The 72,089-nt window shown below is 41.6% G+C and overlaps 1 long non-coding RNA gene across 1 annotated transcript; it reads left to right on the top strand.

The window, feature by feature from the left end:
* Positions 1-14,750: 14,750 nt before the first annotated feature.
* On the top strand, positions 14,751-56,635 carry LOC126648406 (uncharacterized). Its single transcript, XR_007630801.1, has 3 exons — positions 14,751-15,099; positions 16,626-16,731; positions 50,214-56,635. It is a non-coding gene; the product is annotated as an uncharacterized LOC126648406 (long non-coding RNA).
* The last annotated feature ends 15,454 nt before the right edge of the window (positions 56,636-72,089 follow it).

The following is a 72,089-nucleotide window of genomic DNA, read 5'->3' as shown; positions in this document are numbered from 1 at the left end:
GCCATGGCTGATATTAAGAGAAACTGGATAATTATAAGACAGGCGCTCACATACGGCTTTTTTTCATTGTTCTCTATGTAATCCAGTGCCTTCAGAGAATAGCTGTGCTGTTTGTTTATTATTGTTATTAGCTTTTATTAGATTCAATGAAACCTACCTCAGTCCCTCTGTTTTTCAGTTTCTCATTTGACAGCATTATTTGTACTGAGGAAAATTTCAATATATTGTAGAAATTATTATAAAGTAAATTAATATGGGTTAAATTATTAAAATTCCTTATATAATATTTTAATAAATAATGACCAATTGTTGAAAACATGTTAAATGTGGATACTTTTGCAGCTGGCTGAGGGGATAAGAGGTACATTTAGCAGCTATGAAATGTTTACATTTGTGGTATCTACAGGAAAATTGAGGACTTCTTTTTATACAAACTAAGCAATACCTTTACTAAGACACAGTTTTGAGGTGAAAATCTGCAGTAGTTCTAGTAAATGGTTGACACTGCATCTACCTACCATGGTAGCTAAAATGATCACTTTTCATAAATGTAAAATATTTGTAGAGCTGAATGATATTTTTTTGCTGTGCAATTAAATCACTGATGTTGACATTTCAATTATCATCGTGAGCCTTCAGCCTGAACACCCCACTGAGATGGACGGAATCAGCTTACAACCACACAGAGCCCTTCCCTTCCTTCAGGCTGTCTGCAGAGCTGGGCATAATTCCCTGTGCTAGACTCCTGTTCAGCTAATGTCTGGAAGGTTGCCTCATCACCAGATAGGTTGTAAAGGATGGATTAGTTCCCACCACAGTCCCACTTTTCCCCACGGCAAACCAATTTCAGGCGCTGAGGGCCATGATGACCGCTTGCATTCACTGCATTTCTTCAAATGAGATCCATGTCCCCCTGTTGTCAACTTCTTCCCCACTCTCACAAGAAACCTTCTCCTCTGTGCCTCACCTGTACCCTCCCTCTATTCCCAGATCTTTGTTTCCACGTTTTGTTGCACATCTGCCACACCAGAGCCCTGTGAGAAGGCCGATTGCTGGCTCCATTACAGGACCTGCTGCATCTGCTGAGCGCAGCGAGGCTGCAGCAGACACGCAGCCAGGATTTTTCATCCCCTGAAAGGGGCTTACCTGGGTCCTGCAGGACAGCCTGTGGCTCACAGTGTGGCCCTAAGCCACCACCTCTCCCCTGTTCCATGCTGTGGTGTGATATATTTCCATCATCATGTCCCATTGTGGAGTAAAGGCAATGGTGATATGAGTGCTACTGAAGGTGGGGGAAGACCAGCCAAGTGAGAAAGGGGAAGGTGGCACATTCAGAGCAGAGTTGGCAGTTCTGTAAAGCTGACACCAGCAATGTAAATGTCCGGACATATTACCCAATACATCTCAAAGGTTTCATCAGGAGAAGGCAAGAAATGCTGGTTTCAAGAATGGAAAATTTAGATCAGTGCTGTTTTGTGTGGTGAGATAGTTCAGTCTGGAAAGCAGATTTTTTTAGGGTACCTCACATTTGTGCATCATATCTGAAGGCACCCCTCGGCTCAGGTGCAGTCCAAGTGTTCTTCCCAGTTACGAAGGGGTTGTTCCCACGGGAGTCAGAGGGTGGATGGACACACTAAAATCTGCCCAAGCTTGCAGCCAGACCTGTGCAGGGGGCTCAGTGGGGCTGCAAACCCTGTTCATTCAGGGTGTCTGACACTTTTCCTCTTCTTTCTCTGTAGCTTTTTATTTTTTTTGTAGTTCCCTCTCTGCAGGAATGGGGTAACAATAGGCTGCCTGGACTTTGTGTGCATTTTAACGATTTGGGAGATTTTACCACATTATCATTGCAGCCAGCTCTCTGTTACGTAAAATGAGTAATCCAGACCATCTATAGCAGGGTGAAGAGATGCTCAGCATGCACCCCCTGGGTTCTAGGTAGTCTCCTTGTTCCTACTCAAAGTTGACTACGGATGAACAGTGTGAGTGTCTCTATACTGTGCTTCCAACACGTGCATGACCCCAGCCCCTGATTCCAGAGAAGGAAGAATTGATTGTAGCTCAGAATTTCACTACAAGCATTGCATTGGGAGGCCTGCCAGTGTGGAGTATCAAATTAAAATTGACAATAATGTTTTGGTTTTTTTTTTTTTTTTTCTTTTTCTCTTTACCTTACGAGCATTTTTCTCATTTTTCAGTCTGGCAAAACTGATGCAGAGATAGTTCAGGTGACTTACACAATGTCACTCATCCAGTGAGTATCAGTCAAAATATAGACTAAGTTGTCTGAATCCCTTTATAAGCAGCTTTTGTCTCATATTTTAGCCTTACTTACCATCATCTCACATCCCACGGACTTCTAAGTGTATAGATTTCAGCAATGCATGACAGTGACTGCATGACATTTGCCAGAGTCCTGAAAACTTAATGCAGAAATCTAATGGTGATTCTGATGTGCTTTTATGCGCACATCAAATCAAACCTCACCTTAGTGTACAGTCACATTCCAGTGTCAGCTCTATCTCCATTGTAACTGTTGGTTTTAATGGAGCAGCACCAGAAACTAGGTATGGCATGGAACGTTAAAGGAAGTTTCAGAAAAGGGCTTTTCAGGCCCATGTGCAACTATTTTCCCCAGGGGCAAGAGTACATTATTCAGCCAGTGAATGAAAGGGGAACACCAACAGTTTGAGTGCAATATTGAAGAAAGAAGGTTTTTTTCATCTGTTCTTTTCATGTGTTGAAGCAAAGCGAACCGGCTGTGTTTAAAAATACGGCCAAGCACATTTGATGAGTAATTAAGTAATGTATAAAATGACTCAAGAAAAAAAAAAAAACAAAAAAAAACCATTTTCAGCATTGCTGGAAACTATGCTTTTAGACCAGAATTCCCACTAAATCCAGGTGCCTGGACTTTTTTGGTGTGACTTTTTAAAAAAAAATTTGAATCCAACTCAGATTTATCAGAACATGGCAGAAAAAATCCTGTCCACAGCAGTTTTCCCGGTGGTGGACGTCACAATGGCAAAAATTTCACAAGGACAACTGGCATCATCCTGTCCACAGCATTTTTCCCAGGGGCGAAGGTCACAATGGCAGAAATTTCACAAGGACAACTGGCACCAGCAGATTTCCACCTTTCAATTGGTTTAGGGCCAAAATAGTAATTGATTTTTCACTTTCTGCTGGAGATTGTAAACAGTTATAGTGTCTTTTTTTTTTTCTGCAAGTTTTTTTCACTAGTATGACCATAATTAGCTATAACAGAACTGCTTCTGATCAATTTTTAATTTCATCTTTTCATTAAATGTAGTCATGTCTATACTTTGCACATTCAATCATATTTGAACTCAGATAAGCTGTCCTTAGTAAAATATTAAATAAATGTCAAAGATGAAATAGAGAATTTTTTTGTGAGTAGCAAATCCAAAGCAAATTGGTAAATGAGTATTCAATTCCTTTTATTTAAATACCTATGGAAAATAAAGTAAACAAAAATATATTTGACAGTGTGTATGTCCAGTGGGAACATTTCCTCGAGTTTTACTTTATAGTGGCTAAACATTAAGTCGAGCCTTTAACTTGAATTTAATGTATTAAAGCAATAACAATCAAAGCACAAGGCATTTCCTGGGAATTAATGACTGACTGGGAGAGTTGATGGGCCAACGTGAAGCTGAGGGCCATTAACTCCGGCTAGTCATTAATTTCCCTGAAAATTCCCTGTGCTGAAGTTGTTAGTGCTTTTTATAATCTTCTTATCTATTCAGTGTAAATATAAACATTTCCCCTCCTGTCCAAGCGATTGCTAAAAAGAATCCATAGGATGGAGCTACCAGCAGCCATGTGCCTCCAGATGTCCCTTCCAACCTTAACCACTCTGTGACTCTGGGAAAACTGAGAGTTTTGACCACAGAAAAGTTTATTTCTCTGGGATCCTCAGGAAATCCTTACAAGTAAATGCCCAATTTCCAACATTTTCTAAAGGACCTGCATGGCAACAGACTCATGCTATCAGATCCTAATCTACCACTGAGTATAAAACCAAAAAGTGCAGTTGTGAGCCTTTATTTTGATGATATTATGTTCCTGTATCTATCTATCTATCTGTCTTATCAGGTCATTTTTGTGCATTATTAGTTATTAATAAAGTTCATTGCAGTAATATCTCAGGGCCCATGGGGAATGGCATCCTTTTGTGTCAAGGGAACAGAATGGACCTCTAGACATTCCTACGGCATTCACAGTCTTACATTTCCTACGCTGCTTGAAACAATAAATAGATGATCCATAGCAATTCTAAGGAACAGAAATTGTGATGGCATTCTTTATCTGGCTTTCATTTTTTGTCCTTGATGGTATTGATTTAACCTCTACGAAAATTAATCTCAGGAGAGGAACAGAGCCTGAAGATTTTACTTTTAAGACTTACAATTTCCAAGAGCAATTGCAAGTTCTTGATCTTCCTGTTTTGGTTTTTTTCAGGTTTGTTTTTTTTGTGTGTGTGTGTGTTCTGTTTGGGGGATTTTTGTAGGGGCTTTTTTGAGGGTTTTTTTTGTTGTTGTTCTTGTTTTGGTGGCTTTTTTTTTTTTTGATGGGCTGCTTTTTTTTTAATTTTCTTATTTGATGAAGTGGTTACTAGCTAGTGCCTTCTAACTTGGCCAACCTGTTTTCAGAAGTCGTTCATTCATCTTATAATTGGCAATAAAAGTTTCCACTTCATACTGTAGCTTGCTTAGAAATCAGTCATTCCTAACAACAAATGAAAACTCAGCATGTGGAAGTGTTGAAAAAGGATGTGGAACCACATGCAGGGAATTTTATTCATCATGATATTTCTGTGCACCTGTGAAGTAATTGGGACATGTGAGTCCATGATTAAATGTAGGTGGTAAAGTAATTTCAACCCTGTATTACACCTAGTGCTGAAACTTCTCATTTTACATGAGGAATAACCTCTATATTAACATATTTAAGATACAACCCTTCAGCACGGAGAAGAAGAAAAACCCCATGATTAGAAAAGGGCCACTCTTAAATCTGAAGCCCAACTTCTGGTTAGATGGCATTACTACATAATTTTCCATTGCTCTGCTGATTTTCATCATGGATGCAGCTCTCACAAGCAAGCAAGGAAATGGAACACAACCCTGGCTCAACCTGACCAGAAGCAAAATGGGTGATACCACCTCTCTCTTCACCCTCTCCTGACTGTGAACAGGATAAAGGAAGTCTAAAGAGGATCCTAAACCAAAAGCAGTTCATTCAGCAGACTCTGGGGAAACTGCGCCCTGAGTCACAAACTGAACTTTGTGGCCGGTGCTTCCCTCCTGAATGGGCTACATTAAAATCTAGAACCCAGCATATGAGGGTTGAATTGATAGAGGGGCGAAAGTCAATTCAGATATATACTGTGTTGCCTCAAACAATGACAAATTATCCAGTACGACACTATAGAAAGCTGTATCGGTTCCTTTTCTTTTTGGCAAAACACCATATATTTGACAAAACTGTTTCCACTAACAGAAACAATTGCTAGTGAGGAGGCTGTATTTTATCATTTGAAGTGCCACCCCTAATGTAAGAGTTCTTTTAGAGTGTCTTGGCTCAGTGTTTGATATTTATTTTCATCATTTAGGAGCATCAGGTACTCATGTCTTGGAAGGTGTCTATTGAATAAGTGTTTGGTCCTTATACAACAGGCGATATCACTGCATGGAGTTAACTCAGCTTCACAACCTGCAAGTTCAGAACGTTACGACAGAAAGATCTGGGAGTTTATTTAGATCAAACCGACCCATAACTAAGTTTGGCACTTATATAAAATTTGTGATTTCCCTAGAGCTCTCTCTCCGAGATGTTCTACAATTCTTCCTTAGGCAGTTAATCATGCGATTATCCTACTCACTGCTGTTATAAAACACTCACTTTGTAAGTGTATATATTGCATGGATATGTGGGGTCTGGTTACACCAGGTGCTGCAAAGCATCCTGGGAGTTGTAGTTCTAAGTACTCTGTCACACATGCTCTGTTGAATGCTTGTATGGGATTGGCTTAAGTTACCTGTGTGACGTGGCAGCATTTGAAACTGCTATATAAGCTGGGACTCCTGGAATAAACTCTCTCTTGTTACACACCACGTTGGTGTCGCTATGGTCCCCATGGGACTTGTTATTTATTATATTAATAACTGCTACATATGGCGCCCGAACAGGGACCTAAGCCTTATCCTGAATCAGGAAGAAATACGGACCAGACGTCAGGTACCAGCCTATATTTAACGCTGAGGGACGTCCGCCGTGAAAAAGAAAGAAACGCCAGGTACCAGAGGAAAGGAAACTCTGATGGGCGGAGGCGGGAGAAACCGCGACTGAGCTCGAAAAAAGGCCTGAATTCGGTAGGAAATTGCCTACGTTTTGAGAAGACGCTCTCGAGAAGAAAAATCTACGTCCCAGGTGAGAGGGCGGGAGAAAAAAGAAAAAGAGAAAAAATGAAAACTTTTAATTCACGTGAACCGCAGAATATTGGAAAAGCCTTAAGCTTAATATTGAAAAGACTTTGGAGACAAGTTAACAAACATAAAATAACTGGACTTTTAAAATTAATGAAAATAACTGTTTTAGGACTACTGTTATTTACAATTCTTAGTGAAATTACTTGGAAAGAGGGGTGGAGAAGCAGAGAGAAAATAGAAATAAAAAAGGTGGACGCTTTAAAACCCTCGCAAGAGAACTCGTCCACAGAGAGAAACTTTGAATCTTCTACTCCCCCAAACGTTATAAAGCATGGAACTCCACGTGCTACTGCAGTCTGGAAAGGGGGAAGGGGTCCGAGAGTACGGAAGAAAAGCCTTAGAATATACCTTTTTGTGCTGAATTTTCGCGGATACGAGAATTCCGGGAAAAAGGCGCGTGTCGCGGGTTATGTGACTGGTAAAAGGGAACAAACTTTGAATCCCCAAGCCATGGCAAACTTGCAGACACGTGGAGACCACGCCAAAGCATGGGCGGCGCCATCTTGCCCATGCCGGGAGCAGGAGGTGATGCCTTCTCTTCCTGTCTCCTGGCCATGTTGTGGACTGCCTCTACTGGAGGCATGCATGGAACATGGTCCGTGCTGGGAGCCGGTAGCTAAGCAACAGCTGCTGTGCCTACCAGCAACAGCGGCGCGATGTTTAAAAAAGATACGTGATAGCCGCTCGACGTTGCGAGCGGCGAGGCCGGCGGCGGGCACAGAGCGCGGGGCTGTAGAGGCGCTCGGCAGCCGCAGCGAGTCAGGCCGGGGACGGAGCTGTGCACGGCTCCGCAGGACTGCTGGCGGCGGGCGGCGATTCCGGCCCCCCCCGGGGCGGGCGGCTCCGGGACGGGGCTCGGCAGCGACGGCGACTTCCTTTCGCAATACTGGCTGGTGTCGACCAGGCTGCGGCGGCGGTTCCTGCGCAAACCCAGATGGCAGCGGCGGCGGCACCACCGGGAGCGGCGGGCCCGGCGCACAGCGTGGAGGGAGCCGGGCGGCTGGAGCGGCGCCGCCGCGGGACGCCTCTGCCCGGAGGCCGCAAGCGGGCCGAGGCCCGGCCGAGGCGCGGCCGAACGGGAGGCGGTGACCCGAGCGCGGAAACCCCGCCGCAGCTGGCGGCGACTGCCGCCGCGCCCCCGACCCGCGTGGAGCTCCCGGCGGACCTCCGCGTGGAACCCCGGGCCGGGGGGGCGGCCGCCATGCCTGAGAAACCGCGGGGCGGCCCCGCGGCCATCCCGGGCGGCCGAGCAGGCTTGCACCGGGACTGTAGTGCAAGTTTGTTAATGCAGCTGGGGCGGCGCGGGGCGCCGAAGGCGGCGCGGCGGCTTCGGCGAGCACGTGTCGGCGGCGCAGAGCTGCGAGGCCTTCGCCGCCCGCCTGCACCTGGAGCGCGGGCAGCCCGTGGTGACGGCCGGGCCGTGCCTAGAGCTGACGTCCCGTGCCGCCGCTCCCCTGAAGCGGACCACGCGGCCGCAGCAGCGCGGCCCGGGACAGCCGCACATGCGGCACAACGCGGCACCAGGCCGAGCCGAGCCGAGCCGAGGCCCGGCGGCGATAACCAGCGACATGGGCCCCACCGTAAAAGAGACGGGCCATGGCCGCAGCCACTCGGGCTCCTCCGGGAGCCTCAACAGTGACAACACCGCCTCCCCACTCCTGTGAGAGGGGCGGCGGCCCAGACAAATACCTGGGCCGAGGCCAAAACTGTACAGACACTGAATTTACTGACTGTTTTTACATGTTTTACATATAAGCCTTTAGAAATTATTAGAAGTGTTTTTTTCTACAATAGTTTAGTCTTTAGTTTTCTATTTAATAAGAGAAAAATTCAACATTACCTTATTGATATATTTTTAAGTTTCTAATTTCCCTGTAACTTTGTTTAAATTACTGATAGTCACATTTACTGAATATTGTTTAAAATTGTTAAGTTCTTAAATATATCTAATTAAGTTTAAGTTTATAACTATATCGTTTAAGTAGTAATTAGCATCTTTAAGAATTTCTATTGTTATTAACACATTATAATAGTAACCTACCTATGCATTTCTGTAAGTACACACTCAGGAATGTGCACGCTACTTACCAGTATTATACCTTTAAATTCATTAACTTTGCATATTCACAACAAAAGAAGTGGAGTAGAGGGTGAGAATATGCATGTAATTAAGTAAGTAAATCCTGAATCAAACAATTTTCATTCTGACCAAACACTACATAAAAGTTTAAGTTGTATAGCTAGAATATGAAAACAAAGATTACATGTATGCATGAATGAAAAATGATTGGGGTGGCCACCCAAATGAGTGAAAGAGAGATTGTGTGAATGTATGAATCTATGTGAACCATTTACACCTTATACAAAATATCTGAAACGAACACACACAGCAAACACTACCTCTAATACATCACCTTAATAAAAGACAATTCAAAACATGATGTTCCTCCTTTAAACTTTTCCTTGTGTTTTAATAAAGTAAGTTTTCCCCAGTTATATGTAAACCCTCAGATTGATAAAAGTTTTTGTTCTACCCAATTGCAAAAGACCTCTTAGGTAAATAAGGTTTTTAATTAATAAAGTTTTGTTATTATATAGAACTCTTAAGTATATAAGGTTTAATCAAGAAATAAGTTTACTATGTCAAGTGAAAAACGTTTTATTAAGAATTACACTGTTTTTTAAATTTACACTGTTTTGTATCTTGTTATTAATAAAAATGGGGGAATTGTGGGGTCTGGTTACACCAGGTGCTGCAAAGCATCCTGGGAGTTGTAGTTCTAAGTACTCTGTCACACATGCTCTGTTGAATGCTTGTATGGGATTGGCTTAAGTTACCTGTGTGACGTGGCAGCATTTGAAACTGCTATATAAGCTGGGACTCCTGGAATAAACTCTCTCTTGTTACACACCACGTTGGTGTCGCTATGGTCCCCATGGGACTTGTTATTTATTATATTAATAACTGCTACATGGATAGTTGGAGGAAGAGTCCTCAGAAATAAATTTTAAGAAAATACTCTGAAGAGATCCAAACTACTGGAAGATGAGTAGTCCACATGTTGCAGTGTTCTGAGCTGTAATGACTGCAGAGAGCAGAAAGAGGGGCCTTGTAACTTTTCCTCCTGAGGAGCTGTGGAGTGGCTAAAGAAGTGTAAGCAGGCAGAAAGAGATGTTCACAAAGAACTGCAGTGACTCATAGCATGGCAGCTATTTGTTTAACCAATTAAGACATTATATTGATTTACACAGCAGATTTCAGAAATGCATGTCAGTTTTATTATCACTGCTTTTAATAACCGGTGGTGTCTCTAACTAGGTCTGGTCCAGGGAAACGGCTGCATTCGAAAACAGATTAATAAATTACTTCGACTGTTGATGTGGACAAAAATAAATAAATTTCCAAGGGAGTCATGTGGTCATGGATGTCTAATTTATAGAACCATATTAGCTACAATCAGTTTAAGAGTAGATAAAAAATGCAATGATTTCCTGTTGAAACTGAGCTCTTCTAGTTTAGATGAAAAATATAGGGTTTTTTATTAAAAAAAAAAATGCATTGAAATCTACATGTAAACTGTATTTCTTTTTGGCTTCCTCTTGAAGGGGTTTCAGCAAACACATTTATTTCTGTGGGAAAAAAAAAAATTGAAAAGTGACTTGAAGTCTACTGAAATCGGCTCAGAGAAGAGCATGGTAAGGGCTTGACCAGATCTGTGGTGGAGACCATTCTAAGACTGATTCTACTACATGTGCTTAGTTTACAAGCAGAATTGATCATGAACCTGTTACAGAGACTGCAAAGGAAATATTTTAAAGCACAGTAGATGAAGTAGAAGTGTTTTACCGAGTGATTGCGTTTCCATGGAACTGACACCCTAGCCTTACTTCGCTCAAGCTGGATGGTTGCTACATGATCATATTCATTGAGAAGAGACCAGAAATAGTCGGTAATGAAGAAACTGATATGAAGAAAAATCTCTTTTTTTCTTCACCTGATAATTGGAGAGTTTGTATCTCTGAAACAATGAGTTTGGAAAGATTGCAACACCATCAAATCGAAACAGCCTAGTGCCTTAAAATGTTGTCCAGGTTATTTTAGCATTTTATGACTGAACATAACTCTCTGATACTCTTTTCCAAAGAAGGAGAAAAAGGCTTTTGGCGGTCCTATTAATAGAAGGATGATAATTTAACCTGGGAGGAAAGATGTAATGTGAGGATATTGGTTGTTGTTATAGGCAACTGTTACTCATTCCCCATAATTTCAGATAAAGCAGATTCTTTGAGGGAAAACTTCTTGTAGGGGAGCTGATCGGCTGCTGCCTCCTCCGTTTCCTAGCCTGGCTGCAGACACAGCTTTTGTAGTGCCATTTGCTTAGATGTAACGTGCAGGATTATAACATTTTCTTACTCTTGCAGAGGTCTGGCCACACTTTTCTGACTACCATCACGAACAGTTCCTTCCTACTGCTAGCTCATTTCCTTTGCTCTTCTGAATTCCATGTCAGGGAACTTAATCTCTTCTCCAATTCTGCAGCTCTCCGGAGTAAATTTCAGTGCTAACTGACCAATGAATGTCTCTAAGCAGATGTTAATACTAAATTAATAGTTTTAACTAGAACAGCATTGTTACTCTTGACTGCCATAGCTCTGCCCATTTTCCTTTTGTCTCTGATGTCCATTTGGGAATGTTGTGGAGCTTTGACAGAGGTTGAAGATATTCAAGTACCCTCACTGCACTGTGCTAATGTTCACTGTACATAGCAAACTGAGGCAAGAGGACCCCTGAAATTAGGATAGCTTTTCAGCTGCTTGCAGTAAATTTTGCAATGCATAGTTCCTAAGGGCTGTTTAACAAAGATTTCTCATGAGCACAATATTTTTGCATATTAGATGTTTTATTGGACAGTCTTTGCATCTACTATAGGCAATAAATAAAATGGTTTTCCCACAAGAAGATAGTTTCCTGATAAATATGTTTATGAAACTGTTTTAACTCCTTACTACTACTCAGAAACATCATGTGCTCTCCTAACTCTGTCTTTGATTGTGCGTGTTCATCTGTGAACATCAAAAAGCCCACACTGTTATTCTTCCTCAACCAGCTGTTGGCTTTATTATGCCAAATTCTGGTTTCCATAGAATAGACTGAAGTAATTCTTTTGATTATAAATGGATCAAAATTTGCTTCATCACCTCACCGACTCTTTGAAGGGATTTAGCACGTAGAGAAGGAAACAGACTTTTCCTAGAAGTAGTTTTTACAAACTACCTCAACATAAAGTGAAAGATCTCTGTTCAGATTTCCCTAGACAATAAACAGGGATATGGTCCAGGCTGGGCAGTGGAGAAAGCCACATTTAAGGTGATGACCTGCATGTTCTCAGAGCTCTAAGCACATTTGGGTAGCAACTGAAACAAAGAGCTGGAGTAGAAAAATGCTGGAACAGAAGAACCTTTACCTGATCTGGTCTCAGATGGGCATGGTGTGGTAGACTAGACCTGCAGACACAGGATGGTGTTTAATAAGTTCTGGTGGAAGGAAAGTGAGGGATGATTTACCATCACATAAAGTAAATGGATGGTGCATTGAGGTATATCAGTAGGAGTACTGAGTCACAGCTCATCATCTGGAAAACTGGAAATTTTCAGTACAACTCAGTACTGTTTCTGTATATATTTTGGGAGCAAGGGGACGGTGACAAGTAGTGCTTTTTGGAGCACATTATAAGACAACTGGGTTTTATCTTCTGGATGTTTCTATCCTGTGAGTTTTCCTGTCAGATTTGGGAGAACAATATTTTACTTGGCTTTCAGTTTGTCTCTGAATCATTGGTACAATGGAATTTATTCTTCCAAACCTGAGTTGCTGAAGAAAAAAAAAAAAAGGCAGAGCCGTTTGGGAGGTGGGTGGGAAAGAGGAGAGGAGGGGAAAGAAAGTCTGTGCATGACTGATGTAATCTCCTGCATCTTACACACTCAAGGCAAATACAATAATGTCTGATTAATAGTAATTGCAAAGTGACCAAATGCTGGTTTTCTTGGTTAGGAAATCAGAATTTAGAGAGCATTTCTCCTGTGATGGGTTAGATTTAATAGTGTTGTGCAAGACCTGAAAGGAGCAATGACTTTTTTGGTAAAGGGAAGGGGCTGTGCACTGGACATGCTTCAGTGAAAACGACAAGAAGTTTCTGCTAGAATTTAACACATCTTTAACAGTTATAGGAAAGACACCTGTAGACAAAACAATACATTTATGGAGGGTTTAGTAGAAAATTAATTCTTCTAGTCTAGACTGGAGGCATGAGAGTGGTTTCTATTGCTGATATACTCTTTGAAGAGACAGAGTCAGACAAGCCAGTCCTTAAAGTCATTGGCAGACCTTACTGTAGGTAACTATGGAATTTCAGTGTGATATTTACTGGTTGGTAACTCTTGATATCTGCTAGTTACACTAGCAGAATTTAGCTGAGAGGGTAACACTGGAAAACCTAACATTTTAAAATATATCTCATGTACTATAAACTCAAAGAGAAAGAGGATAAACATTCAGTCTAGAGATAAAATATTCTTTATTACTTATCAGCTGTAAAAGCTTGTTCTGTATGTTTAAAAAGTGCCTTTATAAGCAGAGTTACAGCGCACAAATTTTCAGTGTTCACATTGTCTCCTGAATTATTGCACTAGAGTGCCACTAGGTTGTTAGGTTTTGAAGGGAAAGACCAGAACCATTTTCTTAGTTGGAGTAGAGTCAAAAAGCTTTTTCTAAATGCCTGTATAAATTTTTGCCCTCATCTCTATGTGTTCCTTTTTATTTTTTGTGTGTGTGTAAGCTTTATTTGGTTTTGATGTTTTTACACTATGAATAGCTTCAGATGTGCTTAAACAAAGTTGTTCATTAATTTTGAGAAACTGAATTGTTCGAACTTCTTTCAGATAAGTACCTGTCAATGTTGCTATTAAAAAACGTGTGTGATACTTGCTACTTCTACAGATTTCTGGTTTACTACTCATTAAATATTCAGGTAGTCTGGTGTCTTGCTCATGAGACGTAAGAAGAACTGAAAATAGCCTTAATTCTGCGGAAGACTAAACAAAGACAAGCCATTTTATTTTTGTAGCTTACATCTTAATATGACTAGACTACACCATGATATAATAGTTTGTAACACGACAGTTTGAATTTCTGGCTTGCCTCAAAAAGGTTGGGTCCCAAAATACAGAATTAGAACAAAACGTTTGGGAAAGGTAAAGATTGTCTTTAACAAAGTGGGATCTGCTGCTGTGAAAAGAGTGAATGCAATATATTTTTATTATACAAATTTGAAAATGGTATCAGTTGATGTGATGCTGCATCAATTCACCCAACGCCTCCCAACCCTCTTTTTAACTTGGCTGAACTACTGGGTTGTGCTGGTGCATACTTTTAATGTCAATATTACCTATTAGAACAAAAGGATACAAACTCAGTAACTTAAATATAGGTTTTGGAGATGCAAATACATCAAGTGAAAGACCAAGAATGAGAGAAGTGTTCATAAAGAATGGGCTGTTCTTCCATCAGTGCGAGAACTAGGACAGCATGTACACAACCTCAAGTTTAGCTGCAGCTTTAGTTACAACACAGACATTTCCCTAACACTTTTAAGTATTTACCTGCCGCTTTCCTCAAGATTTTTTTATGCATCACAAACCAAATTTTTAAGAGCCGACCGCCTCCAGCTTAGGACACCTCTCACCGCCCTCTGCCAGAGACCCATCAACAACCGGGCTTTCCAGCACGTTCCCGAGCATGTAAATTATTTTGTAGCGGCCAAGACTCCTCGCTCGCTTGGGCGTCAGCGCACTCGGAGCTCCTCAAGCGCCTGGCAGCCGCCTCCCCGCCGGAGGGGCGGCGAACATCCCTGCCGGAGCTCAGGTGGGACGCGGCCGCGGTGCGGGGGCACCGCCGCCACCTCCTTCCCCCGCACAGCCCCAACGCGAACCCGCGCCCGCACCCGCGGGCGGCTCTGCGGGAGCCGCAGAGCCCCGCGCCGGCGGAGGCCGCTGCGGAGAGCGGGGCCGGGGCGTGGGCGGTGCGGGGGCGGGCGGCTGCGGGGGCCGGGGCGCGGACAGGTGGGCTCTGCGGGGGCGGGCCGGCCGTGGGCAGGCGGCTCTGGCGCGGATGCCGAGCGGCGCTGCCTCCCCCTCCCGCCTCGCACAGCGCTGTCCCCCGCACGGCGCCGGCGGGAGCCCCGGCCCCGCCATAAAAAGGGAAGGAGGGGGACACCGCGAGGTGCGCGCTGCGGGTCCCGCCCGGGCGCCGTGCCGGCAGAACGTGCCTGGAAGGGATGGATGGAGGCAGGAAAAGCCGGAGAAGGAGCGAGGAGGCTGTGCCGAGCGATGAGCCGCCTCCCCTCCCTCCCTCCCTCCCGCGCTCGCTCCCGCCCGCCCTCCCGCAGGAATCCCGGGCGGGCGGGCGGCGCGGCGGCACCCGGACGCGCGGCGGCGGGAGGAAGGAAGGGAGGGAGGGAGGGAGCGGGAGAGCGGCGCTGGCGAGGAGGAGCCGCCGCCTCATCCTGCGGCACCGGCCCGGCGAGCGCAGGTGGGTGAGGTGGGTGGGCAGCGCCCGGCGCGGGTTCGGCCGCGACCCCCCCGCCCCCGGCGCCGTCCCGGCGGGAGGCATCGTCCCCTGGCGTGCCTGTGGTTGGGGTGGGGGGCGTCGCGGCGGGTGGCTCCGTGGGGCGGGGGGCGTGTGAGGGGCTAAGGGATGTCTCGGGGCGCGGGGTTCCGTGGGGCGGATGGAGGTAGCGTGCCCGTGGATGGAGGGAGCGGGGCGGCTCCCGGCGCCACCTGAGCCGGGCTGGGATGGTGGCGGGGTCTCGGGGGGGCTCCCGCGGCCACGGGAGCTTTCCCGTCCGGGAGTGGCCGGCAGAGGCGGCGGCGTGGGAAGGCGAGAGGGTTACCTGCATGTGTGTGTGCTGCGGGACGTGGGCAGCCTCGCCGGCGCTGGGGAATTTCATTTATTTATCTGCCGTTTATTCATCTGCCAAGACCAACTTGTTCTTGGGAGACCGGGTTTGATTTCGGTTTCTGTTCCAGTCTGAGCTCCCTGGTCGAGGCTGCGATTGCCGTGGGGGAGCGCAGGGGTGCGGGTGCCCGGAGCCACCCGTGCTCCCGCCGCGGCGCGGGGAGATGAGTTTGTCTCTGCCCGCTGGTGACTTGGGAGCGTTTTTCCAGGGACACACACAGTGGGAGCATTCGGGCGCCTTTTCCAGGGGGGTGGCATGAGCAGTTCTTAACTGGAAGAAAGGAGAAGGCATGTGCGTGCAAAAGCCGGGTTTTCCCCCAGAGCTTGTACTCCGAAACTTCGCTCTTCGGTGAAACCCCTTTTCTGAACACCAGGAAGCTTTGGTTTTTCCAGGAAGGCTTGAATTTTCTAGTTTCTCATGTTTTCAGAAAAGGATTAACGTGAGGGCTCTGGGTACTGCGTGCTTTAGGTATTATTTTGATGTAAGTGGTTAATATATCAGAATTTGTGGCATAGTCCTCAAAGTGCAATAAACCTGGAATAAATCGAGTGGTTTTCATCTTATAAAAAAGTTCATCACTTCTAGTTTGAGATATCCTCTAAATACAAGTGATTTTTTTGGTTGTATGCATTTCTTTATAACCTATATCAAGTAACAAAGCTAAGCATGGGAATTGTTTCTGTAAAACTATGTTCATATTTCAGATGGAAGAGCAAATCAGGGTTTTTTTATTTACCAAGTAATTAAGTGCAGATGTTTTTGCATTGCCACTCGGAAGTCACGGTGCTCTGTCAAGGTTATGATCTGTCCACTATCAACAAGGATAACAAAAATCTTTTAAGCCCATAGCTGTCTTTGCGAGTTTTAAATGCCTTCTTGGTTTAAACTGAGTTGGGATTGTTTGTTTGTTTGTTTGTCTGTTTTTCTTTCTTAAATGTATTAGAGAGGAAAATATAAATAACTCAGTTTGAGTATCTTAACGCACCTTTTACAAAGGGGATGCTTTAGAATGTTTGTATAGAAAAACAAGTGAGCTGAAACATTTTGCTAAGGGGATTTGCGGCATAAAATATGGCTAATTTCTCTTGTATGACTACAGGTGGCAGTGTAGAAGCCAAGAACAAAAATTGGCAGAAATTGCATTCTGTGTGCGAGAATATGAAGAGTGTACTCATGACTAAGCACAGGAACCTGGAAAACCACAGGTATGTGAAGTGATTCATACAACTGCCTATGGTGCTCCCAGTATTTACTGTATCCTGATATTCCTGGCTCAATAGGTATTTTTGGACCAATTATCACTTAATGTACTCACAGTAAGAGCCTAATCAGAATGTCATGGAAAAATCTATATTTGATTACTAAAAGGAGCAGAAATACTTTGAAGGCAGTATGTGAGGAGAGGTGGGATTTTCCTACTTCGTTGCATTGGAGCACTAATTTGCACGGGGGGTGCCCCCCCCTTTAAATAAACAGTCTTCATATTGATAAACCTAAAAGCACTTAGAGGCCTAAATATCCTTGAAAAGGGGAAACTTTAGATGCAATAGAAAGGTTTGCATGTCTGGATGTTTTGGATGTCTTACCAGTACTGTATTTTGGGGTTTGTTTTTTTTGTTTGTTTGTGTATTTTTGGTTTTGTTTGGTTGGTTTTTTTACAAGCACTGAAGAATTGAAAGCATGAGGAAAATTACAAAATTAAGATATTTTTTCAAATAAGTGTGCAGTGGTGATTTGTATCTCTTTTCAAGGATTAAATCTGGTAAAATTAAAAAAAAAAAATGACAACACTGTTTTCAATTAAGAAATAAAAATAAGCAGTATGTAATAAGAGCTCTTGATTAGTTCTCATATTTCAAAGCAAAGGGAAATACTGGATTATCTTAATAATTATTTGGTCATTAATTAGCAACATGAGAGTAAGGCGCAGCTGTTCTTGCACGTTTACATTGGTGTGCACAGCCTGTAGAAATCAGTCCTGGGTTTGGATTCCAGGATTCCTGGGAACCCATGGAGGGTGAGGCAAACTCAGATCTGGAGACTGAGGATTTTTTAGAACTGATGAGTGGGAAGTTATCCTGGTAAGAGGTGTCAAAGTGGAATTAATGCTGTGATCATGAATATATTTATACTCTTGCATTTGACGGTTCCTATTCTGGTCTAAGAGGGCTTTTTGTCTAAACCCGTAAATTGCTCCTGAGAGAATGTGATTATATTGCAAATGCCTGCAGATGACCAAGTCACCTTGTGTCAGCTACCCTGCAGTAACTGGCCTTGGGCACAGTTTTAGTTACACTCAGTGGCAAACTTAAGTTGGAGAGACACTGATTTATTCTGCTGTTAGAATGGGCAAAGGCTCTACATGCCATAGGTATAACCAACCAGCTGTCATCAATAAACTCCTAAATTGTAGTAGCTTGGCATCTTGAGATTATGGAATCCAAATAAAAATGATTAATTGTTTCTACCCAGTGCTTCAAAACCAAGTAGGAATCCATAGTCTGGGTGCAGTTTTGAGGGCACTCAAGCCCTGAAACTATAAGCTCTTTGCAGAGAAGCTGTATCTCTGTTGGGGAATAGTAAGACCCTGATCTCTGATTGGGGTTTTTGGTTGTCATCCTAATGCTTTCAAAAGAATGTGTGCCTTGAATAGAATACCCTGAAAAGCTTTCACAATTCTTCAGTTAAAAAAAGGTGGCTGGATGGTCTTTGGGCTGTTGTACAGCAACAAGCCCTTCTAAGCATGTTTTCTTGGCTGTCATGTTTTCTTGTCACCTGTTACTTCTGAGTGAGCATCAGCCACTAATTTCCACACAGAACAGTAGTTCTTTTATTACTATATGTTATTGATCAACAGGGTGAGGCATCCCTTAAAACTTAATATCCCTGATAAAGTCAGCTGAATTGTTTATGTAGTACAGATCAGCATATGCTTGTGGCTTTGTTGAACATCGTTGAGTTCATTATCTTGTGCTAACACATTTAGAAAAGGAAATGAAAATGTCATTTGTCATTGGTACAAAATTTTAATGGGGTCTTCCATTTCATCAAGTGTTCAAAATATTAAATAAAAAAAAATGGTAACTAAGCAGTGTGATGCTCGAGAGTTCAATTTACAGACACTTCTCTGTGCTAATTATGAAGTATTGACAAAAATGAATGAAGCTACTTGTTAAAGTGCCTTTTTCACTGTATAGCAGTTGTGTTCACAAGATGATTCATAACATTCAGCAATTTGTGATGAATTTCCCTGCCATTACAAGAGATTACTAAGTATCTAATGTATTTGCACTACACTGGGTTACTTTAAATTAGATTTGATGGTGGAAAGGGAAGTAGAACCACTTTCTATCAACTGAAAAATCAGGCATTTTTTATTAATCAGTTAATATTGAATTTATTTTTACTGTATAGTACAATTTATCCCTTACAATCAAATGCAAATGTTTAATCATCTTGCCTGTAAATACAGCACTGACTGTGTGTGTGGGGGGAACCTCTCAAGACTTCTCTTGTGTCGAAAGTTGTGTACATCATAACTAATAAAATATAGCAGACTTGATGAAAGTGGAATTCACAGTAAGAAATCTAAATTGGGAATCGTCTAAAAGTGTGAGGTCCCATTTTGAATCAGCAAGTCTTGATTATATAGAATCCTCTTTGATTTGGTGAAGGATGTATTTGTAAGTACAGCTTCATCAACAGTGCAGCAGAGGGTGCATCTTAGAAAGCTGTTTTGTGCTTCTGTTTTGAACTAAGAGTTGTGTCTCGTCGTGTTCTGTTCTCTTAAGAAAACAGTGTTTAAGGGCTTGCACAATCACTCATTTCATGCTATCATAAAGTGGCTGTAATCTGTTAGATTATAAAGCATGATTGCCTGGCGGTTATGGGGAATGTCGGTTAATGACACCAGGGTGTTAACACAAGAAAAACTAAACTTCCTCACTCCTTTGTACTTGTATAGGATTGGCTTGAAAGTGGTTTGTGGGAACCTGGAGAATGTACTAGACCCATGGATTAAAGATGCTGAATGGAAGGCAGAGAAGTTATTAAAATTTCACGAAACAAATAAATACTCTAAGATGTCACAGGCACCAACCAGTTCAGTATTAAAGACAGATTTTTAGAAAACCACTAGAATTGGTTTAGATTTTTAGAAAATCACTAGAAAACCACTGTCTATCAGGAGGATGAGGATAGTCTGAATCAAAGTCTTTGGAGGAGGAGACAAAGTGAAAATTTCAGATGGAATACGCTGACAGTAAGCCTTAAAACACAAGGAGTGCGTCTGAGGCCATTTAGCTTAGAGGCTTTGGCTTCTCAGGCCTAGAGGTTGATATCAGGTCTTTAGTTAGAAAAGAGTAGCATTTACTTACAGTAATTAATGTAGCTGTTAAACCAAAGGGATAGTTATGACGTTGCAAGATGCTTATTGTAGGTTAATACAACGGAGCTCTTGTGAAAGTCACCACATGTGAAGTGTAAGTGTGAGGAAATTAACCTTAATTAGCAAATGTGTAAACTAAACCTCCAGGCGGGTATTCCCACTGCTGTCTCCAGGGAGGCTCCCACTGGGCTTCCATGAGAAGTAGGTTCTAATGTCGGAGCATATCAAACCTGAAAAGGAGAAATGACCCTGAAATTACATCCTGTAGGTGAAACCTTGCTCTCAGGTGATGGCCAAGTATCCTTTTGCTCTAGGAATGGTGTTGATTGTAGATGATAGAGGGACATCTGCCATGGTGGAGATGCTAAGTGGAGTCCAACTAACTGGATTTATGGTGCTGGAACCTTCCAACTACATGCCAAGGTGGCTTACAACAAAAGGAATCTGGACTGTCTTTTCTTGCTGGTGACAGTATAGGTCTACCCTAGAGAAGGTAGCTAGCTGATTAGGGATTCTATGGAGAGCCTGCTAAGAGAAACAGAGTAAAAAGCTTGCAGCTGTTGTGGAGAGACTCAGAACAAATGCATATCCCCTAAAAACTGGTTCTCTGACCCTTCAAAAAGTTTTAAAGGATAATTAGCATGGTTGAGCAGGCTGCAAGGAATAGAAAAATATTCCCCAAAACATGTCCAAAATTAAAAAAAAAAAAAGGAAAAATAATGCAAACTAAACATAAATTATGCAGTAAAAGAAGTTAAAACCTGATCTGTGATTTGTAAAAGGCAGAGAAGCTTGTCATAAATATTCTTTCAAAACCATCAGAAATGGGAAGGCCACTGGTCCCACAGATAACTAAGATCCAAAAGAGCTCAAAGAAGATTGCACCTATAGCTAAAAGCATATCAAATACTCATGTTCATGGTAGCACCGAAGTTGAAGATGCCAAAGGTGATGCCATTTTTTTAAAAAGGCTTCCAAGAAAGCCTCTGGGAAAGAACAGGATGAGTATGACTGGCATTCATAGCAGCCAATTTTCTGGTAAATACAGAAAGAAAACTAAAGCATTCATGGACAATTTGATATACCAGGAAAAAGTCAGAACAGTCTCACAGGTCTGGTAGAGTTCTTTGAAGGCACTGCTGAGGTGGTGAGTAACTGTGATCTCGCTGATGCAGTACACTTGGGTTTGAGTCTTGTGAGAACTGCTCACCAAAGGTGCTGAGCAAAATGAAACTGCTCTGACATAAGAGGAAATTTTTCTCCTAGACTGATAGTTGTCCAAAAGATGAATAAATGACCTGTTTTCACAGAGGAGACGGACGTCACCAGTAGAGTTGCTCATGGATCTGTGCTAAGTTTAACACCAGTCAGTGTATGCATTAGTGATCTGGAAGAGAGAGTGCAGAATGATTTTAAGTTAATGAGGGTAGCATAAGTGAAAGCTAATTATGAAGAACCAAAGAGGGATCTTGTGATGCTTAGTAACTGGGGATGAAACTTGCTGCTGATAGTATGAAGTAATGCATGTGGGGGAGAACAATCCTGCTATTATTGAGCCTGTGAACTATTAGCACTGAAGTAAGCAATGCTGTAGAGTTTATCATGGTGAATCCAAGTATTGATCAAGTGTTTAGGACTGGTCAAACAATTAAAAAAAAATAGGGAAGAATGGCTCACAGAACAGAAATCTGCTGTGCCAATCTATAAACTGCTTTTGTCTTGACCTCTGGGTACAGTTCTGATCCCCCTATTTAAAGAAGGGTGAGGGAAAAAAAAAAAAAGGAGAGATAACAGAACTAGAAATGGGTGGCAGTGATAATAAAGAGCAATTAAATAGATTGAGAATCTTCAGCCTGGCTAAAGATGAAAATGATAAAAGTCTACATAGTAGTGTAATGGGAAAAATGAACAGGGAATGCTCATTAAGTGTCTCTTGTAGTACAAGACCCAGAGGGGATCAAATAAAATTATCAAGTGACAGATTCAGAACAAGTAAAAGGTTGTATTTTTTTTCCTAGTGCACAGTTTAGCTGTGAGCCACTGTAAATACTGAAGGGTTATCTGGGTGTGAGTATGCAGTGCAAGAACATCAACTCTCACTTAAAAGAACACAAAGCCCAGTCCCTGGAGACTGCACAGGGATCCTGAAGTGCATCCCTGCAAGCTTTTCTTGTCCTAGTGCTCTTCCGCAGACCTCTGCTCTCAGTCTTTGCTAAAGACACAGTATGGGGATAGATGTATCTCTGGTCTGACTGAATATGGCTATTAGGATGCAAAATGAAGAGAACGTCTAGTCCCCTAAAGAAAATGCTGACCATATGCCACTCCAGATGCAGAACAAATACTGGTGATGAAAACATGTTGAGAAGGACAGGTTTTTGGTTTTTTTTTTTTTTTGGCCTAATAACTTCCCAAAGAAAAAATAATCAGTTTTCTTTGAAGACTGTACCCATTCTTATTATGCCATGTTTTGGTGCTGTGGTTTAGTTGATATGGTGATGATTGGTCAAAGGTTGGGCTCTGTGATCTCGGAGGTCTTTTCCAACCTTAATGATTGTATGATACGTGAAGTTTAGTGCCGGTGCACGGGAGTTAAGATTCTTTGTTCTGAGGTGTCAGTATTCAGCTTTAATTCTGTTCTTGCTAAAAGGAAGTTGGGCATTTGTTATCCCTTGCAGTTCATCTTCAGGTGGACTAAATTAAAAGCCTACAAGCCAAAATAAACTGGAAAAGTTGGGGACAGACTCATATAATGAAGTGCTTACCTGTATAATAAAATGAAAAATACAGTGTTGAGTCATGAACATGGAAGATGAAATCTCTTTTCCTATAAGTATGGTGAGATTACAGCTAGGTTCATTCCTTATCCACATATACAGTGACTAAAGTTATGTTAGACTTGAACTGAATAAGGGCTTGGAGAAAATAGGTTGTTAAGAACAAAGGATGGCTCAACTCTTACACATGAAAATGTCATTTAAATATTAAAAGTATGTAGAAGTTATGAAACAAGGATTAGGCAGTCCTCCAACCCAGTAACAAATGAAATGAAAGAAGAGTCTCCCAGTGGTAAATCCTAGGAGCTTGTGTGAAGACAACCAACTCTGAAGGAACAGAATCAGGGCAAACACAGTGCTGTACCCTGTAAGGAGTCACAGGAATGGATGTGGCAGTGTACACAAAGGTTAACTCTAATCTTTAACTAAGGAATATTAGTTTCCTTGGGTGCCTGGAGTCAGTACAATAAATCAGCTTCCCCAGGGGGTGATAAGGGGCACCCCAAGATGGTTTCTGCTCTGATTTACCCTCTAGATGAGGTTTTCTCTGTCCACACTGGCTACAGAATGATGAGGGAGACAAAGCAGACTGGCCCCCCTTAGTCAAAGCTGGCTTTTGAATGTACCCATTCTATATGCTACTGTCAGATCTGATTTTTCTAGAGGTTTTAGTAGGTCAGTTTTTTTCCCAGTGGTACTAAGATAAAAATACATAGGAAGACAATACTAGCTAAACCCATTTGCAGAAGTTTCATGAAGAGATACCTGTTTCATACTACTTAAAGTTCAGGTTGTCCCACAGTTTTCTATAGTTGCCTGACAAAGGTAAAAGCTGTATTTTAAAAATGAGACTAAAATACTTTTCTGTGTAAGAAAAAAAATATTTTTCTGAAATAAAAAGATGATCACACAAAAAGAGATCATATGGAGTTTTTTAAATTACAAAAGTTAGGCAATAGAGCCTGTTTGAAAGAACGGGTTAATTATGTACCCCACCAAACATCCCCCAAGACCCTTTTCTTTCTCAAGAATGGGAGAAGAATCAGTTTTGTCGTTAGCTCAGTTATTTTGATAATTTCCTTGAATGCTCTTCAGTTTTCCTATTTGTTCAACAATAGCAAAACAGACTTCTAAGAGTAATTTCTTCATTTTTATTTTTCTATAATGGAATATTATACCAAAGGGAAAAAAAAAAAGTCTCGTGGGAAAAGTCTTGGTTTTCTCTTCATTTTCTAATTAATGTAGTGAGGTAGTGAAGGTGAACCACTGTCAGTCTGACATTAAAGATATTTAGGTCAGCACAGATGACAGTAAGTTTTGATTTTTCTATAAAAGTAGTTTGTTACCAAACACTATGGAACTGAGCTTCACTGGTAACACACTCGGAGGGTTAGACTTTCACATCTATTTAAAACCATATTTTAAAATGTAGTACATGGTCTTAAATAGATAAGAGGATGCACCAGCCATAGCATAATTCTCAAGCAATATTTATTCCAGTGTTACCTCAGAAACTGGACGCTGCTGTATATTTTTTTTAATTGAATGAAATCAGTTCTTTGGAAGCTATTTCAGTTATACTTTTCTAATGCAAAATCATGCAAGAAGGCAGGTTTTATATTTCAGTATTATGAAGCTCCTACATGTGTACCTTTTCTTTCCCTTTTTAATATCAACTGGACTTGGTGTATTTTTGCTCTTGCTTTGGGGAAGGTGGCAGGCTCTGTAGTTATTCTCTAATGCTTTACAAATAGTTGATTGTACTTGTTAGTTTTTATCTGTAAGGTTCTTAGTGTTCCTGATGATTGAGGTGGTTGTGCACCCTATAATGAAAATAATAATAATTCTGTAGTCAAAATGAAAGTCACATGCTGTACTTGACTCAGATTATATGAAGCCTGTGTTGCTCACAAAGAAAGTTGAAAATTCATATGAAACCTTTGATAAAATGGGATCCAGAGCCCCAAGCAAACCAGAAAACTGCTTATCAGGTCTCTGTTGAGCCCAGTGGCGAGGGACAGACGCACTTCTGACATCACCTCCTACAGCCCTGCATCCCGCTGGCTCCTGAGAATGCAAAGAAATTTTAAGTCCTGTAATTTTGGGGAGTGAAACTGTTGCCAGTTTGCTTTTTCTCCTTTTAGATATGCCTTCTTTTATGGTTTTGTTTTTGTCATCTTTTTCTTTGCTTCTCAGCAGTTTTGCCTTTAATCATCAAATCATCACCCAATTACACAAATTTTATAGTATTTTAGGTTTTTTTTTAATTACATTTTCATTTATCTTGGTGTTTCCTGAAACCTGTAAACATTGTCTCCCTGCTTCCCTTACTCCACACACAAGTAAGTTCTAATTGGAATGAATATTAAATACATATGTATAATCAATTATTAAATATATAAAGAGACGTAACAGTTTTATCCCCATTTCCCAAACTGGGTAATATTATGAAGTTTAAAGAAGTGTTTGCTTTAGACTGGGCTAATCTAAGTGGCAGTGTGCTGTGTCAGTTTTCTGAGGGCAGATGCCTTTGTGAGGGTTATTCAGTTTAACAATTTTTTACCTCTTCAGATAAACATTTCTACGATCCATTACAGAGACCAAGCCAGTACTGGCAACTTCTTAAACCATGTTATCAGACAGGAGCAGTGGGGCACATACTGGATCCTTTTATTTCATCTGGAGTTTGGACCGGTGTCAGCAAGGTGGAATCTCAAGGAGCTGCAGCATCCAGACACAGTAGCTGTTCCTCACGTTTCTTAACTCCCAAAGAAAAGAATGCTTGGGGGGGACCTCATTGCTCTCCTACAACTATCTGAAAGGAGGTTGTAGGCTGGTGGGAGTACCTCTCTATTTTCCCAAGTAACAACCACTAGGACAAGAGGAAATGGCCTCGAGTTGAACGAGGGGATGTTTAGATTGGACATCAGGAAAAAAAAAAAAAATCATGGAAAGGGTGGTCAGATGTTGGAACAGGCTGCCCAGGGAAGTGGTGGAGTCACCATTCCTGGAGGTGTTTAAAAGGTGTGTAGATGTGGCACTTGGGGGACATGGTTTGGTGGTGAACTTGGCAGTGTTAGGTTAACGCTGGACTGGATGAATTTAAACGTCTTTTCCAGCCTAAATGATTCTGTGAATTTCTTGTGAAATGCCTTGTGAATGTTTTATTTCACGAAGTCTGTGAAAAGAAACGCTTCCTCCCATCCTCTGTAGACAGATCTAGAAAATTTCAACCTAAAAAAGAATTGCATTTGTGGGTCTGTGGTCTGGGTGAGAGTGGTGGTAGTTGTTTGTAATGAGTTTTGAAGCCTTCAGAAGGTAGCAGTCATTCCAAGAAGTCTGGTATAGGTCCTTTGATTCAGCAAAACTTAGAAAGCTCATAAGAATTTGAAGCCAGATGGATTACTTACTTACTTAAATTTATGATTTAGGACTGGTTCAAGAATTACTTTGAGTTTAATTTCATTTTAATGATTCAAGTTAGAAGAGTAAAAGAAAGCTTTGTCCTACAGAAATTTCCTTTTGTCTTGCCTTTCATTAATTAAAGTCTTGGAACGTAGAGAAAAGCTGATCAAACATATGGATGATGCAAAGCTGGGAAAATGGAAAATTCTTACGTTACAAGAATTAAATCCAACTTAGCTTCAAGGCTTTTGGGGAGTGGTATGGTGTAAAGAATGAAGTTTTAGAAAGAAAAATACATAACTGTTATAAAAAGCACAGACATTAAGTACCTTGGAGAGCAGTGGCACTCAGGTAAGAATTTTTGTATCTAGCAGTAGAGGTTAAGTTGTTCAGTGGGAAAGAATGTGTGCCTAGATTTTATGGCCATCAAGTTCTTTGCAGTCAGAGATTGTGACAAAAAATTATCGAAAGCTTTAGGGAATAAAAAGAAAACAAAAAGTTAGACCAGGTGAAAGACATAATGGCTGAAAAAGTAAACATATGTTATTTAAAAAGTCTTGTTCCACTTTTGCATCTGAATTTTGACTGGTGCCTACTAGCTAAGGGTGTTTTTCCTATTATTTTTCAGTGGTTAAACTCTGTCAAAATTTGTCCATCTAATTGTCCTCATTTGCACTGGGGAATATTTTGTTAAGAAAACTTTATTGATCTTCAACCCTCACATTTGGTATTTTATGCAGAAGTGTATCAGAACGGATAAAAAGTTTTTTATCTCTTAGAACAAATGTTTCTGAAATAGCACAGGACTTCCCTTGGGTGCCAGTTGAGTGTTTTCTTGTTTATGTGAGGAAAGAAATATTGCTGTCTTGTTATTAAAGTTCATAGATGTTTTGGTTGCCTGCTCCAGTTGTCTCAAAGGTTCTTCCCCGTTTTCCATCTCCAGCCTGTTCTAGTCTAAGACCCTTATGAAGAAGCTTCTCTTTTCTAATTTTACAAGCTGATTAGGGTTACCATTTAGTCACTTTGGCTTTCCACCAGCTCTGCTGATAAAGATGTGGCCTGCATGGCACCTTGAAAATCTAGCACGTTTTTCTTCTTCCAAGGCCGTAACTTTAATGGGACTTGTTTGTTGTGTTTCTTGGTTTTTTGTTTTTTTTTTTAAACACTGAATGTTAATCTCTCTCAGGCTGTTTTTTACTGAAATGTTAGTTATTATCACCCTTTCCCTCCCACTCTGATGAATCCATTTTATGCTCCCACTTTGTCAGGCAAGACTTTCCCACCCCTCCTCTGGGCAGCATTATTTACACCATGGAGTAGTCATTGAAGGGCATTGGCTTTGATGACTTTGGTGGGGCATTCACAAAGACTGCCTTTAGTCTAGTGGGATCACTGACTGTGTTTCCTCCCTGGCTGATGGAAAATGATTGGGGTTTCCAGGGCAATTCTGGGTTTCTAAGTTAGGCTTTTTCTCCGAATTGCCCTCCAGAGAGAGCCACTGACTCCTGTATCTGCAGCAGGTCTTGGTTTTGATGGTCACTGGTGAAGAGCTGGATCTCCCTGCCCATGGGAGCTGGGGGTATCTGGAGAGGAGAAATAAGATGAATGATTCAGCACAACACCTTTTTGTTAGATTACAGGGCCTGGGTATTTATGTTGACTTAAAATGTGTATACTTGATACAAAATGTACTCTACAAGTGTTTCGGTGCTTCAGCTGTTTTTCCATTTTCAGTGGCTTTTTGGAAAGCAGAGAATCCAAACAGTTTAGCTGGGATTTTCTCAGGACGTCTTTCATATAATTTACTGCAGATACTTGATGGCTGGTATCACTGGCTTTATAATACAGTCATTAATTTTCATCATAGTTCTAAAAAACTTGTCCTGTTTTGCCATGTAGGAAACTGTAATTTTATCCTGCCTGAATTGAAGAGACTTTTGAAGCTGGTACATGGTTAAGATATTATGTGGTGCTGCTACAAAGCTGACACTAATAAATTAATTTCAACTCAAGAGCTTCAGTTCTTGTAGTGCATTCCCATCTTTGTTCTTGTTCTGGAAAAACATGGAGACAAAGCTACCTTAGAAACCTTTGCGTGGTTGCATGAGATCTGCTTCCAGATTGGATTAAACCAACAGTTTTTGTTTGCTGCTAAGGATATACATGATGCTTCCCAGTGTATAGATTTGGGGACTTCTAGAAGTAAATGGCGTCTCTGCTCTCAAGTAGCTTTTTGTAGAATAAGAAAGACACCAGACAACAGATGAAGCTTTTGCTGTGCACTCTTTTTGCTTTTTCTTAGCTCATTATTTTCTGTTCCCCATCATATTCGTTATCCAGTCTAATTCAGAAAGTTTACCTTAAGTCTGTATGCTTGTGTATTTTAAAGCTAAATTTCAAACTCAGAAATATTTGTAATATTTCTGTTGCTTATATCTCATGTAATGCAAGTGGAATCCCATTGCTGAATCCCGAGTGATTGATTAACTTAATTGCATTTCTCAGTCTTTAATGTGAGTGGGTTTAATACTTGCACTTCTTGACCTTGGTATTCTTTTACCTGTTCTTTCCCCACCACATTTCTACATGTGTTTTCATTTTCTTTTTGTATGCTTTCATTTTCTATGTTAATTTTTCTACACATACTGGGAGGGGATTGAGGGTGGCAGAAGTTTGCGGATTAAATTATTCATTTGATGTTAATAATCTGCTTAATCCTGTACCTAAAATCTGGGTTTGGAAAAAGAATGTGGGGAATTCCTTTTAAAAAGTGACACAAAAGCAGGGAAGAAAGTTAGCAGACAGTGATTAATTACTTTATTGCAAAAGGGGAGCTTTTTGTATCTTCTCTTGGTTTGAAATGAGTTGCCATACGTCAGGAAGGTAGAGACTGGCAGAAGTCTTTCCTGTCTTACTAAGTTGTGACATCAGGAAATAACTAAATTTACCACAGGGAGTTTACCTAACTAACCACAACCTTTTACTAATATGTTAACTTTGTCCTCACATACAAATTCTGAAAAAAAAAGAAAAAAAGCGAGTACTCAGTGTGTCACTGATGGGAAGTAAAAGGCAATATTTTGGTCATAATTGGTAGGAGGCGAGACTGACATTCACATGAATTTTCCCCAATTAGAGGACGAGCAGCAAATATTTCATAGAAATTATTTCTTAAAATTTCTGTTATGCTAACCTGGCATTTGAAAATGCTAGTGCTTAATGCTGAGTCTTTAAAAGTGGTTTCCTTTAAATAGGATACTCATTATCTGTGTAAAATGTTTAATGTTTTCTTTAGATTTCAGTCTTCAGCTTCAGCACAGCCCTCAGAATCTTGTTTTCCAGGCCAGAAAGATCCTCATGCTGTTTTTTTAAAACCTCCTGCATGCCAAAGGACACAGCAACGTGCTCAGCAATGATTCCCCTGTGTTCAGTATCTTGCAAAAACTCAAGGGGATGACACAGAATCCATCACTTAGCCTGGTACTCTGTTCAAGCAAATTATGCTCACCGATAATTTATACAGACTTAAATCCTTAAGTCTCACTTGAAGACACTTTGCTTTTATCCCTTAAATCACCTGGGGCTTTTCCTGTTTCTTCTCCGCTTTATTTAGCACCTCCTGCACACACCTCTGGTTTCTGTGTATTCCAGTATTGATCTCACCTTGCACAGAAAAAGCATGAAGACTTTTTTTTTCTGTTACATATCTGGGGACTGCCCTAATCCTCCTTTTCCATAACACAAGGCACACCTTAAGTGATTTCTTCAGCGATCTGACACCTCCATGAGAGCAGCTGCTGTCCAGGTTACAGTCCCACGTTTCAGATACGTCCCAGCTTCGTGTGTTCTTAGAGCAGCATGGCCTTGCCTTTACATCAGTTTGCTTTCACTGTGTGTTATTTGTGTCTGCAGCTGGGATTTTGTGGAAGTGCCAGGCCTGAGTGGGGATAAGTCTACCCATACATGGTGTCTGAGTCTTGTAACACTCCTCTTAGACCTGATTCTACTGTGTGAGTCTTCAGAGTAAGAAAACAGTCCTAAACTGTGTCTTCTCTAACTCCTTGCATTTTTTAATTATTTAAAAATGAGTCATGTACATGCACAGTTGCTTATCGTTATGCTTTGCAATTAAGCTGAACTGTACTTTCCTCTTACGTAGGGAAAAACTAGAAAAATTTTGCCTTTTTTTTTTTCTCTACACACTCTAAGACCCTATGGGAACTCCCCTGTTCCCAGTTTGCCTTTCTGTAATCTGTTTCTGTCTTCTTGTTGAGTTAGTTAGATTTTTATTTCTTTTCCTAAGCTGGAGGACTTTCCTCCTACAGGCTGTTGCTGCTTTCTGCTGCGATCCTGACCACCTGCAGTCACACATTTGGAGTGTGGGTATGGGGACTAGCCTGGAAGATTGTCTGCAAGGACAGGTTTATCTGGAGATTGTGGAGGAATGAGAGCTACAGTGCTTGGCATTCAGGCTCTGTTTTGCCTCATGGCTTGCAGTCCTTGGGAGGGGAAAGAGTTAAAAATGCCTGTTTGTTATTTCATGCCTCTTGTTCCTGTCTGATGCATAAACTGTGTTTTGGGATGATGTTTTATGAAGTAACTCCGTGTGTCCAGTGCCTTGGAATAAACCAGGGTTATGATCTGTATTTATAGAGCCACATTCTGGACCCTTTCAAAAGCTGCTCAGAGCTGCTTACAAGTAAAATAACTCTCTTACAAAGTTCTGGTTTACTGAAATGGTTTTGTAAATATAATGTCATCTTACATTAAAGCAGGAGTTCATTTCTTCCACAAGTCCTTCACCTCCTAGTTGATCTTGGCAGATCTTTCTGAAACCCGTGTCTGGTAGTTTGTAACTAAACACAGGCAGACTAAAGCAGGCCTTCCAAAGTTCCTTCTCTCATATAAGTAGTCTAGTAGGTCTTCCCCTGACTCTGTCATGGGTGATGGCAATTGTAGGTAAATAGGTCTTGGAGACTTAAATGTGCAGTGTCCTCGAAGTCCTGGCAGAGCTGTCTGAGAAATTTGGGAGGAGAAGCAAGCAGCATTTCTTTCCTGACAATGTGAGATGAAATGTTAACTTTTCCATGGATGAAGTTGGAACTGTTGCTCTGTTTAAGACAACTGACAAGTCAGGATCGTCACAGAGCTGCTCAGCTTCCTTCACACATGTGCTTTCTGTCCACTTAAACCCCTTTTTTTTTTAGCCTCTTACGTGTTGCACTAATGGTCAGATTTGTCAGGCAGTAAATATTCCTGGTGTGTGGTGGTTCCCAGTAACAAGGTGTGCTACTAGAAAAAGCACTGTAGAGCTTCAACCTGAAGACTTTTTTTCATACAAAAACATATTCTGTATTCCTCTCCAATATAAACTAGACTTGAGCTGCTCAGCTTCTGAAGTCTATATGTGGCTATTCATGTGATCCTCTTTCCCCAAGGCTTCTTTAATGCAGACTATGGATTTGGAGACAGCACCCTGTTAATTGCTGCTGTTTTCCCTGAAGCCCCTCAGTTGCCACTCTGTGTGTTGCTCCTCAGGAAACACTCTGGCTGCACATGGGTTGTCACCACCAGCATAACTCAGTTTGTGTAGGTCCCTTCCTTATCTGTGCATGAGTTGTTGCTGGGAATAACTACAAGGGGTGTGAATTATCCAAGGTGTAATCGCCCGCTCCTGGCCATTGACTTCCCCTCCCGGAAGGTAGGTGAGGATACAAACCATGTGTATCAAATGTTCAGGAAAGTCTGGTGCTTCAAGGGAGAATCCAGGCAAATGCACAGGTTGTGTTGTGCTCTGGTGAATTTGTGCTGCTGTGAAGTGCAAGTGAAGGGTGATGCCGTTGAGGGTCTCACAGGGTGTACGTGGGGCTGAGGAAGGAGGTATAATGTCCTGGTGTTTGGCATCTCTTTGTGTGTGGAGCTTTGAGAGGCTGGAGTTTTTTGCCTGTGCTTCTCAGCCAGTCCGCTTTTTAGGCGTGCTGGTCCTCGAGGAAGTGTTAGAAACTGGAGAATCAAGTTGCATTGAGAAAATGTGACTCCTTTATCCATGCCCCTGTGTTTCTTACCCTAGCAAACCAATTTTTTTTGGTGGGTGGGGGAATTCAGAACCCCCCACATAGGCTGCATTCGTGCTTTGTGTTCACCCTCTGGAGAAAGGGAGCAGAGCTGCAAAGCAAAAAACTGATCTTGTCACTGGGAGCTGGGGAGGGGCAAAGACATGCACAGCAGAGGTCCACCATGCAGGACATGTTCAGGGGAGATGACCCAGAGTGAGACTAAGCAAGGCACAAGGTCATCTGCCATGGCTGGGAACCACAGCAGTACTGACATGGTGTAGTGGGTCTTTCTCTTACTGTGTAGTTTATCTCTTGTGTGTGCAGAAGGGCAGGCCACAGGCAAAAGAAAAGGACAAGTTACCTTTCTCAGCAGCTGAAGGATGTGTAGGTCACCCAGCTATAGATAAATGCAATTTCTAGAGGAGAGGGCAGTGGGAAAGGATGATAACAAATAGTAGAGTGAGAGCACGTGATTAACTCCTACAGTGCGAAATTGACTTTAAAATAAAAGATATGCACTTTGAGTTATGTTACTTGGAGTTTTGGGGATTTAAGTGTGCAAGGCTTAAGAGTCAATACTGGAACTCAAAACTAAAAATGGAGTGGGGGTGTGAAAGTTCCAGCATGGTTGTGACCAAGGTGGGGTTCATTTACAGACAGTTGAGACCTCTGAAAGCAGAAAACCAGCTGCACAGAGTTGAATGGGTTGCTTCAGGTAAAATTCAGTAGAATACATTTAAAAATAGTGAACGTGTTGATTTTTTTTTTTTTTGGCAAAATGATGAACTTGTTTTGCAGCTAAGTGTTTAAATTCATGGCGGGTGCAGAGGAATCACACTATTGTAAACGTCATGAAAAACAGGGGAACAATGTAGATCTGGACTGTTATTCCCAATTGGTTTTTAATTTTTTTTGTGTTCCCTGGTACATGCTAAAAATACTTTCAATATCTTAACATCTGCATTGTTATGAAATATGGCATGTCTTTGTTTTGTTTTCAGCTGTGTCATTCTTGCATTACATTTTGTTCCATTTGCTCTCTTCAGTTGGGATGTGAAGTCATTTTCTTTTGTCAGTTTTAGGCCTAATTGCCCTGACTCCAGAACTGCACTGTGCACCACTTGGAAGAAGTTATTTCTTTTGTTCTGCCTCAAAAAAAACCCAGCCTGTATACTGGGGAATACAGAGTTATTTGGTTGTGAAAGTGTGTTCTGATTGGCAGAGAGGGGCAAAAAATAAGGTAAAAATAAAGGCAGCTAAACCTCTTTAAAAGTAGAAAACCTGAGTTTGAAGAAGGACTGATATTTTGCATATTACTCTGTATTAGCAGGTTTTCTCTTAAATGCACCATTGTATCCCATTGATTTTAACCGTAGGATGCAATGCATGGATAAGGTGGACCTTGTGCTTGTCCAAACCTCTGACAGCCTCCTAAGCTCCTTGCAGCAGAGCAGGATGGTGAATGAAGGTGGGCTGCAGTTCTGATTTCCAAGTCAAGTGCAAGCAGCAAAACAGGCATGAAATAGGGCCAGACTTGCTGTGAACACAGGAAAGGGAAACATTAAGTCAGGCTGATAATGAGGACAAGATGGCAGTAGGTGAGGGACAAGCATGGGGAGGTTGGATGCTGCTGCTTTCTAGAACACTGCCTGAAACACAAGATTTCTGGGTTCCACTTTCTCTTCTAACACTGCAAAAGATGATACTTAAATACTGGCTTTGGCTTCCTGATTAACTTAAGCAACAGAACTGAACCTTAATGCTCTTAGTGTGTCTCTCAGGTGAGCAATTGTCCATAAATTGCCATTAGAAAAAAGGAACTTGTCTGCCTGGCTTGATTGCTTTTTTTTTTCCCTCCTGTAAAGTTGAGGAAACTTTGCACGTACACAATGCACTTTAAAAGACATGCTAAGGTGGCAAAGCCAGGCCACCAGTACTGGGAAGTGCTGAAATCAAGGTTGCATCTGTTACTTTAATCCTGTTTTCCTCACTGTATGTGCTGCTGTAAAATCTAATAAATGTTAAGTATTGTGATTTGGGTTGGGTTTTTTGTTGGTGTTTTTTTTTTTTCCTGGAATTAAACACCATCATTTCATCATAGGTGTATTTTAGGATGAACCAGGGATATGCAGTTAATGAGATGTTCACAAGAGATGGTCCAGTGGGATAGTTTGTTAGCACAAAGCTGTAACAGACATCTGTCTGCCCTGGGCAACCTTCTCTCTTCCCCAGGGGTTCCTGCCACCCGTCTCCAAATCCCCTCTTTTGGGCAACAGCACTTGTGGCAACAGCAGCCTCTGGGACTTAACATATGTTTAGTGCCCTCAGAAAACTCCTCGGGGTGGGGGGTTCCCTGTTTCCTACCCCAGCAGTGTGGCAGCTGTTCCTGGCTCCACACCATTTTCCCCTGTACTCCAGAGGAGGTGCTGGGCTCCGTGGGCAGCCCTCAGTTATCGTTTTGAAGTAGCCAGAATCCCACTAATGGTACGTGTGCTGTGCTTCAAGAACATCTCATCTCTAAATCTCCCCTTGTCACAGGAGGTGGGGGAAAGTGTGATTGACAAGGCATTGGACAAGGACAGAGAAGGGTCTCATGGCTGAGACATCAGGTGGTATGAGAGGGAGCTGAATTCTGGCACTGCTGCCTGTACCACAGAGTTCCTGCCCGAGGCTGTCATTTTGTGGCCAGCTGCTCAAATGCCGGTACGTGTCTTGTTTTCGGGATTTCCAAATCAACTCCAGGAGCCACATGGTCATTCAAAGCCAGTTTTAGATGATTTGCTCTGAGGAATTCAATAAAAGGCACAACCACTATTAAGGAGTAATAGGGAGTGAGACTTAACTATTGAATAGATTACGTGAGACTGGAAGAATCAGACAGCCTGAGGTCTGGAACAGTCTAGTGTTTGAATTTTTTAATTTTCAATTCCAGGTCAAACACAACTTGCTGAGATTCGACTTCTCTCCCTCCCTCCTCCCTCTAGTTTTTATATTCCCCAGAGAGCAGTGCACTTAAATAGAAGTGATTGAAACAAAAAAGGCAAGAGATGTGTCAGTTAATCTATAGCTCTTTTCTATATTAAGTTAGTTTTAAATAGCATTAAAGGCTCAGTTTAGTGAAGCACTTAGTAAGGCATCTAACGGCATATTTGAATTGAGGCCAGGATTGATAAAGTTGGATACTGTGTGATAATACATCCTAATAGGAGCACAATGGTTAATGTGTAGGTCCCAAACAGGGCTGTGTCTTCCTTCTCTTGCAAGTTTCAAAGCTGGTTAAATTGCAGGTTTGGTTCACACTTTCCAGTAAGAATGGGATACAAACAGATTTTTTTTTAAGTGATGGATTTATAATTAAAGAATGTTATTTAATTTCCCAAAATACCTGTGTCTGTCACAGACCTCGCTCTCTCCTTGATTCCTTTAGCACTTCTTTATTTTTCCAGTGGTTATTGGATCATTTGCTGTCCCTGTATGAGATCTAGTTACAGCAGGTTTTCTGAAAGAGGGTTCTTAGACTTCAGAAAATTGGAAAGGAAAATCATTCTTCGAACAGACTAACATTAAAGCAATACTCATTCTTAATTTATGGGGAAGTATGTAAATCATATCTGGATGGTCCTTGTAATGAGACATTTACAATTAAAAGCAAGAAAGCTAGTTAAAAAAAAAAGCAAACCACAACAAATATTACAGACAAGACTTTCACATCTTCCAAAAGATAGACCTCTCTGGAAGTATCCTCTAAAAAAAAAGGGATAAATATTAAAGGTCTCCAAACACATGAAATAAGAACAAGAAAGGGAAACTTCTTGCAAGGAATAATGAATGTCATTAAGGACCTATCTTTAGAAGAAGCACAAGATGTACCTAAGTATTAAGCAAATTTTTGAAGTCTTGTTACAGTCATGTCAACCTGAACTACCATAAACAGAAACAAAATTAAAAGATACGTTGTTTTAACCTGACATTTCATTGGAAAAATATTGACTTCATTTCATATTCAATTCCTGCAAAAGTTCTCAAAGTTATTTCTTGTGGCTGGGGCAAGAGCACCTTGGCAAAATGTTTGTTATTTAAAACTACTGTAAATCCTTCATAAGCTTATAGGAAATAATAATAGATTAAAAAAAATACATTTTCCTTAGCCTTGTGGATTGAGTTAAAACTTCAAATTTTAAATTATTCTCAATTACTCCATTTTCTTTAGGTCTCTCTGTAAATCTCATAAAGAGTCAGAAAATCCTCCACTTTTCTAAATGAGGATGGTGACTTCTAGCAAACAGTGTCTTTAGGAGATGATAAAACAACCAGAGTGTGTACATTCAAAGCAAAACAGCTTTTATAGCAAGGAAGAGAATATTTGATTATTTTAGAGTAAAATGTAATTGCATTTGTTGTTAAGAGATCAATGAAGTGGATACCTTCAAAAATCCCTGATTGGAGAGAATGTCATTTCCCACCATACCCTCATAAAGTTAAATGAAGCAAGTAATATTTGGTTTTCATAATGTATTTGATCAACATGTTAAAAAAACCCCCAAACATTATTTGAGTTAAGATTTAATAAAAGTATTACCACCTTCATTTTTGGAAAAAAAAAAAGAAAATTGTATCTCCTTTTCTCCCTATTCATGATCCTCATTTGAAGGATTCTGGTTGGAAATCTTCCCACAAATTGAACATAACAGCTGATTAAGTACAAAGTAGTATTTTACTGTGCAGTGGTAGGGCACTTTGCTCTGCTGGTTTCCACAGTCTTAATTTTGAGATGTTCTGGTGACAAAATTCCCTTTTAGTTTCTGTATTTCTGCTAATCTTTTAGTGAACAGAGATTCATGAATTTATGACACAGAGACACAAATTTATGAGTAATCTTCATAAAATTTACTTAGGCTAAGTACCAGAACTACAAAATACAAGTTTATTTTGTCCTCTTCTGTAGATGTTATAGTAAAAGTAAATAAATGCCTTTATCTCCTTTCTATTTCCTAGTCTGGACTCCTGTTTTCTCTTCTGTATACATAAAGATCTAACTAACAATAAAGATCTTCCGTATGCATTTTATTGAAGAAAAAAAAAAAAAAAAAGAAACCAAAACATACCCACAGGCAACAGTGGTGTCAACATGGTGTTTTCCATCAGGAATGTGTTCCTGTATTCCTGTATTGGACCATCTGGCTAGGCTGTATTCCTCTAGTGTGGCCTCCCAACTGACTGATGGTTTTAGAGGAATTGCTTATGTGTGGATATCTGCTGTGTCCATAAATTAGAATATAAATAAGGCTGAGCTATAACCAACATTTAAAACAGTTGGGTAATCTGTAGTCTTTCCTCTCCTTCCTGGAATAATTGTTCTATAAAAATTGAGTTATACCATTGTTTTATTTTGTGGCATTTTAGACTCAAAAAAGTGCTAGCTAGCTGATACTGGCTTAGTGAGTAACCTTTCCCTTTTATTTTTTATTTTTTGCCAGATCTCACCAATGTATTAAGTACTTTGAATTTTTGTCTGATATATATCCCTTATGTTTTATTTATATGTGTATATATATACATCATGTTTGTATATATATTAAAAATATGGGAGTTAAATATATATATAAAAAAATATATGTAGGGGGGTGTACATATATATATATATACACACACATATATTTGATACCTGTGCAACTTCTTCTGGTTATTTCTGTCATTGTGACAGAGACAAAATATTTTTTTTTCTTCAATGGTAATGCCCCTCTCAGTAGGTGATTTGCAATTGTACTTGTCCCGTGTATCTGATTCCTCTTCTGGAATTCCCCTGATAGAGAACATACAAAGGGAATATCACTGGGTGATTCACATGGAAAAATAATGAGTGGGGGTAAAATTTTGACACTGAAGTCCCTGGCAAAGGCCCTGTTGACTGCAGCGGGGTGAGAGGATGCCCAGTAATACACCAGTGTATTAAATCACTGTTGCTCCCACATGTACCTCGTGCTGCTTCACCATGGTTCACTGACCGTAACTTACAATGCAGTTTATGAAAACTAAGTTAGTAGCAAAATTCAGCTAAATCTCGAAATATATTGGTGCTTTTGTTATTAGTATTATGCAGCAACTTCAAATACTATTTAAAAGGTGTTGAAGAAAAACCGGCCTCGGTTGGTTTTAAGTGGGGTTTTTTAGTGCTCTGTTCTGTCATGTGCTTTTCCTTCCATAGTGGAAAAAATTGTTTCTCTTCAGTTACAACTTCGACAGTAAAGAGTGATCAAGAAGAACACTGATAGTCAGCTCAGACTTGAGAAGCTTAATGGCATTACATGATGAATAGTGAAATAATATAAGGAATTTGGGGTTGTTTGACTTGGACTTGCTGAATCTGGTGTGCATCCTTCTGCAAATACCCACACATGTAGGTCACTAGCGTGGCTTTCTTGGGTAGTATTACAAATTTATGCACACGATTAGGATCAGCCCTCTGCACTGTGACTTCTGAAGGGCGAGTGCTTAGATCTTAAATTTAATAAAGCCTTGTAGAATCGGTGCTGCATCTGTGAACCTGCAGCCCAAGTGGTGGAGTGTAGAAGGCATAGCTGGTGTTCCTCTACATGAGTTCAGTTTAAAATGGGGTGGATCTGAAGCACGAGCTTAATGTTGTGTTGCGAGTTCAGTGAATGACAGTGAGAGGTCACAAAGCTGCTTATTGGTTTTTTGTCCAAGCTCTGCAGAAAAATGACAAAACTAGAAGACACCGTCTAGAATATAAACATCTCGTATTTGTGGTGTTATAAAAACCACACACAGTTAACATTACACTTTCAAATACTCAGTTTATTAAGAACATAGGTATTAATCTTGTTTTGAAGATGTAAAGCCGCGTGCTTGGTAGTTTATACAGATACACCAGTTTTGCTAAAAGTTGCCAAGAAGAAGTTGACAGTTTGGGCTGAGGATTGCTGTGGTTGCTATGTGCAAAAGCCTAGAACAAACCAGCGGGAAATAATACCAGGGTGGGAAGGTATTGCTATGGTTACAGAGTATTTTCTTTAAAGGAGAGGTGGATAACGCAGCAAGAATCACTGAAACTTAGGTAATAATGTATTATACAAAAGGAAAAAAGACTGAAAGATAATAACTGTCTTCTGATCTTAATGGCGTTTTGTTAGTTTCCAGCAAAGAGGGATTTAATTAAAGTAGGAATAATTTGTGAAAGCTTTGTTAGAAAACTATCCTTAGCTTTTATTTTTCAAAAGTGGAATGTCAGCACAATATCTTGCATGTTTTGGCTTCGTCTCTTTTGTTTTCTTAAAACAAAAAAGATTTTTTTTTTTTTTTGTCGAGTGGATTAAGAGTTCTTTTAAAAATAATAAAAGTGTAATTATACACAAATAGTTTGGTTCATATAAACTTTTAAGACAGCCTTTCAGAACATTAAAAAGTAAAATAGCCACATTTTACAAAAACATATGTAATATAAAATGACTACAAAATAAAATACAATTAAATTTGTAATAAATAACAAAAGCCTGCTTTAAGTGGTGCTGTAAATCTGAACTGTAAAATTAATCTAGGAAACATCCATTTTCACTTACAGACACCCTCCAGGATTTAGGTGCGGTCACCTCTGTTGGTTTGATCCTGAAAATCAGGGCCTAGAAGGTCACTGTACAGCTGAGAGTTGTGTCTAGATGGTGTGGTCAGGACCATGCCCACTTCACCCTGCCCCTCCAGCTGTTCACAAGTGCTCTGCCGGGAAAGATGGGGCTGGGGTCTGTCGTGGTTTGACCTGGGCTGGCTGCCAGTTGCCCACCAAAGCCACTCCCTCACTCCCCTCCTCAGCTGGACAGAGGAGAGAAATTATATAGTGAAAGGCTTATGAGTAATAATGAGATAAGGACATGGAGAGATGACTGTCACGAGCAGTCTGGTGGGAGGGACAGGGCAGACCTGTGCTCTCTGACAGGGAAATGGGAAGCTGTTAGAAGGGCACTTTCTCTTTCCCGTGGCTGCTGTTCCGTGTTTATCCATCGCTGTGACATCCACACCTTGGAATGCTGTGTTGTTCAGCTGCTCCTTGAGGCCACCACTGCAGTTCTCTGGAGTGTGGTTGAAGGAACCAGATGCAGCTCCTGAGCTGTGTGACTCTACTGGAGGTAGAGTCTACACCCGACCCTGGAAAATGTGTCAGCTGCACTCCTCGTCCGTGCTGGAGGGCACAGAGGAGAATTGATCATGCTGGGGAGTAAAGGATGGAAAGAGAGACAAATGGACAATTTCTCTGTTCACAAGAGCCTGCTCTCCTTTAGAGCATGACTCCACCACACCACACCAGTTGTTCATCATGTCTCTGCCTTGGGCAAATATTGTTGAAGGTAAGGAGGAGGAGGAGGAATTAAATTGTCAGCTGGAATAAGTTCAGTTATTTGTGACTATTTTCTGTAGTTTTAGTGCTGTTTTGCTTGTGTTATGAGATTTGAAACTTGAAGGTGAGGCAGCATCCTTTTACTTTGCTCTTGACAAGTATACTTAAAATTGGAAATAACCTGCTGTACCTTGTAGTGTGGACCCTGGCCATTACAACTGAGATCAAATACCCTCTTTAACTTAATCTTACAGCTTTTCAGGTAAAATCCTGACTTTAATGCAGTGGATACATAAGATGGACTGTGGAATACAGAGTGCAGAGAGAATGAAATAATGGCCCTGATGGGGACTGAGTGTACTGGGACTGGGCTTTTAACTGTATAAGAACTGAGAGAGGGTCCCTGAGGAGAGAAATCCAGAACAAAGATCTAAGATGTGAAAGAAGCACAGGAAATGACATCAGCTGGGGACATAAGGAGTGGCCATTTTGTGAGGGGAAATTAGGGAATTGAAGAAAGAAGTCTCAAGAGGGAGAGTAGAACAGACACATGAGAACCTAATGGACCAGAGAATGGAACAAAATGAGGAACTGGGGGGAATGGGAAAGCATGACAGTGATGAAGGCCAGTGCTTGGAAGCTTAAGAGTGGGTAAAGAACAAGTCTTGTAAGGAAAAAAATGAAGGGTATAAAAACAGAAGACATCAATGCTGAGGAAATGGGTCAACAGTTGTGTGCAATTCAGGTGCACTGCTCCCTGCAGTGAAGAGCCAAAGATTTCTGAGCACAGCCTGCCATCTTTCCCTAAATGTCTTTTGTAGCTGACCCACAGTCAGAATGATGGCTTACATGGAAGACAGCATCTTACTGCTTTAATCATTCCCTCCAGCAGCACAAATGATAAGCACTGTAGTGTGCACTCAAGTGTTCCACACTATGCCACTTGCCTAGGAGTATCTCTACTACATTTTCCCCCTATTTAAAAATATACTGAATAAAAATACATTGAATAATAAGGTAGTAAAATAATAAGATAGGTGCTGAAAATTATACAAAGTTGGAATTAATTTTGTCAGTGCTGTCTCTGCTCACTATAACTCTGATTATACAGCTGTGTTAGAGGATCTAATTACATGTACACATAATATTTATTCCACAGGACTTCCTTCCTCCACTCACTAGATCAGGTGGATTTGCATGGGGATGCATCAGATTTGACTGTGAAAGGTGTGCTGTGAATGAGAGAAGTTTGCAAAGAAAGGAAGACTTAAGGGAAGGACAGCTGAGTGGTGCCCAGAGACTTTGTTTCTGCCTCTATCACAGAGATCTGCAAGACAGAGTCTGGTCCCCCACCACTGCTGGAAAACTGTTTTCCCTGCTCCTTTATGCCATTTTCAGAGAATCTGGCTGCTTGATTTTTGGCACTGCTGTGCAGTCTTCTCCTTCAGTGAGATAGGTCAGTGACAGCTACATTTTGAAGGTCTCTGACTCCTGGTTGGAGACACCTTCCTCAGAGATGATTGCCCTTAGCCAAGAGATGTTGGAGGGTCTTGCTGTGGGGATGGCTGAGGTGGCTTTGGAGTTTACAGCTCAGCCTGTTAAGGTCACCTGGCACCACTTCTCATTTTATTTGCTATAGCTTAAATTGAATGATCACATCATCCAAGCCTTGCACTCATTTACACCTCAAAGTGTAAAATTAAGATAGTTCTTGTCTCTTTTTGATAGGGAGGTGGCACTTATAAATATTATGAAATTAATTTTTCTAGTATACATAAAGTGGTGATAAGTCCACAAAAAAATTTGCTCTCAAAGCTGGAATTAAAAAAGGATATGGCAGGAAAGTCTTTGGCCATGGGATGAATGGCAGAGGAAACTGAAATACCACTTTGCTCATTGAGCAAACAGCTTGTGAACTTGTGCACTGAATAGGATCGACCTGTTCAGGGGAAAAAAAGAGAACAAAACTAGGTTTTGAACAGTAACTGAGGACTATTGTCACGATGTGTGCACACCTAAAGCAAGGTGGACTTCCAGTTGCACAAGGGTCCTTCAGTCTGGCCCCATTTGCCTTTTGAGTAATCAGCTTCTCAGCTGCTTAGGATACCTTTTGTGCATCATACTTTTTAGAAGTACTAATACTTTACAGACCTGTAAGCCTTATTACCTCTCGTTAATGATTCCATAAAAAACGTTAAGTAGCCAGGAATGCTAATTCAGCAATAAAGTTTTTCTAATGTAAGTAGTTAAAAAGAGTTCTAAAAAGCTGGTCACTTGGCAAGCCCACATGTGCCTCCATCTGTCTAACAACCTGAAAGAAAGATTTAGAAAGTAATTGAGATAATCTCTTTCAAGATCACGGGTTTCAGTTCTGTTTGTTTAGGTGCAATGGACATCATATCTAAAGACTTGCATAAGCAAATTTTACATTCCTTGGGATGTAACTCCTCTTCCTTCTCTCTGTCCTGTTCTTCCTCTACACCCTTGCTTGAAAACTGGCTTTCATTCAGTTTGCCAAGGTTCCCCCTTCTTTTCCTCTGTCCAAAAGGAGTGTTTAAGGGTATCCATTCACACCACAGTCACAAAATTGATAATTGTGTTTTAAAGAGAAGATGTCAACATCAAAAACCTGAAACTGCAGCATCCCCTGAAAACACTACAACAGAAATGAGTCATTATTGGTACTGTGTCCCTTGATTGGCTCTATTGGCCTCTCTAAGGGAGCAGAATACATTCCAATATACTTAAACTGACGCTAGTCCTTGAGGGGTCACTTGAGAGCTACAATACCCCTACAGTTTTCTGATCCAAGTGATTGTGTTTGTATTCTTAGACATGTATGGAGATGCTTTTCATTGTTTTCAAAATGTATTGATTATAAAGAAGAAATTTTTAAGATACCTCCCCCCCCTTTTTTTTTTCTTAATTAGAAAGATCATGGGTTTGTAAATATTTCAGAGTATAAAACAGGACTTCAGAATATGGAGAGCACTGGAAAAAAAGATGTGAGGAAAATCCAAGCCCTGACAACGTAATTATTTTTGTGGGACAGAGAGTATGAAATTTCATTGTGAATATGAAGCACAGGTGAAAGACTCTGTTATGTTTTGGCTGATTTTTCTTGTGCTGCCAGTATCTGAAGGGTTTGGGGTGAACTTTGTGATGTAGGAAAAAATAGCAGGTCTCCTAATTTGTTTCCCTTTTTGTGCAGTGATAAAATGGGCTGCATTTGCCTCTGTTCCTTGTTGAATTATAAGCAGTTTCTAGTTTATGGCTGAACATAATTGTTCTTGCTTTGGGGCAGACAGTGTATGCACTTGTGTGGATAAAGAGATTTGGGGCCTTGGACACACATCTCGCCCAACTTACTTAACTATGGGCATGAAAAAGAGTCACGTTGTGGTTTGGGGAGCTTAGGGTGGGTTTTGATTGCCTACAGATTGTTATCTAATGATGTTTGAGGTGCTGCAGTGTGTCCAAGGGCTTTGCATGGGGGTGTGCAGGTCTGGGGGCAGATCCTGAGCCCTTTGGAGTTTGGAGAGCTGTCTGCAGGAGGTCAGGGGAGGCTTGGCACCAGAGACCTGGACTGGAGGAACTGATCTGCACCCATAAAATCTGAAGTGAATTTGCTGTTGCCATTTTTTGTGCCAGAGAAGCTCTTTGTTCGGTTACTAGCTAGCCCATTTGGCAGTAGATTGTCTCATAGTGAGACCCAGAAGAAAACATTTTCTACTCTCCTTAGCTTCTTATGACGATGTGACACTTCAGAGACTGCAGTGGGATGCTTCAAGTTCATCAGTCAAACTCAAAGCTCTCTTGCTGCTTCAGTTCTGTTTGAAAGCACCACGAGAACATTCTACAAACAAATACCTGAACAACTTTACTACTTTTAATTGTGTAAATGTTCTATGCATGTTTTTCCTCTAAGTTCTCTATTCTAAGCCCACTCTCTCAAAATACTGAAATGTAATGGACGAGACAGGAAATGTCAGGGTAACAGAAATGATCTGTCACTAATATCTTAGCTTTTCTACTCCAGGGAATAACTGATATTTGAGAGAGAGGAAGAGAGTAATGAGAGGCTGAGGGATTCCTTGTCAAGGAGGGAAGGAAAGAAAAAATCTCTTTCATAAAGTCCAGCCTGTGGTTGGCAGTAGGAAACGATGGTATTAATGAAAGCAGCGTGCACCTTAGTCCAAATACGTAACTTTTCATAATGCCCTGAAAGAACTGTAATACCTGAAGGACCTGCATGGGCAAGCACAAGGTCCTGCACCTGGGGAGGGGGACAACAGCCTCATGCACCAGTACATCCTGGGGGCTGGAAAGCAGCTCTCCAGAAAAGGTCCAGGGGTGCTGGAGAACAGAAGTCAGCAATGTGCCCTTGCCTTGCAGGCTAATTGTATCCTTGGCTACATTAGGAGAGGTGCTGTCAGCAGATGGAGGGAGGTGACCCTTCCCCTCTGCTAAGCCCTAGTAAGGCCACACCTGGAGTGCTGGGTCCAGTTTTGGACTCCCCACTGAAAGGGAGAGGTGGAAAGAGTCAAGTGAAGGGGCCACAATACGATAAAGGGACAGCAGTGAGCACAAACTGAATCACAGGAGGCTCCATCTGAACATTAGGAATCACTTTTTCACTGTGAGGGTGACTGAACACTGGCACAGGTTCCCCAGAGAGATTGTAGAGTCCCTGTTCTTGGAGGTGTTCAAAAGCTGTCTGGAGATTTCCCTCAGGAATGGTCTGTAGGTGGCCCTGCTTTAACAGGGAAGTTGGACCAGACGACCTCCAGAGCTTTCTTCCAACCTCAGCTATTCTGTGATCTCGCAGTTGAGGTGAGAGACCTCCTCTATGGTATTTCTTTAACAATAAAGAAGGTGGAAATAACTGTTCTGCTGCCCTTCACTACTGTTCCATCTGCCTCTGCTTATTTAGCCCTCAAAATGTCTTCTAAAATTTATTTTTTATTTATAACAATTATTTATGTTAGTGCCTAAATTATTTTTTATTTTAAAAGCCATGGTTAATAGTCGTACTGTTCCTCTGAAGTGCTGAAAGGTCCATGAATAATTCCCGTTTCCGTGCTGCATTGCACAGTCTACACAACTCTGGTGCTTGCTGATACCAGCAAACAACAGCTATTGTGGCAGAACATCACTGCTCTCTGGAATATAAGTCTTCTCACTGCAGGCAAAACAAATACCAAAACTTTCTAAACTTACCTAAGCTCCTAGATACAGATTTGTACACATTGTCTGACCAGATTTTTGGCACACTGCGATCAGATGGATTATTCTTGGATAGTTGGACAGTTCTTTTCCCTCTGATGTATTTAATTTTTTTTCTTTTTCACTTGACTTTCATTACTTTGATGTGTATTTATATATAATTCCATTCATTCTTGCTTGTGGCCATAATGTAGTTTTGAGACAGTTGTTCATATTGAACACTGTGTGAATCTGATTGTTACTACTGTACTAAAGTCTCTTCTCCAACTTTTCTGGCTTGTCTAAGCAGCAAAATGTTAATTAAATTCCTTGCATTTCAAAATTTTCATCTGTTTATGGACATGAAGAATTTTTGTTTTCCTTACTGGTTTGGTTTGGGGGAGGGAGTGGGGTTTTAACCTACCTGCAAGTAGAATTAGTGGTAAACTCACTTCTGGCATTGTTTTCTCTGAAATAGTTTATTTGATGCTATTTGTTCTCTGGAACATTTGTGTTTAGGTAGTGACTCAGTAGTCTGGATGCCCTGATGGAGGTTGCTGGTTTGGTGAACACACTAATACTGGCTTACATCAACAGAGAATTTCTCCTGTAGAGTTGACTCAAGATAAATATTTTGAAGAAGATAAATTTGAAGTGTTCATAACATTTCTTCTTTATTTAACTGCGTTTTTTGGGTGAAGTTTTAAAAAGAGTGAACTTCTTCCATCTTTGGAATAGTTATCCTAAGTACTTTGTGGTTTTTCCTCCTCTTTCTTCCTGCTAAAAGTTATCAAACCATTAATGGTCATTTGTACTGAAATAGTTGATTAGTTACAATAAACCTGCTTGCTGTGAGCTGGGCTATATTAATTATATTTAACAACCAGTTGTGGGTTCTTTTATATTTGTTTTGTAGTTCAGTTCTCCTCACAGTTCCTTGGGGGCTGCAGACTAAAAATATGGTTAACTGTACAGATTGTTCTAGTTGTTAAAAAGCATTTCCCTGTTCCTGCAAGGGCTTGCTGTGGGAGCAGCTCTGAGCTGACTGAAGGGCAGATTTTTGGCAGAACAGAAGTCATCCATCTAATACTGGATCAAGAGAGCATCTTTCTCAGATAGGTACTACTGGACTAAAAAAATATCCAACCAAACAGGTTCTTCTGAGAATTAGAAACTTCAAAGTCACAATCAGAAATGTGGCTACCAAAGTTCTGCAAAAAAGCTGACTGGTTTAAAAATAAAAATCCAGGAGAATCAGTAAGTTGACCAGTACCAGTGTCTGGTCTTGCAAAGTTACACCTAATGCTTTCATTCCATCCATAATGTTCTAGCTTGAGTATGGTTTGCTACCACATAATTGGTGAACTTGTTGCAATGAGAGCCTTGGAATAAGGATTGTGTTCGAGTTTATCCCAGTAGTGCAAGAGAGTAGGACACCTAGAAGTGACTCATGTAAGTAAGGATCCTTAGCATGGCTTTTGCTCAACACTGTGGAATACTGTCCCTTGAGCAAAATGTCTTTGAGGTACAGTTTCTTGAATTTCAAGAACTAGATGTTGATTCAAATGAAATCTGATAAGTTTATTGATGTTAGTGTATCAATTTTTGATGTCTTGAAACGTTTGAAAGTGGATATTATAAATAAATGTCTTTCCAGGCACAGTGTGTGTGTCTCCTGCAGCAGTGAAATATGAGCAGATATACTTTGCTATTCTAGGTCAAATTCTTTAAATATGTCGTTCAACATGTAAGTTTGTAAATTTTTCTGGTGTAATGTTGAGTTAATGGTTCGAATAATTTCTCTATCCCTGCAGAAGATGCCTGTGCACCACTGTTCATTTTATTAGGTTAAATCTCACAAGACTGTGGAACCTTGTGATGCTTGTTAGTATAAAGCAAGGCAGTTGCTCTTTTTATTGGGCACAGGACTGGTAACTGAGGGATGAAGCTCTATTCTTGCCTCAGTCTTCTTGAGGCCTTATTTTCTGCACCTATAAACAGGAGCTAAGTTCTGTAAGTACTTTGTTAGGAGGCTTTTCAGTCCCTGAGTGTTGTCATGATGCCTTGGGATCCTGAAAAGGAAGGCACCAGATAAAGGTAAAGGACCAACTGATTGCCCTTGGTTTTGCATTTATCGATGTTCTTCCCTTTCAGGATTTCAAAGCACAATTTGGAAAAGCCTCTTGAAGTTTGAAGTCTTGTTTCCTTAATATATCCAAGATCAAATATAAACACCTTTTTTTTTCTCTTCCTTTTTCCTCTCTCTGGCTCCTTTTGTAGCTTTCATTTCTTACTCCTCAGGAAAGTCTCCTACAACTGGTCCATGTGTTTCTGTTAATTACTACTTGATGCTATTTTAGAAAAATTAAGAATGATTAAGTAGCTAGAGGAACTGGGCAGTAAAAGGGGTAGCTTTTGGACAATTCATGAAATAGTCGGTGCCTTTTAATAGTAGGGTACTTCCTCTGCTCATGAATTATTCATTTTAATGCTTTTGTTATAATGGCGACAGTGTTCAGTCTCCGAGGCAGTTCTGGACAGCCTTCCCCTGCTGAAATACCACACAACAGCAGCTACCATTTGTTTTATAAACCAGTGCATCTAAGTCAATAACACAGTGACTAAACGTATTTTCAAAATCAAGAGAATGGGAGAAGAGGACAAATAATAATATTATAACTAAGAGGATCTGTTTTTGCTGAAGGGTTCAGTTTGTTTACTTTTCTGGGAACTATTTAGGGTTGTAATTTAAAATAAATATTTTTACAGATTATTGTGTTTAGTATTAGATGCAGGTTATATCTATAATGAAAACATAGACAATAGTGTCTCTGCTGTATATAGCGTTGTGCAATAAAAGGCAGCTTAAAAACACTCGCTGTACATAAACACATCAAGTTTTTCTCAAAACTAATGTTTAAAGGTCTCTTTGAAACAGTTTTTAAAGATGAAACATAACATAACCGCATAACCCACACAGAAAATGTATCTGAGTCATGTGCGTACAGAAATAAAAGTTTCTTTGTGGTATCTAGTATCAGTCTTACATTAAAGCACGGACTTTCCTTAGGAGAAATTCCAGTGCAGGCAGTTAAGGGTTCTCCCTCGTCTTCCCCCCCGCCTCCCTATACTTTTCTGACTCTGACTTAAGCCCCTGAGTCTGGTCGGGGTGTTAAAGGGACGGTCCCACTGCAGGGCGGGGAATTCGGGGCTGGGGACTCCGCGGTGCTGTTCTCAGCGGACAGAAGGATGTGCTCCGGCACAGTGAGCTCCCTTCTCTCTCTCTCTCTGATGTGATTTAAAAGGGGGGGTTTTCTCCTAAGCTGTTACACGTACTCCTGAAACGCCTTCGGGCGATGGATAAGTGCGTGTGGGGGGCGGAAGCAGTGAGCAGATAGATGAGCGATTAGGTCACTCGGATTAGGGACGGAGGGCTTTTTTCACGCTCCTCTCGCTTCTGGCTGATCAGATTCCCCGCGTACCCCGAGGGTTGAAACCGCGTAAGTAGAGGAAGCAAAAACTCCAATATAGATGGATGCAGCTGCAGAACTGTAAGGAGCAGCGAAGAAGAGAGAAGTTTGAATTGAAAGTGCATGTGGTTTGGGGGAATCTGAATCACGCTGTATTACTTTCACTTTTTCTGGGCTTGTGTTTCCTATGAACGAACCGTCGGGGAGATAGAAGTTCTGATTTTTTAGATAAATGTCTTGCAGTCTTTGGAATGACACATTCCGCTGGAGGGGGAGTCCTTTGGGCAAAGGTCGCGCTCCCCGAGCGGGGAGCTTTCCCTGCTGCCCACGCCCGCATTGTTTCTGCCGGGAATGCCAACTTTGGGCCTTTTCCTGCGAATTTTTCGGACGTTTAGGTGGCTGCCCCCCTGCGAAATGGAAGCACCGATAGGAACCCCTCCTTTCCTTTTTCCTGTAGCTCTGCTCAGACCATTCCCTGTTAGCGTGGTAGTGGTACAAAGTGTGTGGTCTTTCAGCTCTGACTAATGCATTTTGTGCTCTGTGTGTGTGTGACTGAAAATGCCTCGCAGTCTGCCAGGGCTGACTGAGGGTTGTGGAATGTGGTGCCTTTTCTCTGTTTCTCTCTGATTTACAATTTCCCCCCCCCCTTTTTTTTTTTTTCTCATTTTTTTCCCTTTTTTTTTTTTGGTTTTTCCCCCCAGAGAAGTGTGTAGGCAGCTTGTTGAGAAACCTCGAGATGCAGGGGAAATGCTTGTGCGTTGTGGAATGCGGCTTCCCCTGGGAGACCCCAGCCGGGCGGGCAGTGAATGAGCAAAGTGGAAGAACGAGAAAGGGAGGAGGTCGGAGGCAGGGACAGATAGGAAAGAGTGAGAGAGGAGGAAGGAAGGAGGTGGAAACGGAGGGGCCCGTTTCCCTTTTTCTGAAGCAATGACAGCTGGTTCTGTCCTGCCTCACATGACAGAGTGCTGTGGAGAGGAGTATTTAAGCTGGAAGCCAGTGAGCGAGGGTGGTCAGCTGATTTTATTTTCATTTTTTTCCAGGCTTTAGTCAGGGGATCCCTGATGAGTAGTCAGCCCACCAAGAAGGCACTTCAGCACACACACAGGTAAGAGAGAAGCTGTATACTCTTTAATGTGACCGGGGGGTCCAGGGGAGAAGATAAACAGCCTTACATTGTTTGAATAGTTTTAAAAAAATATTCCTGACTTGCTTGGGTGTGTAACATTGTGATTGTCTCTTTCAATGCTGCTACTTCTGCTATTCAGTCTTGTTCTTGATTTTTTTTTTTTAAATCTGTCTTTAATTAGAAACTTTATTGCAAAGAAAAAAAAAAAAAGACCAATTGTGTGGTGTTAAATATAGTCCTGGGTATTGCATGAATGTTGCATTTTGTTACTTTTTGAATAAAATAACTTTCTATAATGCAAGTGTGTCAAACTCATATTTAGAGGGGAATTCCCAAATACTTAAACTATGAGTCATAAAAAGTTAAAGGACCAGTACAACAGTTCAGGATAAAAACTGCGTTCAGCCTTGGGTAGCTGCTTTTGTACGTTTTGGTAGTGAAATATGTCTTTAAAGAAAAACAACCCCAAAGATGTGCAAAGCTGAAGTAGCTACAACTATGCTGGCCATGACCCCAAACACAGGTAGCAGGGACAGAAACAGATGACTGGGGAGGAGGACTGTGCAGCACTCTTGGTTTCATGCACCTTTTCTTTCATTATTTGTATATAAGAACCTGGTGAAGGAGTCTTCTTACGTGCTAAGGGTGCTTCAAAGGGCTCTGATTCCTTAATTCCTGTTATATAATGTCTGAGAAAGGAAACAAAGCAGAAAACCAGTAATAAGTACCCTTACTACGAATGAAAAAGTACAAAATAAAAATATCTGTTGATTGTGACAGATAAAAGTGGACCTTAGGTGTTTTTATGCCTGGCTATTATGCCACACTCCCTTCTCTTTAAACACAGCTATGCAAAGTGTTCTTCCCTAGTGTAGTTTTTCTTCACTAAAATATCTAAGATACTCTTTGAAATTTTGAATGACTTGTGATAAAAGATGTGTTCAGAGACAGACAACTGTTCCCAGCTCCCACCTGTAGCTCTGAAAAACTCCTCGTGGTCTAGAGTTGTAGAAGACTTTATTTTGAAAAGCTCTCATACAAATTTTCATGTTTTACAGGTAACAATATTCCTGTTGAATATCTTGCAGTGCTTAAATAAAAACTGTTTGAGATGTACTCTTTTTTTCTATCACTATATGCAGTGTTTCATAAGATGCTGGTGCTGTAGACGAGAGGAATAAAGATGCATGACTTTCCAATTATTTTTAATTTCATGATGTTTCTCTTTTCTCATTGTTAAAAAGTCTCTACTTGCGACAAGCTGGCTGTGGGATGTTGGTATTGTCTTATAACAACAACTGGTGCTTAGATGCTCAGATGTGCTGAGGTTTAATCTGGGGGGAGACTCTGGAATGGGGCAGTGGGGTAGGTGGAGGACTGTTCTTGTTGACTACAGTGGACCTTTATCATGTACAAGGCTGAGGAAACACCCAGGTTGGAGTGATGGACTGGGAGGATAATTGCAAGAAGCATGGGAAGCATCAGAGAGGTTGATGGTGGTATCAGGGTATTTACAGCAAGGGATAAGAGCTGTGAAGTTGGCTTTTGTACTAGATCATGGTGCAGAGAGCATTCTTAAGTTTCAAATACTCTTTGGCAATAGTTCTCTACTAAAGGGTTTTAAGAGATATTTTTTTTCCCTTTTTATGGGATGGGAGGATGAGAGGTTTCATGAGGTGAGGAGAGCTTAGTGATGTGAAACAGGCAATAATGACTCTGGTTTGCAGGGATTGCTCTGAAGTGAGTGATCTACTTGGCATGAGGGCCAGCAATGAGACACTTGGTGTTCAGTGCTCCCCTTTCCAATAAGAACTGGGAATTGAATAGGCTTGGGGCTCTGGAGAAATGAGGTAATTAGCCCTGAAAGTACCCCAGGTTCCTGTAAGCGTGTCCCACACTGGCTTTGTCTTAAGCAGTGTGATCTTTTTATGAATGGATGCAAATCTTCTTAAGTTTCTTGCAGTTGTCCTTAGGGGAATTCCTGGCAGGTGGGCTTGTCTGGGCTGCACTCTGCAGAAATGCTGCCAGTGCATGTGCAGGATCCAGGCAGTTCATCTCCTTACCTATGGGTGTTAGTGTGGAGAGAGAGGGGACATGTGAAACTGGAATGGGTAAATATAAAACTTTCAGAGTACTTATTTCTTTTCCTCATTTTTTTTTCCATCTATTTTTTTTGTTGTTGTCATTTTCAGTTTTCGGGATTTTCCATTAATTCATGGGCTTTAACCTGTTGATTGTCTATAATCACTAGCAGCTTTAAACTCCTGGCAAGGCAGCCTGTCTAGTTAAAATATATCACAAAGATAGGGAATATATAATTTCAGGTATATGTCTGCCTTTTCATTTGTGTATTTAAGATGTTTGCTCCTGAAGAGAGGGGATTTTTTGGAAGTATTTCAAGTGCAGTTCCTAGATTTTCACTTATTGATATGAGAATCTCTCTTTCAATTAACGTCTGACTTGTGATCACTATAGGTCATGTTTATTTAACCCCAGCATTACCTAATGATCATGACTGCCTTGAAGCTCAGTAGGAAAAAATAAATAATCTGCAAATGAGGAACTGATTCTGTCTGTATGGCTTTATAGAGAATAACATCTGCAATATTTAATTTTCCTCAGAGCAGTGGAAGAAAAACTAGAGTTCCACAGCTGTACTGAGTAAACTTGCAAGAACGTGAGTTCTTAACACCTTTCATAAATAAAATCAGTTTAAGAATGTCAAGAAAAATCTCAAGGAAGACTTGTTGAATCACATTATTTTAATGGAATGTTTCTTATAATGAAGTGTTTTACTATACATTTTCTCATAGGTTGTTTTTATTAACTTTAGAAGGTGATGACCACAGATTTTTGGTTTTGCTTTTTATTACTAGATAGAGGGCAGACCCTGCTGTTACTCATTTAGTAAGATCTCTATACATGTATTGCAGGGCTTAACTTGACACCAAAAGAATCATTACTTAAGTGTTACATCCCACTTGTATTTCAGTCAGACAGCACTTCAGTTGTTTAAAACCAAAACTCTTCATTCCCCTCTTTCCTATTTATGAGGAGACTTATGAGTGCAGAAACCTGAAGTGGGATTTTCCACTTCCGTGGAACTAAAAAGCTTAGACCTTCCTGGTGTTATTCACACGAATCCCTTTAAGGCTTTGCGTGCGCACCAAAGCTCGGATAACCCCGCGAAATTTTACCGTTACCCGGCAAAGTCCTTCTCGTGTCTTTAGGATCCTCTTAGGCAGATTATTTGATATTTTACTGGGCTGTTTTAGCTGTAATTTCGTGCGAAGGCTTCGTGCTTGAAGCCCTCGTGTTGGGAAGAGAGGGATGATGATGATGCAGGGACGGGCCCGGGGCTTGCGGAGGGGCCGGCGGCGGTGTCTCCCTCCGGTGGAGGGATGAGGTACTGCACCACCCCCCGTCCGACTGCTCCCCCGAATTTGGGGGATTTACAGCTGGAAAGCCGTGTGCTGAACTCCATGACTTCTCTCTCTCTCTTCCCCAACTCCCCTCAGAAAATGAAAAAAAAGAGAGGCTGTTAGAGGCAGCTCCAGTAAGTTCAACGTTTCTCGCTCTCTAGTTTCTCACTTTTGCCCGATATTTTCCCCGATATGATGGAGAGGGATTTTTTGAAAGGACATACAGTGACAGGACAAGGGGGAATGGCTTCAAACTGAAAGAGAGTAGGTTTAGATTAGGTATTAGGAAGAAATTATTGTGAGGGTGGTGAGGCACTGGAACAGGTTGCCCAGGCAAGTTGCGGATGCCACATCCCTGGAGGTGTTCAAGGCAATGGATGGGGCTTTTAGCCACCTGGTCTGGTGGAAGGTGTGATCTTTGAGGTCCTTTCCAATCCAGGCCATTCTTTTTTTCTATGATTTTATTCATGTTTTCTGTGTTGGTCCAGAGTATGTGATAAAACACATCGCAAGCAGTGATTAATGGTGTGCAAAGACATACTAAAAACACCCATGTCAATGCAAACCGATAATATGCTGAAACAATGAAAAAAGACTCTTCGATCTCTTATTTACTGAAATGTGATGTTAACATTAGGAAACAAGATTTACACTTGCTGCAAAGGCAGAATAATTTTTATTTCCACTGAGAAATGCTGTCTGTAAACTTTCCGGAATCTGTTGGACTATAACAAAATGTTAGAAATACCCAAAGATTCCTAAATCAAGCATATCATGTTAATATTTAACATCCATATATGTGAGCTATTTCCCAAATCAGTTTTGCTTTTCCTCTTAGCACTGCAGAGAAGAAAAAACTCCCTTACTGCTATATGCACGGATACAAGTAATAAGCTCCTAAAACAATCATGAGGCCCGACACTTAATCACTCTGTCTGGTGAATGATTATTCAGAAGTGAAAGTCCTGCCACGACACACATTTCATTTGAGAGCTGTCATTGCACCACGTGCTCTAAACCCCAGTTTCATGGACTGCACGTCCAGTCAGTTCACCGGGGGAAAGGCATAAGCAATATTTGGTTTGAAAATGTCTCTGTACTTCTGGAGCATCGTCAGAATAAAGTGGATACTCTATAAAATGGAAGAGCCAGGTGTATAGAACTGCTTCCATGGGACTTGTTGCTGGCAGCTTGCCACCTTTTCTCCCCACTGCCACCACATGCCGCCACTTGGACCAGTGATAGCCAGATTGCGCTCTGTGGAAGCTGGTGAGAAGGATTTTTCTGAGCCTGAACACAGAAGGTGCCATAACAAGCATCGTAAATGTCCCAAATTATAAAATTACTAAAGGCAAGGAAGTACAAAAAGAGTAAGCAATGCTAACGATGTGCAGAGTTTTCCCCAGAAAAAATAGGACTCAGTACTTGCTCACAGAAAGCAAAATATGACTGAAATTAAGAAGTAAAAGAAAAAAAACCCCACTGTAAATTAAATGAAGCAAACCAGATCTGAATGAGTGTTGGGGTTTTGGGGGGTTTTCCCCCCATTCATTCAGATCACAGATAGCTTTACAGTGAATCACCCTTTCTCAGGAATTTGAGTGTGTGTGCATTCTTAAAAGTAGTGCCATGATTTGTCATTTACAAGAGAAGAATATGGGTAAGCCCTAAAATAGTGACCTGCAACTGAGGTTGGCAATCATTTACATCTCAGCAAGAAGAATCAGAAAATCCACATCAGAGGTGCTCCCCAAGTGCTGTATTCCAAGCACTTTGGTATTGCTGTGTATTCTGAAGCTCATATTTAGTTTATTATTCAATCAAAAATTCATACCAACGGAACCAACATATTATGACAAGTTAATACAGATTGTACCGTGCGGTGCCACTGCTCAAGATGTTGTTTCCCTAAGGATTTTTTTCCTTAAAAAGAGAGACCTGTTTTGATGGCACATCTTTTCTGTCATACCAGTAGAAGCTCAAGACCCACTTTTCCAAATGTTTTCTCCTCATTTATGTAATTATTAAATATCCAAGTGTGCACCGCATGATAGAAAATTTTAATCCTCTAATCTCTACATTTCATCTGTGACACGAATCTGCTGCTCTTTTCCAAGACTGCCCACTGCTTCCTACTGGGTGGGAATTGCTGCTCTTTGGAGCAGGGTATACAGTCTTGTTCTCTCTGAACCTACAGGAAGTTTGCTCATGAGGAGTGGCCAGATCTGGAGTGTTGCAATAAATGTTCAAATAGGCAGTTAGGATTTTAATTGTATTTTAATCCATGTATGCTCACATTGTACTGTTGGTTTGGAGCAATGGCTGTGTAGGATCTCTTATTGAGCATTCCACGTGAAAAACCTATAGGATTGTGCATTTTTCCAAAGAATATTGAAGAAATTAATTTCTGTGGCTCACTAAATTTAAAAGGTCTCCTATAGGATGACATCTTCACTGAGGGCCGTTGTGAGAGCTCTGAAGGTGTAATGAGACTTCCCCACAGCCAGATCTGGTCACTGTGTCACCAAATTCCTCTTCCTCTGAAAGCAAACGAGCCACAGAGTTAAAGCTTTTACACAGAACGTTTTGTCCTGTGGGGTAGTTGTCGTGCAAAGCGTTGTCTGATATGGGACATACGTTACGTCTAAAGCGAATATTCTTCGTAATTGAACACAAAGCTCTTTTCAGAACTTCTCATCAGTCACCGGAGAATGCTTTGTAGCTACTGATGTAAATGTTTCCTGAGGATGGAGAGGGGTGGGGGGAAGCCCCCCCCAAAAAAACCCCTATCCGTCTGGAAGAAGAGTTTAGAGCCCGGCAGGTCAGGACGGGGATTTACTGCCTGGGGGTGGTGGCGGCCGCTGTGTGCTTTCGGGGTTCCTTTGGTTTAGGTCTGTTCTCCCAGGGGCTTCAACGCGAGCTCTCGCCGTGCACCCAGCCCACGGGGAAGGACGCGCGGAGCACCGGGATGGAGCGGGGCGGGAGGAGGAGGGAGCGGGGGGGAAGCGGTGGCGGGGGAAGCGCTGAGAGGACCGGGCGGGACGGGACGGGATGGGGTGGGACGGGACGGGACGGGACGGGACGGGATGGGGTGGGACGGGACGGGACGGGACGAGGCGGCTCCGCAGCGGACGGCGGGGGCGGCCCCGGGGCAGCGGCAGCGCCGGGACGGCGGATGGGTGTGCGGGGTGTGCGGGATGTGCGGGGGCGGCCGTGGGTGGGGATTGCGGTGTCTCGGCCGCGCTTCCTCCGACACCTTTTAAAAGACCCACCCCAGCGCTGCCGACCTGGGAGAGCAGGGATAAATCTGAGCGGCGCCTAAAGGTTTCTCAGCGTCAACCTGGCATCCTCCCCCCCGGCTCCCGTGTCGGGAGCGCGGCTTTTTCGTCAGTCGGGTGCTTCTGGTTTCCCGCTAGCTTTCGTACAAACTTGAGTTGCACTTTCTGGAAGCAGAGCCCCGGTGTAATGGACTGGCTAAAAGATGGAGTCTGCTTCGCCATTGTCTCCGGCATGGAGCTAAAAAAAAGGCTGGGCTGCTGTAGGAGCCGAGCTACTGGCAAAAGCTCCAGGAGGCACCCAGCACGCCAGCAAGAGGAGCAAAAAAAAAAAAGATTAAAAGTTGTTACAATCAAGAAAACGGCAAGGACTTACTCTCCCAAATAAGCTGTGCCAGGCAGGATCTTGCTTGGAGGCTGGGGAATCAGGGCCCATCTTGGTACCGGGCGACCTTTGCTCAGGTACTGGTGAAGACTTTGCTCAGATACTGGGGGTATCACGGCGAGGGTATTTAGGGCTGTGCCTGGGGACTTTGGGGGGCTGTTTGGGGACTCCTGTGGGGGCTGCTGCCACCCTGTAACCCTGCAGGTTGAGTTCATTCCTCGGAGGTTCCAAGGTGACCAGGGAAGAAGCCCAGCAGAGATCTACCAGCTTGCAAGCCAGCGGCACTTTGTGATGCTGGGAACTCCTGTCCTGTGCTTTTAACACTTACCCTTAGCTTTTCCCACTTCTCTGTCATCCTGCTTTCTCTCTGCTCTTTTGTGTTACAAAATAAAGTTGAATTAACATTTTGGGATCCAGCATCTGGCCTTGCTTGTGCCTTAATCTCATTTATGGGAATGTTTTAGAACCTGGTTCCCCTCTGCATCTAAACAGACTGGAGCACCGTGTAAGCAACATCTTGGGATAGGAATTGTTCTCTTCAATATCGATCAAAGTGGTTGAAAGACATCAGTCTTTCCCTTTAGGTGTCCTTAGGTCTTCTTCTGACTGGCCACAGTTCTGTGTTCAGTATTCTTGTGAGCATTTGGCACAGAAGTGCTAAACAGCTTGTTGTTACTGTTACTTGTTTCCCCTTGAAGCACACAGCACTGTTTTTATTTAAAGGAATAACAAAAATTTGCCTCTAACTAGTAGAAAATACTTGCCCGTTCAAAGTTTTGCTTTCAGTTATGAAAGTGCAAAATAATAATAATTTTGAAGTCTTCACTGTTCTTGTTCTCTAAGAAGCTTAGAAGCTGTTACAGATTAAATACTTGTTAATTTATTCAGTATTAGTACTGCTTATGTTTGAGAAAATAAAGGCATAGGGTGGGTTACTCAGTGTACTCAGGTTATTTTCCTTTTTTTGTGAGATTTATTTTTCAAGTAATAATGTCCAGTTAGTCAGCTACTGGGTGGACAGGTTGAATAGGTTCCAACTTTATGAATGCTAATGTATATTATGACTAGCCTTGAGTAATAATGGGTGACAATACAACATTCAATCAGAGAGGACGCCTGAACCATTCCAGTGTGACTCTGCTGTGTACTTTTGGGGAGGCCATGCATGTTTCTCAATAATAGGAAAGAATCTGGTAAATGCAAAAAGCTGCTGGGGGAATGCAGCTTTGTTTTTCCAAAGAAAACAGCAGGCAAAACTTTAGAATTATAGAACTGAAGAATGGTTTGAGTTGGAAGGGACCTTAAAGACCATCAAACTCCAACCTCCCTGCCATGGGTAGGGACACTTTTCACTAGACCAGGTTGTTCAGAGCCCCGTCCAACCTGGCCTTGAACACTCCCAGGGATGGAGCATCCACAACTTCCCTGGGCAACGTGTACCAGGGCCTCAACACCCTCTCAGTAAAGAATTTCTTCCTAATATTTAGTGTAAACCTGCTCTCTTTCAGTTTAAAGCCATTTCCCCTTGTCCTGTCACTACAAGCTCTTGTAAATAGTCTCTCTCCATCTTTCTTGTTGGCTCCCTTCAGGTACTGGAAGGCCACAATTAGGTCACCCCAAAGTCTTCTCTTTTCCAGACTGAACAACCCCAAGTCTCTCAGCCTTTCCTCATAGGAGAGGTGCTCCATCCCTCTGATCATCTTGATGGGTTCCTCTGGACTCGCTGCAGCAGGTCCATGTCGTTCCTGGAGATGACTTCTCCTCCTAATTAATAAATAATAATGGCCAGTCTTCGCGAGCGAAGATCCGGGGAAGGTCTTTCCACCTTCCAGCCTGCGCATTGGATTTTTTTTTAGGTGAGACACAGTGTGCGCGGAACTGAGCCCACCCTTTAATCCTAAGGTTCATCTGCCGGGGCCAAGCGAGCTTGGACGGTGGCAGCGAGGTCCTTAGGACGTAGGTGGGTTGCCTTTAAGGGCTGACGAGCCCCACCTGCCCGGGAGTGGCCCTGACCGGGAATCGAACCCGGGTCTCCGCGGTGATAGCGTGGCGCCTTTACCACTAGACCACCAGGGGCTGCCCCTCCTAATTAGGTGCCTTGATATGTGTGATGCCATACCATCATTTAGGGATTTGGTGGCCTTCTGCTCCTGAGAAATCTAACCCTTAGTGCACAGACAGTTCGTAACGATTACCTTAGTCAAAAATTGAGCCCTGCTATGGATCTTAAACCAGAAAAAGGGAAGCAGTTGTGGATTGATACTTAGAAAACTGAATAAGACAGCAGCAATCCTCTAATCTTGTAGCAGTTGAGTTAGCATGAGTGATACTTGTCAGATGTCCCTGTAAGCATGAGCTGACACTTGTTTATTCCTTGCTAATTTAAGCACAAGCATTGTCTCGTAAAATTTTGTAATCCTTATTGGAAATATATAGGCACTTTTTCATACAGTGATGAGAATAAGAACTCATCTGCTCTTTATTTTTTAGTATAATTATTTAACATGTACATCTGACATTTGGAAACTTTAACTAAAATTAGTCTCTTTTAAATGTGTTTGTCACTAAGATTTAAATGGGTTCCAGTATATTTGTTTCATGTAGTGGAGGAGGAGGAGGGGAAGTAACATTTGAAAGTTATCACTGCTTGCCTAGAAGCATAAAAATGCTACCATATGTCTGGAGGTTTTACATCATTTATTAAGATGAGAAAATAACCTAATTGTTCATACTTTGAATAAGACTAAAAAAAAAAATCTAAAAGTGAAGTAGCATTTCTCTGAGAATGATACTGTGCAGTCCAGTCAGTGTCAGAGTGGTAAGACTGGTCTGTTGTCTCTAGACACAATGCCACAAAATAGCAATAAAACAGGTATTTTTCAGCTACCCTGCGAACAGGAACACTTTAATGTACTAGCACCACTTCTCTTTCAGACCTGCCCGAGCAGACATATTTTGAGATGTTTGCTACAGTGTATTTTTAATCTAACCTTCTTCCGAGAACATTTATTTGTGGAGGCGTCTAAGTGGTTTGCTGTCCTGCACTTTTAAACACAGGACAGTTGGAGCTTGCAGGAAATCAAAAGATTGCTGGGCACGGGGTGTGTATATATACTCCTGCCAAACTTCACTGCATCTGTGTCACAGGAGGACTGGTGGGGGACAAGAAGGTGGAAGCAGAGCTCCAGGTCTACCTAAATGTCCCGCCTTTCCTTATGTGTAGCTTTTGAATGTGTAGCCAGCGTGCCCTTCACGTGTTGATACTGCATGTGCAGTCATGCCTTGGCTTTGGGAAGGGTTTAACTGGAGGATTTTCCTCGTGAAAGGGAGCAGTTTGGGCACTGGAAGCTCAATAACAGAGCTGATGATGTCCCTGATGTGAAGGGAAGAAGATGTGCTGGTCTCTTTTTGTCTGCTTTTGAAGGGTTTAGTAGCTGTTTGCATGAGTTTCCCCAGTGGAGGTCTGTGAATGGGATCTTTAGGCAGTTGAGCAAACAGGAAGCTTAAAGAGCTTTGATGAGAAGTTACCAAGGTGGCACTTCTGGGAGTACTGGCCAAACAAATGCTTCAAAGACTGTGCAGAGTTCCCAGTGTCTTACAGAACGATTCGGTTTTCTCCATTTAATTGCAGGAATGGTTGTGGCATGACTGCCTTTACAAAGTGGCTGGGTGCATAAAAGAATAGTGATGTCAGGAGTATAGAAGGAGGGAAGTTGTCCTTGTGGACTTGATAACTACTCCTGGAGCTCACTTCTTTTTGTTTGGTTGGTTTTGCTTGTTTGGTTTTGTTTTGTTGTTGGTTTGGGGTTTTTTTTCCCTTTAGTTGCTGCTCTGCTGTTCATGGTCACTCCTACAGACACAGGCATTCCATGCAGGTCCTTCCTCTCTCCAGCTACAGTTTGCTAGGATTTCCATAGGGCTGTTTCACAACTGTCCCTGAGTGTGTGGGGGTGATAGTCAGAAAAGGGATGTTATCTCCTAGTGCCATATTTGCCAAGGGTCTCCTTGAGAAACCCTGAATCCAGACAACACAGCCTCTCTTACAGCGGTGATAGCAGAGCGGATAGCATAAGGATAACACAGTCTCTGTTCTTTCTCCAAGTCCTTCCTAGCCAGATCCCCAGAAGATTTTCCTTAGGACAAGATAACTGGGCTAGAGCAGAAGATTTAGTATTGCTGGAGTGCTTTTTGTTTGGAAGTGAACGTTTCTGTTCGGCTTTCCTGCACGTGTGCGGAGCAGCTCTTCAAGATGTCATTTGTGGTCATTTTTTGCTATGAAAGTCTGCCCAAGCAGACTTTCAGCCACAGTCACATGTCATAGCAGCCATGGTATAAAATGGGGTGATGTGCCCAGATCTGGCTGTTCAGGCAGATAACAGGAGGCCAGTATTGTCCCTGCTTAAAGCACCTGATCTCTGGGCAGGTCTGGGTTACCTGGCAGCCCTGGTTTTGAGTCTTGGCAGCATCTGCAGAGGGCTCTGGACTGCTTGGGGAAGCTAAGAACCATGGATTATGAACATAAGCATCTCAGCACTGTGCTGGAGGAGGCTGTTTGTTGCTTGGCTTAGGGCTGTATGTCTCTGTGCTAGGTGAATTCTTGCTGGGAGTTCTCCAAGTCTGGCTTATTTTGTTGGGCAGCTCCTTGCAGGGATGATTATGCTGGCTCTTTTGATTATTTATGTAGCACACAGGGGTTGTAAAGAGCGGTATTATAGACCGGGCTCTGCTTTTTAGGGTCTTTGTTGGCAGTTTTGGTCAACACCTTTCAGGTCTGTGGTGCACAGCTGCCCAGACCGCCTCTGGTGTGCCCTGTGGGCAGGAACCAGTTGGATCCTTGGTTTTCCGTCTGTCTTCTCCCACAGTGTCTCTGACTGTGTGTGGTCAAGGAATTCAGCCTGAGCAGAGCTGCTTGGAGCTTGTTAACAGGGCAGCAAAAATGCAGCCCTGCTTTGCAGGACGTGACTGTTCGTTCAGTGGTCCCAGGGAACGACATTCTGCCACCCTACTCTTATTCTTTAGTGTGATCTGTTTGCAGCCGGAAAAATGCTGCTGGACAAGTGAACTGGTGAATTGCTTTGGAAGAACTATAGCCCTGCCTTCTTCTGGTCCTGCAAATTCTGCATGCAGGAAGGGGATCTTCTTCTGAGTTCCCTGAGCCCCATCTATATCGTGAGAGCACTGGTCCCTGAGCCTTGAATGTGGCCCTGTTCTCAAAGGACTCTAGAATTATCACTTGAAGGATGGGTGGAGGGGAGGACAGAAAACCTGCTGTTACTTTTTTTGTTTTATGAATCTTTTTCTCACCAGCTTTTGGCAAGCGAGAGCGCTGTGTGGATCTGAAAATAAAAATTATTTAAATTTTTCCAAATAAAAACAACAGGCTTGTCAATAATAACATTTTGTTCTAGCATCTGATATTGAGCCAAAATGGAAATTTCTATCTTTTAGGAAGAAGTCTTGTCTCAGAATCTCTCCTCATCCTATTACTATTTTCTTTCTTTCTTTTTTTTTTTTTTAAGCTGAAAAATGTTTTGAATTCCTTTTCTTTCTTCTTTTTTTTTTTTTTTTTACGTTTCTTATCCATATACTCCACACAAAAGTACCGGTGTGTCGTCAAAGTTGTATGGAGATTGTTCAGCACAGTGAAGTAACTATGAGATACTTGCTCATTTCACATGACTCCAGATATGGAGGAATTCCATGTTGGCTGAGCAATACAGCATTTCTCAGCCTTTGGGGCAAGGGAATTTTGTAAGGTGTTTTTATTTTTCCCTCAGTAATAGAGCTTGATCTGTTTGAACTTTAATAGTTGAGATAGAAAAAGGCAACTGGCTACATCCCATTTTTCGGCTTGGAGAATTTACCCAGAATTACTGCTTGTAAATTTTAAGTGATGTTTAGCTTGTTAAAGAACAAAGTGATTAAATTTTATGATTTGGATCCTCTGAAGTCTTTCTGAAGATCTGAGTATTGTTTGGTTTCGGTAGGCTTGCTTTAGTGTGTTGGTTGGGGCTCTTCATAAACAAAATACAAACATTATCTTTATTACTCACAGTGCTGCTGCATACTTGCGGTTTAGGTTTTGCCAGCTATTTGCATTGTATAGCCACAGACTCTGTCTGGGTGGCATAAACAAAAACAAAGTCTTTCTGTTCCTATCAGGACTTGTTTTTTCAATTAGGCGCATTAGCGCATCGTTAGGTGGAGAGGTAAGAGTATGTCTGTGTGTGTGACTCTTCTCTAGTCTGAAGTGGCAAAAAACCACATCAGAATAGATTTACATGTGTCTTATTAGCCGTGAGCACCCACAGCATGATTAATGCTCTGCAAGAGAGGCAGACAAGACCGTCTCAGCCCCAAGAAGCTTAGTCTAGCACCGATCAGGCTTGCCTTGTAATTTAGGAGGTGTGAAATTAATTTTGCGTTTATTAGTATTGTGGCCCTCCTCTGGATGTAATTCTGGGGTGCAGGAGCCATTGTAGGCATATGAATCAGCCTGCAGTGTCTTCACTAATCCATGCAAATCAAATGCCTCCTGTTAGCTGTGTAAAAGGTACAAGATCAGAATTGTCTGTGTTAACACGTCTCTCTCCTGGAACACGCCTTAAAACAAAATTTCAAATACCAGGTTTCACGAGTCACAGGCTAATTTGAAAGCTCACCAAAAATCATAGTCCTGGACTGCCTTTTAAATTTAAAAGGGCAGGAAAAAACCACTGTACTGGAGGCAATAGTGTGTACCCAAGGCCATATGTGCCTAGGAGTTTTGAAGGAAAAAAGTTCTGTATTTTAATAGGAGTTTAGTAGTGTAATATGTGCTTGAGTACAACTTCCATTTCCTCACAGTCATACACACAACACACCCTTCCTATAGTTTTCCTTCATAGGATTGGAGGAACAAAATGTACAGTCACGGAGAAGTATTTGTGCTTCATTTTTGATCATGTTCCCTTCCCATGCTTCAAGTTGTATTTGCAAGTGTTGTCATTTTCAAGTGGAATTTCCCATCAGCTTTTCTTGAACTGTTTCAGCAATTCTGGAAATGTGCAGGATGCATGACTTTTTTTGAAAGCAAAACAGAATTTCAGGTCTCAAAGGCTACTTTCAGAGATATCTCTTAAGTATTAGTAATGTGTGTACTAATTTAAAGCCAATGAGTTTACAGGAGATTTTTTATCGAAATCTGTGGTGTTTAGATAATTCCCTAATGATTTTGCTAAGTGCATAAGTATATTTTTGCCTGTACTTGGATAAAAATTACTCTCTACCCTTAATATGTTTTTGTAGCCAAGTGACTAGATAGCAGTTTCCCTTTTGAATTTGTCACTGAGACAGTTGAGAAGAGCTGGTAGCAAAGATATGTTCTAGCAACTACTTAAAAGCCTCATAGCTTAAAACATACAAAATTATATTGTATATAATAATATTATGCAAAACATGATTAATCTTTGAGATTGGGTTGTAAGAGCTTTGTGCTTAGTGGCTGGGAATGTTATTGCTCTGATCTATTATATTAGTATACAGTGATTTTTTTTTTTTTTTTTCCAAACGAAAATGGTCTTGTCCTCTCTGAAGCTTTCTGTCCTATACCTGCAGGAAGTGGCAGCTATTTGCTATGGAAAGCTGAGAATTAACTTTACCAAGTGGTGTGCATCATCTGCAGGACATTTAGCAGTCCTAGTAAGCTCTACCATTGTATGCCAAAATAAGGAGGAAGAACATTGGAAGAGTTTGATTTATACACAGTAGTTGAGAAATAACTTAACCAGAAATGTAAAAAAACCCAACAGCCCATGACCTGTGGTAATCTGTTGTGTTATAAATAAAGATGACCACAGCTATGGTAAAAATGCTGTTTTATCCTCCAATAAGAGATATTAAACATCTTCATTGGTTAACTTCTGGCAACTTGCATTTTATTTCTACTTGGAGCTTATTCTTCATTGCAAGTAAAATTAGAGAATGTCAGTGATTTTTGTGTAGAGGAAAGTGAGGAGGAATTAACCTTCCTTGAGGTTGTGAATATAAAGAAAAAAATTTGTATGTTCTTATTAAGCCACCACACCAGTGAAAATAACTGTTTGCCACAGAGTGGCATTGATCTCTTTGCAGGAGAATTTCTGTTGCTGTGTTTTCAGGGATTTTTAAGGTTTGTTGGAGAGTGATTCCAGGATGCTGCTGTCTAGTAATACTTCAGTCCTGGGTGGTTTATTGCAGAGTCTTCTGAGCTATTTTGTTCCCCCCTCACGTGTCCTGTGTGTGAGGTAAGACTGTGAGACGCTGGAAGGCTGTGATAGTCCACATGAGAGGTGTCAAATGTGCCTCTCACCAGTGACTGGGAAGTTGGTTGGGCTTTTGCACTGCCTGACAACTGACCGAGGCTTTGGTGAGACTGGGCTTTGAGTGATACTGGAAAAAAAAAAAAAAAAAAAAAGGAAGGAAAGCTTTCACAAAGCAGCAAAGAGATTGTCTGGCCAGCCAACTTAAGTTGAGATGGTCATTTGAGATGGTCAAAGGGGAACTTCCAGCAGCACGACTGAGGTAATTGTCACCATGAAACTTTTTGACCACTCATGGGCAGACCATCTGTCTGCCAGGTCTCTAAATTGCCCATTTTTTAGATTGACTGTTCTTGAGGATCACAAGGAGATGTCAGCAGGAACGAAGCTGGCCTGCAGGCTGGCACGGGCATCAGTGGGGTGGCATCAGCTGGCAGCAGGCAGGAACCTCAGCCACTGCTCCTGCCAGAGCTGGTGACCTTCGGCCGGTGTAAGAGCAGGGTGAGGGTGAAACCTCACCCCAGAGCAGGTGTTGGCTTTCTGTCCACAGGGATTGCAAAACACGCACAGGCAAACGTTATTCCTCTTGGGTCTTGGCTCGGGTTACCCAAGGGATCTTCCATTTTCTTCCTTCCCCCACAGACACCACTGGAAAGTCACAGCAGCTGCAGAGGTCCCGGCAGAACTGTTCTGTCTGTCTGGGAATCGCGTCCTTGAGGCTCGTGGTTCAGCTGAACCCCCCAACATGCTGGGTACCAGTCCTTTATACGGAGATTTTTACTGGGCACGTGGAAGAGAATTACTATGGGAAAGATCTGGAGTTGTTTAGGGGGAAAGAATTGATTCCAAATGATGGCTTGCTGTAGCTGTATTGTGTTTTTCAGACAGGGAATTAAATACTGTTTTCTCCACACTAGAAACTCAGAGGCAAAGACTCACTAACTTTTTAGTTATCAAAAGCAGTGGTTTCTTACCTAGCACAAAAACACATATGCCCTTGCTTATTTGTCTAACTAACTAATAATTAACAATGCATGGGTAGTCCCCAAGTTGGCTTCTTTAAAAAGAGATTTTGTTTTGGTTTTCCCAGTATCTCATACTTAAGTGGCTATTCCAAAGTGCAGAAAAATCCAGTGTCCAACACTCCCTTTTCCTTGACCTTGTCTCACTCTTACAGAATAAGACAAAGGGATATTGAGTGTTTTTCTGTTTGCATTTTTCATTAAATAAGTTGTCTTTAATAGAATGCCTAATAAAAGCATCTGTGCTGAAGTGGTAAAGCACGTACCTCATGAACTTTCATCCCCAAGCTAGTCCTGACTGATGAGATTACATGTGGTCTAATATCTAATTTTAATTATTAGCAGCAGTTCTTTTATCACTGGAGCAAAAGGGCATCTAACAGATTAAGCAAGATTTTGTTTAAAGATGCTTATCTTTCCTGTTACAATAGGAAAAAATTAAAAGGAAGAGGAAAGTAATTGAGAGGTTTTAATTCCTGAGAATTTTTTAAATGGATTATATCGATTAACAAAATTGCTGCATCTTACAGGAGAAACTTTTTAGAAGAAGGCAGTAATTGTAATTAATTTTTAGTCTGTGCCACATATTTGATGATTGCTCTGATTCATGCTATTATATTCTCTATTCCTTCACCCACAGCAAAACAAATTTAATTTGATTCATACCCCTAAGAAAAAAAAAAGCCAAAAAAAAGCCAAAAAAAAAAAAAAAAGCAAAATTACTCACATGGTTATGATTCAGCTCTTGGCATAAAACCCTGTCCTCCTCCATCCTCCCCTTCTCCCACCCAAACCTCCCCCACCCTCACCCACTGTATATTTATGTCACTGTAGTCTGAAAAAGTTGATTAGCTCTTTAGAAACAGAGAAAATAAAATCCTTTTTCAAGCTGCCGTGTTACTTATGTTGATAAGAGTCTAATAAGACTTCCTTTTCATAAGTGGTATGGAGGCAGCAGCAATACTCTGTTTTTCTTGTTACTTTAACAGACAACAGCACTGTGTTGGTCGAGAGACGTGCTTGCTTTCAGCAGTTTAAGCAAAGCTACAACAAGCAATGCTAAAATTGGTCAAGGTCTTGTATTTCTGAGTCTGTCCCTCAAAAAAAGATTTTTTTGACAAAACCATATATAGGTATTTTTGTTGAAATCAAGTACCAGAACACCTTACTTTAATATTATTTTTTTTTCTTCTTCCTGATTAGTCTTAATGTTCTCATTTTTTATCCTTAACAAGCTTTTCCCCAACAAGAGAGAAAAGCTGCACTGCTCTCATTACACAAATGTATAGACACAAATGTGTCCTGTTTCCTACAGCTTCTGTCAGATACCACCGTGCATGGGTGGTGGCAATCTTCTGTCTTCACCTACTGCTGGAAGCACAAATGTTACAGTTCTGCTCGTCATTGTGTCTGACAAGCTGTGTTTCCTAAGAGCTGAAGGCTGAACACAGCTCAAGTTCTGTGATCAGACACTAGAAGCATTCAGAGGAGATGTTTTATACATGAAAAAGAGATGTTTACAGAGATCTGCTTTGTAGAGGTGATGCAGTCCAACAATCCCAGTGGAAATTAGGAGCAGCTCAGTGCCTCTGAAAGCTGGCATGTGTGTTGTTATGTATATAACGCTGAGCACAGAGCACTTCCTGCACAATGATCCTATGAATCAGTCACAGTAGGTACCATAACTTGCATAAGTTGATAGGAAAAGTGTATTTTTAGCAAAGCATGCTGGTACAGCCCTTCCATTTTCACTGAAAGAGACAAATAGGTAATACCTGAAGGGTAAATATGAAAGAGGACTGGGGTTTTGGATTTAGTTTGTTTCTTTGTGTGTTTTGTTGTTTGAGGTTTTTGTTTCGGTTTATTATTGTTATTATTATTATTATTTTGGTTTTTTTTTAAAAAAAGGTTCTCATAGCCTAGATCTCTTGTTTACCCAACAAAAAAAAAAAAACAAATCAAAACAAAACAAGAAAAAACTTGCTAATTTTCCAGTTAAATGATGCATGTTTCTTTAGCCCTGTGCTTATAAGCTTTACTTTTTCAATAAAAGCACAAGAGAAGGGAAGGGAAGGAGAAGGGGAAGGGGAAGGGGAAAGGGAAAGGGAAAGAAGGGGAAAGGGAAAGGGAAAGAAGGGAAAGGGAAGGAAATACATAGGGAAAAGAAAATTAATTTCTTCCTTCTCTCCCCAACATCCTCCATATAGGTACTGTAAGGAAGTGATGTATATATATACACACAGGTCTGTGGTGTGTGAGTGTGTCTGGTTCACAGGTCCCAGGGATTCTGGGTGCTTCCCTGTGGGCTGGGCTCTTCCCCTCCGGCAGAGGTGGCCCTTCAGTGCAATTAACATTGAGGGTGGTGTCAGTTCACCCTGGAATTCCCTCCCTTCCTCAGGGAAATCTGAAGGATGGAGCACCTGCTCTTTTCCCTAGTCCTGAGGTGAATTCCTTGTTTTCAGTCCTGGTCACAAAGTACTGTCATGAATAAGCTTGACCTAGGGAGGGACAGGTGGTTTTGCCCACATGGTCTCTTTGTGGCCTTTTCCTCTCCTTCAGCATGGCTTTATGCAAGATTGGAACTGTCTAGCTCGGGCTGTGTAATTCCCTGGGGAAGAGGAGTTCCTAAGGTGTGGTAGGTGGTGGCCTTTGGCAGCACCGTGGAGTGCTGAAATCTTGACTGGATCAGACCCTCTTGCCTGTGTCCAGTACCACTGATAAGCATCTTAAAAGCAATCAAGCAATTTACTCCTCAAGGTTGGACCAAGACACAAAAGTGAGTAGTCCAAAGGGAAGAATATTTGGGAGAGGAGAGTTGCTGACTACAGCAGGAAAACAAGGCTCTGCTCGAACAATCAAAACAGGTCTCCTGAGGAAATACTCAACAGAGGAAAACATAGGAGAGCAAGTGAGAGCTTTTGTCTGTGAGGATGCACAGAGCAGGATGAAGAGAACAGTGCCTTCCCTCTCATGTTCCTCGTTCTCTCCCTTCCTGCTCTAGTTGGGTTTTTGTGATGGAGTACCCCTCTCCTAGAGAGTACAACAGACAGAATCCAGATGAACTTCAGTCACGTTTGCATGGCCAAGTTGCTGAAACTAGACCATTACTGCCAGCAATTCCGTGATGCACCTTTCTGTGTTCCTTTTCTGCAGTAGGACAAAAGTCTCAGCCTGTGACCCTAAAAAAACCAACCAACCAAACAAAAAAAACCCACTAAAATGCCACCACCAGAAAATATACTCATTTTACCAAATAAGTTACTTCTCAATGAGGTCAACGATGAAAGCACTTCTTACCCTGTTAGACCAGCTGCTTAGTTTTTGAATGTTACATTTTAGCCATACAGAAGGTGACTGCAGATGATCTGGCTCCAGGAGATGTGGCCTGGGACAGGGAGCCAAGAGCTCCTTAGGTGCAACTCGCTTCCTGATGGAAACTTCTGTGATGTTGATCAAGACATTTAAGTTTTCCTGGCCTCTCCTTTCTCATTTTCTAAAGGAGACTAAAGTCTACCATTTCACAGGGTTATTATGAGGATTTACCTTAAAATGTACTTCTGAAGTATTTATACTGGTTAATCAGCTTTTCCATTATGGAGTACTTATGTTATTTGGCTGGCTTCAGCCACACGAATTCACACAAATGCTATACATAGAATACTTTGGTGGAATATTTTGTGTTTGGCTCATCTGAGTCATGGTTTCCATTCAAAAAGAACTGATTGTTTTAATCTAAAGTATTTTCATGAAGAACCTCATAATAAATGCCTTGGGAAGAACTCGGAGATGAAGCATGATAAAATCATTAGGCTAAAATATCTCGTCGGAGTCGAAGGCAGATATGAGTGCTGCCTACCAACAAGCTGCAGAATGGAAGAATGGGGGCATTTGTGGTATAGCACAGGAAAAGGAAAAGCACTGTTCTAGCAAAGAGAGGACAATGCTGATCACTTGATGTTGTGCCAGCAGCTGGCTCTGAATAAGTTTAAGATGGAAATTTGGAAGAAAAAAAAAAAAGAAGGTCCAAACCATCAGAACCAACTTCTTGAACAACCTTTCAATTGCAGGAGCTGAGGGAAAGCTGCAGCTTTTTTCAGTGTGGAGATATGGTCATGTTCAAAGAGTCTTCAGGGAGGTGTTGGCTAGTTTGCTTTCCAGTCCCTAATTTCTGCAGCTCCACCTGTTGTCTTAGGTCTCTTCTTCAGTTCTCCTATCTATCATTAAATTTCCAGTGAGGGTGGACAGATCATCTCCCATTTTTTATGTTAATATAAAACCCATGGCCATTTTGAGAGAAATTTATCCACTGTCCGCCAAGAAGATGGAATATGTAACTCTCCATAAACTAATCTGGCTATCTGTTGCTTAAAATCACTTCCTGGCTTAATGCTCATAGACTAGATTTATGAAGTATTCTGATCTCTTTATTCTAATCAAATCACTTTAATCAAAGATAAAAAATACCCCTTTAAAGCTTAAACATAAGATCATTTTCTTCAAAAAAATTACAACAAATGAAAAACTGATACTAAGTTTTGTATGTACACACAGTGTGAGTGTGAAAATTTTATTGTCATCTGCTTTTAATTAAACATAGCATTTTCTTTTAATCCTCATACTATTCTAGGATAGGATGTTTTTGTCATTTTATGGTTTCACTGGGCTATGGAATATTCCAAACAATTTGAAAATGCGGTTAGATTAGTTTTCTCTTGGGTTTGACCTCAGTAAACTTATCTTGCGGTCAAACTGGATTTCTCTTTATTGTATTCATTACCTCAAGACAGTTGTTGTGTGTTTAATTAATATAATGTGAAAAGGGGGCGGAGGACTGGGTGTTTTCTGTTCTGGGGGGGGGCGGGGGGGGGTTTCCCCTACCCCTGAGAGCAACTTTGAGTCATTCCTCCAAGAGGTCCCACTCCCCGCTGCTAAAGAGGGCTGTTGTTCTGAGGAACAGGAGGGTGGGGGAGAGAGGCGACTTGAGTCATCTCGGCTGGTTTGTCCTGGCATACGTTTCCTGCCCATAAATTGGGATTGGCAGGGCTTGTCAGTGGCAGGCAGCCGTGCCGCTGTTCCGGTTGTGCCTTGGATGGCGTTTGCGGCGCCCGTGTGATGTTCGTGGCCACACGTGTTTCTCTAGGGCAGGAAAATGGAGATGGAGCGCGGCTCGGTGTCATGTCTCAGGCATGCGCTCGGAGGTGTGTTGGCCCGTCTTCCTTAAGGGTTTGTGGGCAGGTGAGGTTTTCAGCGTTGCTTTCAAGTGAGAGCCTGTTTCTTATAAACGATTCACCTCTTCTCGCAGCAATTCCTCAAAATAAAAACGCGAAACGTTTCGCGAGCATGGGCGCGTTTTTTTTTTTTCTTGCGGGAGTCTTTTCTGGCACGGCGAGCTCCTAATTGCTAATCA

The sequence above is a fragment of the Myiozetetes cayanensis genome, unplaced genomic scaffold, assembly GCF_022539395.1.
Source record: "Myiozetetes cayanensis isolate MyiCay16 unplaced genomic scaffold, myiCay2020 scf5-8, whole genome shotgun sequence".
In the NCBI taxonomy this organism is placed as follows: domain Eukaryota; kingdom Metazoa; phylum Chordata; class Aves; order Passeriformes; family Tyrannidae; genus Myiozetetes; species Myiozetetes cayanensis.
Note: the sequence above shows the minus strand (reverse complement) of the source record. Positions and strands in the feature narration are given on the sequence as shown.